Below are 72,089 nucleotides of genomic sequence, written 5' to 3'. Positions count from 1 at the left end.
TCGCTGGATGATGCGTCACAGTCAGGTAGACCAGTTGAAATTGATAGAGATCAAATGGAGACATTAATTGAGAACAATCAGTGTTATACCACATGGGAGATAGCCGACACTCAAAATATCCAAATCAAGTGTTGAAAATCATTTGTACCAGCTTGGTTATGTTCATCGCTTTAATGTTTGGGTTCCTCATAAGTTAAGCAAAAAAAACCTTCCTGACTGTATTTCCTCATGCAATTCTCTACTGAAAGGTAATGAAAATGGTCAGTTTTTAAAACAAAATGTGACCGGCAGTGAAAAGTGGATACTGTCCAATAATGTGGAACGGAAGAAACGGTGGGGTAAGCGAAATGAACCACCACCAATCACACCAAAGGCTGGTCTTCATCCAAAGAAGGTGATGTTGTGTATATTGCAGGATTGGAAGGGAGTCCTCTATTATGAGCTCCTTTTGGAAAACCAAACAATTAATTCCAACAAGTACAGCTCAGAATTAGACCAACTGAAAGCAGCACTCGATGAAAAGCGTCTGGAATTAGTCAACAGAAAATACATAATCTTCCATCAGGATAACTCAAGACCACATGTTTCTTTGATGATCAGAAAAAAACTGTTACAGTTTGGCTGGCAAGTTCTGATTCATCCGCCATATTCACCAGACCTTGCACCTTTGGATTTCCATTTATTTTGGTCTTTACAAAATCCTCTTAAAGGAAAAAATTTCAATTCCGTGGAAGACTGTAAAAGGCACCTAGAAGAGTTCTTTGCTCAAAAAGATAAAAAGTTTTGGGAAGATGACATTATGAAGTTGCCTGAAAAATGGCAGAAAGTAGTGGAACTAAATGGTGAATAAGTTGTTGTTCAATAAAGTTCTTGGTGAAAATGAAAAATGTGTCTTATAGTTTGACTTTAAAACCAAAGGAACTTTTTGGCCAACCCAGTACCTGGGTGTCATCTTTCCAATGTTCAAACATTACCCAACCACTGTAAGATATTAAAATTTGTGTATCATCCTCTCCCGCAAACTGGGACTTTAACTTTAGCACTACGGGTAGATTCTAACTTCAAAAATTGGTCCTATAATTGTCACTGAAAAAAATTCCGTTTATAGATTGGAAACCAATTATCGTTTTGTCAGTTTAGAAATTTATAAAATTAACCTTTTAACTAATTAAAAATGGTATAATGAATTCTAAACTTCAGCAGACTAAAAATACAAAAAAGGGGAACTTTTTAACAAACTGAGCCATTTAAGGGGGCTCATTTGATGAGTGAGGAGAAAAGAATAATTAAAACAGTGTCTCTGATTCAAAGGGGCTCCAGGTCAGTCTTCTCTCTGAAAAACAACGTTTTCTCAGTGGGAGCCTGGCCTGCGAGCAATTAATTTCAAATGATAGTTTTATATGTTCTGGGAAATGTAAATATCAATACGAGAATTATCTCCCCCTCCTCTTTCATTGTATTTCCTTTCTCCAAGATGGATCATATCTCAGGGTTAGAATTCATACAGAGTTCTCTCTGCTAACCGAGAAGCTGCCTGATGAATGCTCTGAGAGAGCATAGCTCTGGCAGATAAAAAGAATGGCAAGGAAAAAACGACTGCATTGCATCAGACTCAGATTATTTTTCCCTGAGGAAAAGGACAGCTTCAGCCTTCTCTTTTGTGAGCTTTCAGTCTGCCATTACTCTTCTGGGTCTCCACCGTGAAGTAAATAATTTCCAGGTTGCTTTCATTTTGGAAAACAGAAAACACCCCGAGAGGATTTAGAGAAAATAGCCATGCTCATCAGAGATACCCAACTTTAAGACTCTTTGCTCTGTGGAATTCTTAGGGAGAGTTTGTCCTTGCAGTGTGCACGGGGATGGAGTTTCTTATGCTGTTTCTGTGGAACATATATTCATGTTAGGAATTAAGTGCCATGCAAAATGCAGAGAAAGAAATGTCTGGTGCATGAATGGGTTAGAAACTTTCATAAAAGACACCTTTTCATTTTCTCTGATATATATTGCTGAAGTACACAATATATGTTTTTCTTTTAAAATTAGATTCCAGTTGATTATGAAACTGTTTCTCTAAGGATCATCTTTTTCATATATGTTTCTGTCCAAAGGGTATAATTTCTTGGGTTTCTAGAAGACTCTTTTATTCAACACATATCCTACTTCTCTGCCCATTAGTGTATATCTTTTCTATTCAAATGGATCTCCTTCTGTTGGTGGTAATTATGGAGCCTTGCTATTATGCTAGTCAGTGGGGGAGATTACAAAGGTGAGCATCTTCCATGGCATCAGGAGTTTATAGCCTAGAACTCAGTGGTCCCATATAGTAGCCCCAGCTACATGTGGCTATTGAATACTTGAAGGGTGGCAATGTGAATAAGAAACTGAATTTTAAATTTCATTCACTTTAAATTAATTAAAGTGTAAAATAGCTCAGTTTTTAAAACATTTATTGCACATGGAAATGATGAAAAGTTACAGCATCTTAAGATTTATTTTACCTATTTGGATGGACAGATTTATCACATGAAAGAATAACATGCCGAGTTAAATTTGAATTTTGGATAAACAAGGAGTGATTTTTTAGTATAAGCATATTATTATTTTTTAATCTGGCAAGTCTACCTGTTTTCTTTACTTCTTTTAATATGACTACTGGAATATTTAAAATTGAGTATATGGTTCCCATACTATTTCTGTTGGATAGTGTTGCTCCAGAATAAATAGCGTTATTCTGACTTCCTAGAATACAAACTTCATGAAGGCAAGGAATTTTTAATTGTGTTTTCTGATATAAATGTAGTTGATTTCTCAGACATAAGATTTATAACATGATTTTTCCTGGTAACCAAACTGATGGGTCTTAGAGGAGTTGTTTAAAGCTAGAGGGCAAGGATGTTCAGGCACTGGGGTTCTCTCCATGACTGCTTGCCTTGTCCCAATCCATTGTTCCTTTCCTTTTGTCACTTTCCTTCTCAACCACGATTCCATGCATTGTGATTTCAGTAACACGATGGCCAGTGCCACCAAATGCATTCATCTTGGCTTTTAATTGCACGCATCAGGCATAAAGTCAGCCCAGATTAACCCAAAGATCCGCCCTGCCTGTCTGCAGCTTGTTGAAGGTGGCACAGCAGGGCTCATTGGATATGCTATAAATGTACAGTCAACAGCTGCAAATGGGCATTTAACTTGCTGCATGTTTCTGGTCAATTCCCACCCATATTTTCTGAAAAGACTTTCAGATTCTCTGTTCTCCATAATCCTTTAACTTTTTGGTCCTTTCCATTGCTCTCAGCAGATGATGTTTTCACAGAGAAAATGGAAACTGTTAGATAAGATTGTGATCTATCTTCCCATTTCCAAATGTATCACTGCCTACGCCTGTATCTAAGCTATTCTCCTTTCCTCCTGTCTAACAGAGGAACTGTTTGCATCCTCTCGAAAGCCAGTCTGTTCACTTGCCCTTTAGATTTGTACACTGTCTCCACCTCTGTCTCCCTACCCATACCCACCACCACTCAATAGGGAGAGCAGCCTGTCTGCATCACTCAACTGTGATGGTTTTTGTTAAGATCAGCCATGGCCCCCAGATCTCTAAATCCAATGGACATTTTCAGGCTGCTTCTTACTTGACCTCCCTGTGGCACTTGTCACTGTTGATCATTTCTTACTTTCCTCGACTGTCTGGACACAATCTTCTGCTTTCTTCCTGCTTCTTTGTCGACTTGGTGTCTTTGCAGGTTCATCCTTCTCTCTCCTGACTTTATCAGAATTTTTCAATGATTGAGGTCCTTTTCTCTTTCCAATTGTTACTCTGTCCCTAGGACCTCTTATCATGCTGATTACCACCTATATGCACAAACGTGCAACTGCAGCCCACTCTTGACCCGTATTTCCCTCTGACATCTAAGGACTGATGTCTAAAAAACACCTTGAGCCCAATATGCCAAAACTGAATTCATTATTTCTCCCTCTCCCCAAATCTGATTCTTTTCAAGCATTATCTGCTGCAATGACCGCTGCCCTCTCACCTTCATAAAGTTCAGATTTGCATTGCAGTCTGACATCTTTCTCAGCCTCCTCCAGTGTTTTCCTCAGTAAATCTATTGCACATTTAATTCCATCTTAGTGTCTGTTTTTTTGACTAACAAGGTAAACAGAAACCTTCACTGGAAGGTGAAGTAACAAAGGTTATAGCTAAGACTGTAATAGATCTCATTGAGCTCAGTGCCTTTATTTTCATAGGCAAGGATATTGAAGCTTAGAAATCCTTAATTGGGATGCAGTGGGTAAGACCTGTCATTGTCAGTGTCCACATGCATAACCTCTGTTACCCTGCCTCACCTGTTCACTGAGGGTAAATGTAACATTTCCTCAGAGGTAGACAGTGATTCTATGCTGGATATGTTTTTAGGCATTTTTAAAGGTTAATTTTAATGTGAACTTTAACGACACATAACATACAAAAAACTGCATAAATCATAAGTATCCTTCCCAATGAATTTTCACAAAGTAAACACACCTACACAACAACTGCCCATAACACAGTATAGAACATTACTCATGTTGCAGGAGGCCCCGTGGGCTTCCCTCTGAGTCAGGAACACTCCTTCCCCTTCAAAGGAAACCACATCCTAACTTCTAACATCAAAGACTAATTTTTAATTTACCTTAATGAAGTAGCTCAAATCCACTTTTTCCATAGATTCACAGTGCCTCAAACAAGTAGCTATATGTATCTACAGCAATTCACTGTAAAACCCGAGAAATCATTCTGTTCACTCTTTGAGTGCTAGAATCAAGATCCTTTCCCTGTCCTGAACTGATAATAGTTTGTAAGAAACATATGACATCTTTGCCAGAAATTGGGCATGTTCTTTCCCCTGTTTCACCTTGGAGAAGTTATTTAACACCTCTAAGATCCATCTTCCTCAGCTGTAAAATGATGAAAATAATATTACATACTAAGATTACAATAATTGTGGAATAAATAAGTTAATGCATATAAAACATTTCATGGTGTCTAGAACACAGCATCACTTCAATGAATGCTAGTTTTGTAGGAGTTATTACTAATTATTAGTAATACTGATATACAAAAGTTCATACAAGAGCTTTTTAGAAGCAATGTGCTAAATTAGTGACTTCTTGTTCAACCTTGGGCAAGTGACTTAGTTTTTCAGTGTTTGAATTTCTCCTCTTTTCTAAGGAGACAAAAGGTGAAGAAACAATTAATTAGTTGTTTTTGTGAACATTGAGCTCTGCAGATGAGAAGATGAAATGTGCCTTTTAAATATACAAATTATCCTTTTGTTTTAAAGCATAGCAGTGCAAAGGCAAGTCACTATCCTCTTGAGAGACAGATGGTCTTGCAGAAAGAGTAAAAGCCATAGTGATTTTTAAAAATCCCTCGAGAACATTTGGATTACATTCTAAAACCAAAACCTCTATCTCCATGCTAGAGAAAAAGAACTACTATATTAAAAATGTAATCCAAAATTAGCTTCTCCTGAAGTAATGAATTTAATAGCCATGAAGGCACAAATATATGCACATTGTTATAAATAGTGGGGATTGGGAGGTAGATCCTATAGCGGAGTTAAGAATCCTGAGATCCAGTCTCTTCTTTTCTGTCATCTAGTTGTGTGACTTTGGGCAAATCATCCTACTTTTTTTTAGGGCTCAATTTTCTTGCCTGTAAAATAAATTTGTTAGCTCAATAATTTTATAATTCTACTGGGCACACCACTTTTTAAAATATCGTCCAATGAAAAATTTGAAACGTGTGTTAATTGTTTATAGAACAGATTTTTGGAGGATATAGAATCATATTCAAAACAAAGTCTGAAGACTGAATTCAACTCTGTGTGTGTGTGTGTGTGTGTGTGTGTGTGTGTTAAAGTGGCTCAGACACTGACAAAAAGGAGTTTATAAAAAAGGAAAGAGGATACTGTGGGTGACAAGAGAATGAGCATTTATAGTACTGAGTTCTAGATTTCTTGTTTCTGAATATAGCTTGAACCTGAGAGGTCTCAGTTTGGAAATCAGACAGGTGGTGTGACACAGCGGAAACAGTACTGAAATAACCATCAAGAATCTGGGGTCTAATGGCTATTCTGTCTGATTAGTAGTGTGACATTTGATGTGTCATTTCACCTCCTGGGTATTCTGAGATGTGAAAAGAAGTGATTGGATGTGATGACTCAGGCCCCTTCCAGTTCTTAAAGTCTTTGATTTTTTTAAAATAGGAGAACGAACCAATTTACTGTGTGGTGTGGGTATTGGGTACGGTGGCTTTATGCATTTTGGGATCAATCTGAGGCTTATAATTAGAGAAGAGTCCAGGCAAAACTTTGTGCCTTATTTTTTTTTAGGATATTTGAGAGATTTGTAACTTTAATTTTGTTTCAGCTATATTCACAATAATGCTATATACCAAACACTGCACAATTCACTAGCTTATAGCAAAAAATTCATTTATTTCTCACTCATGCCTTTGCAGGTCAGCTGAAGTTTGGCTGATGTTGGCTGGACTGGATTCCAGGTTGCAGGTTAGTTTTGGGTGTCTATTTGAGACCGGTGGGCTATCCTTGGTGTGTGTGCTGTCTCAGGGCTATGTAGACCTGCAAGAGAGCAAGTCCAATTTGCTCAGGTAAATTTCAATTTCTTTTTCTGTCTTAGAATTTTATTTATTTAACTTAGAAACTGAGGTATCATTGATTATAACATTACATAAGTTTCATGTGTACAACATTATATTTCAGCTTCTGTATACACTACAGCACGCTTACCATCTAAAGTTTAATTTTCATCCATCACCATACAATTAACCCCCTTTATGCATTTTGGCCTCCCCTCATTCCCCTTCCCCTTTAGTAACCACTAATCTGTTCTCTGTATCTGTGTGTTTTTGTTTGATTTCATTTGCTTATTTTTGTTTCTGCTTTTTTTTTGTTTTTTGCAAATTTCAATTTTTATGCTGACGTCCTTGCTAATGTCCCATTGGCCAAAGAAATCATATGACCAAGTCCAAAGTTAAGGGGCTTAGCAGTACACTCTATTTTCTGTAAGACCATGGCAAAACTACAGGTGTATAGCACTACTATAGGAGATTAAAAGACTTTGGACCAATAATTCAGTTTATGACAACTTGATATATGTGTGTGAATATGTGGATGTGTAATGGAACAAGGGAAGCAAAACAGAATTCTGAGTGGGTTAGGTAAGAGAACCACACAGGTTTGAGGAGAAGGATCTAGGTTCTAAAACTCAGTGCCAATTATTATTATTATTTTTTTTTATAAATTTATTTATTTATTTATTTTATTGGCTGTGTTGGGTCTTTTTTGCTGTGCGCGGGCTTTCTTTTTAGTTGCGGTGAGTGGGGGCTACTCTTCATTGTGGTGCGTGGGCTCCTCATTACCGTGGCTTCTCTTGTTGTGGAGCACAGACTCTAGGCGCGTGGGCTTCAGTAGTTGTAGCACATGGACTCAATAGTTGTGGCTCACGGGCTCTAAAGTGCAGGCTCAATAGTTGTGGCGCACAGGCTTAGTTGCTCCGTGGCATGTGGGATCTTCCCTCAGTGGGGATCGAACCTGTGTCCCCTGCATTGGGAGGCGGATTCTCAACCACTGTGCCACCTAGGAAGCCCTCAGTGCCAATTACTGATTAATTTCTACATACCCATCTTCTGTACCCACTGGTGAAGTAGTTTCTTGTACTCTATATTGCTAGCAGGCTCAATGATGCTGCTAGTGAATTCCTATAGAGAAACTATTTTTATCATGCTCAGTCATAATTTTTATCATGCTCCACATGGCTAAATATCATAGTCAACAATCAGTTCTCAATTCACACCATATTTGACCTACCAGTGGCATTTGCCATAGCTAATGCTCTGTCCTCCTCTACACTTTCTCAGTTGGCTTTACTTCTGCTCATTGGCCAGAGCTAGTCACATGTCTCCCTCCAACTTCAAGGGAAGCTGGAAGGATAAGTAGCCTGTGGATATTCAGGGAGCACTGACTGCTTCTGTCACATGTTCTGAAGGAGTCTCTGAGCCCACTTTCTTTCCTTCTCCCATGACTTTGGGAGTGTGCCTCGTATCTCCACCATATACTGATAACATTCTCTATGGGTAAGAATTTGCTAAAAGAATATGTAAATAAGATGGCCCAGAGGGAACATAGAAGGAAGGAAAAAAGGAAGCGGTGGACACATAGATGATAGCCTCTCTAAGTAAGAGGCACTACGGTGTGGGCACCGCTTACTAGCTGCTGATGTGAGCAAGTTTTTTAACCTCACTGTGGTTCAGTTATCTATAAAGATAGGAGTGGTGATAACAGCACCTACCTCCTAGGATCTTTTGAGGACACAATTAATATACATGAGGCACTTAGAGCAGTGCCTGGCATGTGGAAAGTGTAATAAGTGCTAGCTATAACTATTTCATGAATTGAACAATTAAATTCTAAATAATAGAGAACTGAAAATATGTGATAGTAAATTTATAAAATTTTAAATCATCTCCCATAGAAACCCCTGCCTAATGAGGGAGATTCTCATTTTAATATGTTTTATTACCAGGATTATGGAAACATAAAAAAAAAAAACAGAATATGTTATTTCTCTGCACATGTGGCACTTTGGCTAGAGGTAATTTTTTTTTTTTTTTGAAAAGCAGAACAAGAGCATTTTGGAAATGGAACAGAGCCAATGAGTAGGGGGCACTTAAGATGTGTTTTGTAATTGCACACCATATTGCTTTATCAAAACTCTTCTCATTTAGTGTCAAGGGACCATGATGAGTATCTGGAGGTCTAAGGGCCTTGTTAGAAACCTGCAGAGAACTCAGGTCCGCCCCTGCTGATGTGGCCCTGTGACGATGGCTTTTCTTCTAAATTGTCAGCAGGAAGGTCTTCTTACTGCCTTCTTTCCCTCTGCATTTCCAGCAAGGAAGAACAGCTGAGGCAAATGAGACAGAATCTTTTTCCAATTACATAGTATGCATATTTCATTTCAGCTGCTGCCTATGAGAAACATGATACTGAGTGAGTTAGTGGTGCTAAGGCAAAACCAGCCTACAGAAGATTTGGGGGATACATTGTTAAATTTCCAGAAGATTATTTGGGTGAAATAGCATGGTAGGTTAATTATCAGACTGAAAGGTTTAAGGCTTTTAGTTGCTATAGAGGAGAAATTGCAGCCCTAAATACAGTCCCAAATTACCTTTAAAGCACAAAATGGTAAAAAAATAAAAATGTGACAAATCAATCTGGCTTTTTAGACTGTAATTGTTTTGAAGGCGAGATGGTAGAGCTTTTAGAGGAGAGGTGATTTACTTGGTGGCACTTAGCTGCTAACTTTTACTTTGAGGAAGGGTATATGTGAATTGACTTTCTTTACTTCACATCATCATATAACTCTTAACTTTTCATAAATGTTCCTGAGGGAAAAGGCCAAGTTGGAATTTTCCCTTTGCTGAACTAAGTAAAACATCAGCCAAAAATCCAAGCCAACATTTTTTACAAAAGCATAACTTCTGAACAAGAATCTAAATTATGTTTTCTATTCCTTTCTCTTTCTCTCTTATGTCTTATTGCTTTGGACCCTTCTCCCTTTCTCTTCCTTGGATGAATCCTTACTTATTTCTCTTTCCTTTTTTTTCTCCTTTCTGTCTCAAACATCCTTTGATAATCTGCAATGGAGCAAATACTATGCAGTGTTCTGGAGAATGGGCAGTGATGCATGATGGAGAGGGATGAAATGAAGATCTTTTCTTTGTTCTCAAGAAATGCGCAGATTTCTTGGTGGTGGTCCATATATAAATACAGTCTTATAATTCTGGATGCCTGGATTGGGGCTTTTGGTCATGCTCAGGTCTAGAAGATCTCTCCCAAGTCTCCTGATTTAGGGACATAGACCAGTGTAAATTCCAGCTCTGCTACTTACTAGTTGGGTGACCTGAGGTAAGTTTCTTAAACTCTTGGAGCCTTAGTTTTCCTGACCTGTAAAATGGGCATGATAGTTAGTTGAAGATTGTTAATAAGGGTGGAATTCAAATACACAGGAAGATGAATGAGTAGCCTGCTGCAATAGTACTACTGCAGTAATGCAGGCATAATGAGAGCTTGAAGTAAAGAAGGATGGACAGTATCAAGGGGATGGAGAGGAGGGTGAAGAAATATTAAATTAACAGAATCAGGAGGGCTTAGGTACCAGTTGGTTGCAAGGGAGAGTAGAGGAGTCAAAGGTAAGGAGGATTTGCAGGTTTCTGGCTTTGGTCTCTGGTGATGCCATTAACTGGAAATAGAAATTCAGTAAAAATAAAATCTGCTTTGTGTCTTTGTTTTGAAAGCTCTGCAAAATATTCAAGTAGAGATATCCAGAAGATAATTTGAAACATAAGTCTAGAGAAGTCATCAAATTTCAATATGTATTTGCTAAGCATATAATATGTGCTAGGTAATCTGTGAGGCACTGGATGTGGAATGGCTATAAAAGAACTTAATTATCCCTTTGCTCTCCAGTGGAGGAGAAAGATGTAAAATAAATACTAACACAGTGAAATATAGAACTAAAGATATATACGTTATATGAAGGAAGATCACAAAGTGCTATGAAAATATCTAGTAGGAGGTGCTAATTTAGGTTGGGAGGTTTGGGGAGGTTTCTTTGAGGAGATATAAGCTGTGACTGATGGTGAATTTGATTTAGCTGGGTGTAATTAACTCCTAGACTGTAACTGCCATGAATTTTTCCCATGGTTGCAGGCTGGCGTCTATAGCTCTAGTTGGCAATCTACATTTTAGCAGAAGTAATCAGTAAGAGGAAGGAGTGCTTCCTATGTATTACAGGAACATCAGCGTAGACTTCGTCTTACATCTCATTAATCAGAACTGCACCACATGTGTACCCCTAGTTGGAGGGTGATGAAAGAGAAGAGGTTGGAAATCCAGATTAGGGCAGTTGGCCAGTGGTATCTGCTACATTAAGCAAGAATAATGTCTTCAAAGTTGAGAGAGAAGAAAGTTTCAAGAAGGTGAATTGGCAACAAAATCAAATGTCACGGAGGTGAAGAAAGATGAGCTCTGAAACGAAACTATGGATTTGACATTTAGAAGGGCAGAGACCCTGCCCATCATGCTCTCCGGGTCCGCTGTATTCCAGGCACCTTCTCCAGCACCTGGGACAGAACAGGCAATTAATCACTGACTAGGGAAATTAATCTGGCTGCAGTGTATTAGATGTATTACATGCATAAAGGTCTGTATTGATCATCCAGTATAAATTAAATTCTAATTTTCTCTAAGTAAATTCTTTCTGGAAAGAGTGAGCATCTAGAGAGTTATCCTTCATATGTACATCAGAAATCAGTTAGGAGGAATAGACTAGAACTTAAAAAATATTTCCCCAAAGCTCAATGAAACAAGGGAAAGGAACTACCTGGAAGAATTTGCTTACCTCTGTAATTTTAGTAGCTGTTTTTGGTAGGGAGAGATGGTTTGTAGACAGGGAAAAGTTGTTTATATATAGTTAGAGCTATTTATTTATGTGCTTTTTTGTTATAGGACAGATTCACAGCAGTTTTCTATCTTATAGAATGGTAGAAAAATTTCTATGAAAGCCATTTATGTTATCAAATGTGTTCAATTAGTGTCATATTCGCACAACAGTTTAGAGCTCACAAAGCACATTTAAATATAACATCTCATTGGATTATCTGAACCATATGGGAGGTTATTAGGGCAAGTGTCATTAGCCTCCCCAGTTTATCATTTTAAAAAATTCAAGACATCTTAAGTAATTTACTAAAAAATCACACAGTGCTAAGAGACTGAACCAGGATTCAAACATGAATTTTAATACCTAATTCAATGTTCTATCAATGGGTAAATAAATTTTTGAAATGCTCCCTTCTCTTTGTAGAGACTAATAAGAAAAGATGAAAGGGGCCAGCCTTTTCTGTATGGATGAGAATATTAATTGCAAGGCATACCTTATTCCAGGATTCTGTGTTAAGTGGTTTTTATAATGTAGGGTAACTACAAGGATAATTTCCTTTTTCCACTGGGGAATCATGTTGTGCTGGTCTGCTCTTCATTTGTGGTATTCTTTGCACATGGTCAAGTATTTATTGTCCATGCATTATTTTAGTTGGAAATAAGAACAAACTTCACAGAAGAGGTAAATTATAGGTACATGAGGAACTTGATCTGATTTAAATCCTGATTAGAATGTAGCATCTCAGGATTCAGCATTTAACTCCTTAGGGAGCACAGCTTCCCTTGTAGACATTCTATCTTTCATTCCTATTTCACATTTCTATCTCAGTCTCAAAACTGAGTTTTATCTGATTTCCCTCCTTTCTTCTAGCATATTCTGTGGCTTGCCCTGTGCAACTAATCCGTGCACTTTGAGCCCTTCTGGGGGGAGTGTTGATATGTTTACTTGGATCCTTTCAGTTACCTGCCTCATCTTCCTTGTGACCAATGACAGGATAATGCAGCTATCTTCTCAAAAAGAAAAGCCCTAACTATATATCTATTTGTGGTCCGTAATTCCAGGGTTTTATTTTGTGAGGAAAAAAAGATGAAGAAGAAGAGAGGTAACTCACTATTCTGTAAGAGATACTTAAATTGTAAATGATTACCTGTTTGATTTGACAAAGCCTAAGTTCGTGGGCCTTGAGGCTGCGAGCAGTCCTGAGCTGCCTGATAGATAAATGAGAGCTGCTGGTCCAGGTGAGCGATGGAGCTGAGGGACTCACTTGTCACTAGATGACTTTGGAGACGATGACTCTGTGTGCTCGAGAAGCCTTGCAGGTGGATGTGTGCAATAAATCACAACTAATCGTATCCTGAAGAGAACAACAGCTGTGTTTATGCCCTTATGGGGTTATGTTGACCCCCCCGGTGGGCCTCCTAGAAGTGTTAGACTTGATGACTTGCTAATAGTTTATCTGAAACAGCTTTTGAAACCATTTATTAAAGTTTTAAAAATTCATTTTATATCTTTCTTCCAGGATTCAGGTTTCAGTACATTCATTCATTCACTCAACAAGCCATTCTTAACATTTTCTTTGTGCCAGATGCTGGCCAATGAGATGCAAAGATGAACTAAGCAATGTCTTTATAATTAAGAAGCTTACATCTAGTAAAGAAGGTAAAACACACAGACCATGAAAGGAAAAAAATGTGGCACAGGAATTTTTGTTAATAGTATTTTATATATTAATGTATTTAACAGAAAGAAAAATAAGAGAAGACACAGAAGGGGTAGGTATGTATAGAAAGAGTGGGCAAAAGGAAAGGTCAGTGCAGATATAATATACTCACATTCTATATTATTGACAGCTTTCATTTGCTGAACGCTTTCTTGAAAATAAATGATTGTTTGCAGTGATAGTCAGCTAAAATTATCTAGTCATAATGAATCAAAAGAAGAGTGAATTTGTTTGAAAAGTGTAATTACTGAGGCTTACAAATAAGCAAAACCCTGCAATTATAAAGTGATGAATTTATTTGTCTTCTCTAATGTGCTTACCCACATGAGCGTCTTCTGTACAATTTTTGGCACTAGAATTTGAGAATAAGATGGAGAGCTTGGAAAGATTCAGAATAAAAGTTTAAAAATTTATTAAAATGAGATCCTCAATTAGGATAGTACCAAGCGGCTTGAGGAGGTGGGGAATTTAACCCTTCAAGCCCCCCAAATAAAGATACAATGCAAGTAAAACAGTGTCCTTAATATTCACATGCAGCTTCAGAACAAACGTTGACATCCTTGCCAGTTACCAGATTATTACCCCCAGGACCCTTATAGATAGAAATTCTAGAGTCTTTAGATGTTCCTAAATGATAGAAATGAGATTTATGAGGAACATCTTTGGGATTTTCAACATCTGCTTCACCCTAAGTACTCAAAAATAATTGTCAAAATGAATGAAGATGAGGATAAGTGACTCAAAGACTGAATTAGCTATTATTTCTTGTGCGTCCTTTGTACCTGTTTTGGATGTTAAATAGAACATTATTATGAATTTGTTAATATTGTTAAGAATCCCTCCCCCAACCATCAAACGATTCAATGTGCAAAATAAAGGATTTGGGGTAGATAGAGTATTTCCTTACAGACATGGTGGACAAGAAAAAAAATATTAACAAGTTAATTTATAGAACTCTTTTTTTTTTTTAAAGGAGAGCAGATTTTCAGTAGTCTGGAATAGTTTTTAGAGGAACTGTATCTACGTGGAAAACAATGATATGTGAAAAAATGATAGTTTCATGGAATTGTGAGCATGAAATAATCTATTATTTCATCTATTCTCAACCCATGTGTATTTTTTCCATCTGTGTATCCTGTTGCGTAACTAACATCAGTCTTTGAAAGTTTTGCTTTGTCTACTTTAACGTATTTTCATTGAGATGCTAGTGCTAGGCACTGTGAGGGAAGACAAAGATTACTAAGAAATGGTTGCTATTTACTGTTTAAGAGCATATAACCAATAAACAAATGGGACCGAATGAAACTTAAAAGCTTTTGCACAGCGAAAGAGACCATAAACAAGACAAGAAGGCAGCCCTCAGAATGGGAAAAAATAATTGCCAATGAAACAATGGGCAAAGGATTAATCTCCTAAATCTTAATACCAAAAAAGCAAATAACCCAATCCACAAATGGGCGGAAGACCTAAATAGACATTTCTCCAAAGAAGACCTACAGATGGCCAACAAACACATGAAAAGATACTCAAATCACTAATCATCAGAGAAATGCAAGTCAAAGCCACAATGAGGTATCACCTCACACCGATCAGAATGGCCATCATCAAAACATCTAGAAACAACAAATGTTGGAGAGGGTGTGGAGAAAAGGGAACTCTCCTGCACTGTTGGTGGGAATGTAAGTTGGCACAGCCACTATGGAAAAGTTTGGAGGTTCCTTAAAAAACTAAAAATAGAACTACCATATGATCCAATAATTCCACTCCTGGGCATATACCCAGAGAAAACCGTAATCCAAAAAGAAACATGTACCATGATGTTCATTGCAGCACTATTTACAATAGCCAGGACATGGAAGCAACCTAAATGCCCATCGACAAATGAATGGATAAAGAAGATGTGGCATATATATACAATGGAATATTACTCAGCTATAAAAAGGGATGAGATGGAGCTCTATGTAAAGAGGTGGATAGACCTAGAGTCTGTCATACAGAGTGAAGTAAGCCAGAAAGAGAAAAACAAATGTTGTATGCTAACTCATATATATGGAATCTAAAAAAAAAATGGTACTGATGAATCCAGTGACAGGGCAAGAATAAGGATGCAGACGCAGAGAATGGACTGGAGGACACGAGGTTGGAGGGCGCAGGGGCGGGGGTGAAGGGGAAGCTGGGATGAAGTGAGAGAGTAGCATAGACATATATATACTACCAACTGTAAAATAGATAGCCAGTGGGAAGTTGCTGTATAACAAAGGGAGGTCAACTCGATGATGGGTGATGCCTTAGAGGGTCAGGACAGGGAGGGTGGGAGGAAGTCACGGGGGGGTGGGGATATGGGGATATATGTATAAATACAGCTGATTGACTTTGGTGTACCTCAAAAACTGGTACAAGAGTGTAAAGCAATTATATTCCAATAAAAAAAGAAAGAAAGAAAAGAGCATATAACCATGTTGGAAAGAAAACTACAACCTTAAAGGGGCATGAAACCTCAAGCTCAAGATTTGTAATAAAATACCTTATTCAATAGTTAATATCTAACTTTTTATTATATTGCACATCCATGTTTGCATGGTTCTCCACTCCCTCCCACACACAAAGAATGAATCATTTGGAGTTACAGGCTATTTGGCCAGTACAATTTTGTATGTAAATACTTGCATTTACTCACCACACACACACACACACACACACACACACACACACTCACACACTTAAAATGTTAACTGATATGACTTTGGAGGTAATTATTTCATGGTAGCTTATTTCTGCATGGTTTTTCTTCACTTCAGAATGCATTGGTATGTCGAAGTAAAAGCATATTTTGACTTTCCACAAGGGTGTGGGCTTCTCCCTGGGTTTTCCCATTTTCCTTCGTGCCTCTTGTGTGGAACGGTTTGTGGAGACTGCAAAAAAGCGGAGGCCGACGCCTTCCTCCTTTGCCCTCCCCTGCTCCCTTCCAGCTCATCATATTCTTATATAACCCAAGAGAAATCTGCTTTTGGTTAGAATGCAGTTGAGGGAAAAGTAAGGGTTGTTTTTTTTTTTACTTTAAAATGTTCCAAGTTTGTATGAAAGCTCTGTCAAAGCGACCCCTGAAATGGAGGCAGCTGGAAATCATTAAGGGAACTTGCAGTGGACAGTGATTAAAGCAGGATGGAATTTCCACGCTCTCTCTCTCTTTTTATGGTACTTTAAGCAAGTTAGTGTGGCTTTCGAAACTTGAATTAGCCCTCTGACTATGAGAGTTGGAAAATTATTTTACTCCTCTACTTCCTAGAGACCACTCCGCTGATTTCCGAGGCTGTTACTGCAAATGAATAAAAACACATTTGGAACGAACTGGTGCTCGGCAGCAATGCGCGTCCTATTTCATGATTATCCTTGCATCTTCCTGGCCTGCGTCTGATTTGAAACGATAATCCCTGAGGAACATGAAGAACACGTTGTGGCTACTTTCCCAGTCTTATGTGATAACAGAAGGCTACTTTTTAAGGTCCCAATTTTTACCTCCTACCTTTCTTCTTTAAGGGTTGTGCCACTTTTAATGACAAGAAATAATTGCAAATGAGTCATTCCAAGTTCTTTTTTTTTTTGTTGTTCCAACTTTCTATGGGTTCAGACGCAAGGCATACTGGGATCTTGGTAGCAAAGGCTGGTGGGTAGAGGCTGAAGTCAGAGCTGGGAAAGCCTTCGTGGCTGCAGGCTCTTCCCCATGGGTGTGGCGGGATTGTGGGTGGGTGTTGCTCTGAAGAGGTTGAATCTGGTCAGTGGGGCAGGGCAGAGGAAACACAGATGGTGGGTGGAATTTGTTGTCAGGCAGACATTGTCTAGGAGGTTAGTCTATTGGGAGAGCGACCCTGGCTCGTGGCAGGGCGTGTAGGACAGAGGCTTCAGGTCCAGGTCTCTCTGGGAAAGCAGATTACCATTACACAGTCAAAAAAGAAACCAGTCAGTTTGGGCCATGAGGAGAAATCATGGTGGGAAGGGGTTAAGGGAAGGAGAAAGCCCAGCCTGAGCTGACACTGAACTCTGGGCAGCAAAATGAATTCACACTATTGTTTGCCTGCCTGAGTCTGAGTTTGTGAGGCAGAGGGCTAGAGAAACTGGGAGGAATCTTTCATGACCTGTCCCTAACTCTTCTTCCCGCTCAACCCTGTCAATATCAAACACTGTGTGCTCTTTTCCTCACTCTTTCTTGGAATACCTATCATGAAGACCAGAAGACAGAGCTCACTGGAATTTTGATGTGGCAAAATAACCTTGCTATAGTGAACAACCAAGTCTTCTCGAGAATCATAAGGCAACTTTAATCTTTTCCCCACTTCCTGTTCCAGCTCACTTAGTGGGACAGATTCTTTTCTGGCCCTGGATGAATTCCAGGAAGGGAAACCTTTTGTGCTCTTCTAGCCACTCAAGAGGTTTTATTTTGGTCATTAAAATCCCCACTTCCATGTGGTAAGAACCCTAATATTATTTGACGTTGAGGCATGTCGTCTCTTCCAGCTTCGGTGTGTATAAGAGAACAGCCCGAGGTGGGGAAGGCAGACCTGGTGAACTCTGTCTCTGATTCTCCACTTCCTGCTTCCATGCCTCTTCCTCCTCCAGTTTGCTGACTGCAGTTTCTGACCCCCTTGGTGGAGGAGGGGCTGAGGGAGAGGGAGGAGGTCAGAGGAAAGAAAAAGCATTATTTGATCAGTGCTGAAATGAGCTGATATCTGTGTTCTCTGCACTTGGCAGGTTGTTTGTTTGTTTGTTTGAAAAAGCTGACACTTTTTCCTGGCAAACTTTAGTGCATTGTTTGAAAACTGCCCACCCTCCAATCCCAAATCGCTGGAGTATCTAACCTGCAGTTCTTTCGATATACTAGGAAATTCATCATTGTGGCTGCGTGCTTATGTGATGCTCTTCCTCAGTCCCTGGGACTCTAGTGGCACACTCCTTTGTTAAGGTTTCTGTATACCTTGAGGTGGTCATTTTAGGCAGTATTTAGAGGACCCCAAGCTCTTTGCTCTTGCATTCACAGTAAACTCTCACATATACGTTGTATCAAGAACCTCTTTTGCTGTCTTTCTTGGTGGCAGTCTTTCTTTGCCTTCCATCAGAGCAGAATTTTTCTGTATTCCATTTTCCTCTGTCAGCAGCTGGGACCTACCTTCAGCTCTTTAAGTGGTTCCAGTGAAGCCACATTCCTGGTGTTTGAGCTGAGGGAAAGCATCCCTAACCCTGCCTGCCTGGGGACTGAGTGGGACTCTATTCACAAACAACTATTAAACAAAATCTTATTTTAAAATTCCAATTCCTACAGTCAGGGTTAAATTTAAAATTTTTTTTTTAACCACCATTTAGCAAGCCTTGTATAGATGGTATCAAACTTCTCAATGGGTTTAAGAATGTTTAGCACCCATTATCTTGAGGCTTCTGTAAAACAAAAGAGAAAATCAATTTTTAAAAAACATCTTGTTAAAACCCTATTTAGACATTAGAGGTATATTGTTTTCCTGGTGGCAGAATCATCCAGAAAGAATGAGAGTTTTCTTTCCCCTCTCAGTTTTGTTAACTTTGAAGACTTAAAAAAATTTAACATATTCTCACCATTGTCCCAGAAGTCCAAAGTGCTAAACTAAACTTCTGTATATGAATCTATTACTAAGAGGTAATTCTTATTAAGAGTAACAAAACAAAACGCTAATTTGGCAGAGGTCTTAAAGTCTATAGTTGTGTAGACAAACTATTAGATTGATTAAAGAGATTTTTGCACAAGGACAGTCTACTAATTTGCTGAGCATTGTATCTCAAGGTTAAAAAAAACCTGGCTACATTTTAAAGCAGGGAAGATCAATTAGAGCATTCATTAGATTCCTATTTACACTTTAATTGTCAACTGTGCTCATTTGTTGGAACCCTTTTTTAGTCATTAGTGTCTGTCAGTAAGAAATATGTCTTAATTTTGCTTATATTCATTTATTCATCCTTTCATTCAATCAACAAACATGAAAAATATGCCAAGCACTTTGCCAGCTTTTAAAAATATACTGATGAAAAAGACAAAGCTTACCCTCAAGGACATATTCACCTCAGATTTTGACATAATCAAAATTAGTACAAAGGCATTATGTTATACTAACGTTAAAAAAAATTACCTTTCACGATAGGAATACAAAAAAGGATTCTAATAAATATACAAGCTAATTATTCTTTTCTGTGTGTGGTTATTAGCCTATTTATTTTTAGGTTTAAGATAGCTAAGTGTGTTTTGTTTGGGCTGCTGTTGCCCTCACACGTGTAGTAGATTGGAGAGCTCTTGGTAATGGACCCTATATATCTTCAACTGCATTCTGTAGGACCACAGGATCCAGGGTCAGTAAATCCCCCACTTGCTGTTCAGGAGAAGAAGGAGCCTGCCTCATCATTGACAGGTAGAGAGTGGAGCCAGTTGAATTTCCCAGTTTCTGAGCAAAAGAGGTCCTCAGTACAGCAAGCGGTAGGGCTCTTGTAAATGTGAATCTTCAGAAGAAGGCTGTAAACTCTGCAAAATCACCTGTATGTTATGGGTAAACTTTAAGTGCCTTCAGATTTTTAGCTTAATGTCTGATTTTTTAGACAAAGAACTCCCTCCCCACTTTTTTGGTGCCCCTGGACAAGATCTGGGCCAGCACTTAGGCCCACCAGACCTGCTGAGTTCATGACCTACACGTTTCTGAACACTTAGGGATCAGAACTGTAGCATGAGATTTCTTCTCTTGGAGTGTAATTCCAGAGATAAAATAACTTTGCATTAGAGGTTTAATGCTTATTGTTCAGTTTGATCTAGTAGATTTTAAGTACTTTCTTACACCCAGGATCATACCAAGTACTGTGAAGGATACAAAAGACACATTGGCCATAGGCTTCCTCATTAGATGGACACATGACAGTAGAGGCAGCATAATGTGGTGGCCAGAGAGCCAGTCCAGGAGCCAAGAGGACTGGGAGTCAGCCATTAACTAAATATGTAAACTTAGTCATGTCACTTAACTTTCTTTGAGCCTCAGTTTCTTTTCTTTCAAAATTTTTATTTCATTTGACAAATCTGAAATATTTCAGAAATATATGTATATATATATATATATACATATATATATATGGAAATGTACAGGGATTACTATAACAAACATCTATGTATCTACCAATAAAATTTAACAGTTGCTATCCTTGAAAAATGGAATAAAATTTTACAGAAAGAATGGAAATCTACCCTATCCTATTTTCTTTCCTTTTTATGCCAGAGATTATCAGCTTGATATGTGGCCTTGCTACCCAAATAATTATAATTTTGAAAAACGATATAATAGGGTACTTTTTATGTATTTTTAGATTTAAATAAATTGTGCCATATTGTGGTTCTATTTTTGCAACTTCTTTTGTTTACTTTATATTGGTAGGATTCTTCCCTGTTTATACGTGTAGCTCTATTTATTCTCTTTACATGCTGTACCATTAAATAAATATATCCCCAAATATCCCTTTCCCTATGGTTAAACATTTAGGTTTTTTCCAATTTTCTGCTGTTTCAAGCCATGCTGTAATGAACATCGTTGCATCATATCTCCTTATGCATGTCTGAAGTTTCTCTAGTGCAGAGCTTCCCAAGTTCCCAGTTGATGCTTTGTGCCACATTAAAAATGTGCTTAGATTCTGTGTCGATTCAGGTCCTTGAAGGAGCAGATACCAAGATGGGATCAGATGTGCAAGAGATTTATTTTGGAAAATGCTTCTGAAAGATAAAAGAGGAAGGATGAGGCTGGGAGAGCCTTTAGGTTTGACACCTATGGAAGAAGAGAGCAATGGGAGGGTTGGATTGGAAGCATCTCAGTCACAACATAGTTCTGAGAAAACATAGGCTAGGCTAATGAAGATTCCTCAACTAAAGGTTGCTGGTTGGAGGAGCCCAGTGCCAGGTAGGAACAGGTTGGCTCTCCTACTCCATGCTCTTCTCAGGCCTGGGCTGGCGGCATCCAGGGAATGTATGAATCCCAAGGGACACAGCTGGGGCTCTCAGTCAGCTAAGTGGTCTGCATAGTTCTCTTGAAGGAGACCTTAAGAATGTACCTCCATGGGCGTTACAAATATGTATCATGTTGGTCCACACTGCCTGAGAAACGGAGGCAGCCAGAGATCTGACCAGTTGTGAGGTCCAAAACCTCTAACTATGGCAGTGTTACTTGGCCCTTACTATTCCTGCTAGAATGGATTTCCTTTCTCTTATTGGCTCTGGGGAACCCTCTTTCTTTCTCTTCAGGCAGGGTATGTATTGAACAATTTCTTCTTTTGTTCCATTTTATTGTACATTTCTACATGGTTAACAGGAATGGTTTTGTTTCCTCAATCGTATGTATTATTGTAGTCAGAAAGACCTCATTTTTCTTCATCTGTAAAATGGAAGGTTGGACTCGATGATGTCAGGCCATATTCTGCTCTGTTAAACTGATTCCAATTAGAAAAAAAAAGTGGTCCAGACAATAATGTTAGTGGAGTAATATAATAAGAGATAATCTAAAAGAAAATCAGGGACTAATAGGTCTTGAAAGAAAGATGGGATCAGTATGAACTGTACGCCATCTACATTTTATAATAGAGGTGTCATGTAAGTTTCACTTTTTTGTGAAAAATCCTTCTTTGAGGGAAAGGTTCATAGCTTATTCATCTTAGTGAGAGCACTTGGGCCATAAGAGTAAAAAAGTAATGTGTATTAACTAGAACTTAATAGGAGAATCAAAACTATTGTTCACTATTGAGAGGGGAATTTAGTTCTATATTTAGAGGCTTATAGTTTACATTATAATGGTCTGGGTAGCTAGGAAGGGTAGACTTTATTTTACTGTGGTATATGTAGATATTAGAGAATTAAGGCTTAAGCAGCAATGGAAAAAAAGATAGAACTTGGACCAGGAATTTAGGGTGAGATGACCTTAACTTCATTTTGGAATAGTGAGTACAATAGAACTCTTCTGACAAGGTTATTAAAATGTGGACAAATGATTGATTTCTTTAAAAAAAATAGAATGCTCAAGGTGTCAGTGCTGGCAGTAACCTATAGGTCTTTCTCTGTGACTCATCAAGTCATTCTCCGACAACAGTGAATAATATTACGAGAAAGAAGGTAGGTGGTCCCAGAATGACCAAATTATAGATCATCTGGTTTACAAACCTCACCATTCTCATTCAGTCAGATGCCACAGAAGCACATTTGGACTTTCTTCATGATTATAATTGCGTCTTACTCAACGGGTCTTTTTAAAACTGCATTTCTTTTCTGCAGCTGAATCACAAAGGTTTTTTCATCGGTAAATGTACTGAACTTTAAAGAGTCCAGTTTTCTCATTTAGTAATTGTAGCACTGGTGTTAACGTCTGTGTAAGTCTGGTGGTGATAACTAAAGCAAGAGGTGGCTTCTCTTTCAGTTGAGTTCACATGAATTTGAGTCCGTTGATTTAGGGTTCTGGGATTTCCTATTCTTCCCTAGCATTTATGAATTCAACTTCCATTTTCAGATTTCCAAAGGCCACTTGAGGGTTTAAGTAATGCCTTTAATTATAACTTAAAGTATAGGCAATTGCATTTCATGAAGCTAACAATTATCCAGAGTATATTATTAGAGAGTGAGTTATTGAAGTCTGCATAGTTTGTGAAAACCCATCAAAATAACTGTGGAAGAAAAGAGATAAACTGGATTGGAACAATGAAGCTTGAAAATAACTTTGATTATGTCTGGAGTTAACATGGTAATGAGTCCTAAATCTCAGGCATTAGGGTTCTCTGTAAAAACCTTTACAGTCTCTCCTGTTTGCACTTATTCAGAAATAGAGATGTTGGCAATGTTTTCATCAGCTTTTAAAATATAAACACTGATGTGGCAGTTGACTATGCTTTTCAGACTTCATTTTATGTAATTCTTAAAATTTCCCTGTAGCATAGGTGATAATGCTCCCTTGAGAATGCATCCTAAGAGGAGATGAGCAATTTGCCCAAAATCACATACTTATGAAGCAGCAACACTGAATTGCAACCCAGATCTTCTGCACTAGCATCGAAAATAAAAGGCCTGTTATGTGATCAAGTGAGTAGAATGGTAGAGCAATTTGTCAGTATTGAGGCATTTTTCAGGTGAGTTTTTACAAATTTGAGTAAGTAAATACTCATTAGAACAATACTGAAAAATAACTACATACATTTAAGAATCAATGCTACCTTCTTTTTTTTCAACTAGCCTGGCCCATTTTTCTAGTCACGCTCACATGTCCCAATACCCCAAGGATGATGAGTCTGGCGTAAAGGAGAGAAGATGTATCTGGAGTCAGATATGGTTTGAATTCTAACCTTCATTTAGAACGTTGGAATTGGTCAAACTCCTTGGTTTACTTATCTGGAAAATGGCAAAAATAATAGCAACCTTAACAGGGTTTTTAGGAATAAATGAAAGAGATGATATTTGTAGAGTGCCTGCCATTCTAGGCACTAAACAAATGATGGCCATTCTAATTATAGTAGAGCCAAGTGAGGCATTATTGCAACTTAGAACATCTTACCCCTTTTAGAAGGTAGTTTTAAAATATATCACAGTCGGTTTGTGATAATTTAAGTGACTCAAACAGACTATATTTTCCTGGATTTTCAATGCAGTGGCTTTCTGTGTTTTTATTTAAAAATCTGCGATAGGGAATGGAAAATTCATAGCCCTTTTAAACGTGTTTCTTATACTTCCATGGACCCTTTAAATTCATCGCTGGTCTTATCCTTTGATCCTGTTCTATACAGTTCCCTTTGAGTAAAAGTAGCAGCATGTTTTCCACACTCAAAGATTATTATAAGTCAAAACAACCTTCCAGTTCAGTCTGTGGCCACCTGAGATGTTAGACTGATCTGAATGGCATAGCATGACACTAGTGCTGGAATGTCTTAAAGGTGGCATTTTGGTCTCCTTCTCAATAGTAATTTGCAGTGAACACCCCTGGTGGTGGTAGTTCTAATGTTCCTTCTTTCATCAGGTAACATAGCTTCACACTGTAGGTGTGTGTGAAGGAGATGGAATCTGCTGGATCTCAGTCTTTCCTCATCCTTTCCTCTCTCCTCACCTTCTCTGCCTCCTCCTTCACTGTCTCACCATTATCTCTACTTCTTTTGTGTCTACTTCTTCACTGGGTGATATTTCTAAAACAGGCCTGAGGGCGTGTTCATATGCTAGGCAGCTGGTCAGTTCTCGGGGGCAGTAGCAAGCAGGTACGTTTTCCATCTGTAGCACTGCTTAAGAAATATAAAAGAAAAAGCATAGGTTACTTTAGAGCTGATGCCTTCAACAATGATGATTTTATGGCTGAAATCAGCCAACATTTCTTTAGCACTTACTATGTGCCAGACACAATGTATTTTGCATCATTTCACAAATTTCTTATAACAACCTTACTGTGGTCCAAACTGTGTCCCCCTAAAGTTCATATGTTGAAGCCCTAAGCCCCGATGTGACTGGATTTGGAGAAGGGACCTTTACAGGAGTAATTAAGGTTAAATAAGGTCATGAGGGTAGAGCGTTGTCCTGATGGGAGAGTATCTTTATAAGAAGAGACATCACAGCTCTCTCTCTCTCTCCACCGAATGAGAAGCTGCAGTCTGCAGACCAGGAAGGGAGCCCTCACCGGAAACAGTCTCTGCCAGACCTTGGATCTTGGACACTGAACCTCTAGAACTGTGAAAAAATAAATTTCTGTTGTTTAAGCCACCAAATCTATGGTATTTTGTTATGGCTGCCTAAGATGACTAATCCAAACCTTAATTGTATCTCCTTTTTAGAGATGAGAAAACCAAGGCTTAGATTATTAAATTAAGGAATTCTGATGTTGTTCTAAACCTGTTTGCAATCTTTGTGTTCTTTCCAGTTCAGGTTGAGATTTGGGGAGCTACTTTGTAATTGTTTTCTCTAACCACAAGTCTGCTTCCATTTCTCCCTCCTATTTTTCTCATGTTTCTTAAAAGTTAGTCTGTCTCTGTACTCAAGTCCTGTTGATTTTCTGGTTCCTTCAGAAACTCCATCTCCCACCCACATGAAAGCATTTTGTTATTACCTGGTGTCCTTTCTCATCTCTTCAAAATGTTTTCTAAAAATCATTTCCTCTCTTGACATTGAAGTTTTCTCTCACTTATGAAGCGTTTCTTTCCCCTATCTCTATTATAATGTTGTTTCCTCAGCGTTTCCGCTTGGATAAACATCTCCTGAGAGATGTTGTTTGCGTGTTTTTTTCATCTTTGGTAAAGTTGTTCATAATCTGAAGGCAAAGAGTAATAAAAAAAACAACAGGCCGATAATGTGTCATTTTCCTAAGTTAAGATTTAGTGATTAAACCTCCACTTACTATCCATTTCTTAAAGAACTTAAAGATGATTTATTTTGTGTTATTTTAAAAAGGCATTCTATCTATTTCTCTCCTATTTTAATTATGAAGTAGTCTTTTGAAATTTTGAATTCTCCACTTGTGGGGGTGCAAATGTCCCTGAAGCTTATTGAGCTGCCAATATCAAGACACGCAGTAATGAACAATAGACACATTTTTAGTCTTGAATACCCAGGGCCATCCTGTTGTTTACATTACTCATCTCTCTCTTGTAAGAGAAAAATAAAGATATTCCCCATAGATCTTCTATCTTACCAATTTTTTGAGTCATCCTTACTCTCCTAGTCCCTCACCTAAACATATAATAAATCATCCAGTTCTAGAGATACAACTTCTTAAAGGCAGTGTCTCTTGCAATCAATCTTCTTGTCTCCAGCCCCCTGCCACTATTTAAAGCCCTCTTCTTGCTGCTTTGCTGTTCTCCTCTTGCTTATAACTTCTCCATGACTTCCTCTTGAACAGAGGGTAACATATATACATAGCAGGGCACCCATGGTCATTCAGACTTTAATTCTTAATTTATAAATTCAATATTATCACCTATCCTTCCCCAACCCCATCCTATGCTTGGAAATTTTGAACAACTGATTCATTTTGCATGCATTGCCAGCTATGTGGCAGACTCTGCTAGACACTGGCGATACAGTGGTGATCAGGAGACACGTGGTCTTGTCCTCTTGGAACGTGCAATCTACAGGAAATATAGAAGAGTCTGCCGGAGGTTACCCTAGAGTATGTTAAGCTCTACATTAAACTTCTACAGGGAAGTTTTAGCATGCAATCAGGGAACATGGGAGTGACATCTAACTCAGACTTAGGGAGCTCACAAAAGTCTGTTATATCCAAGTTAAGACCTAATGGTTGAGAAGGTGTTAATCAGATCCAGGGTTTGGGAGTTGAGGGCAAGGAGAAACTGCCTTAGGCAGAGAGAACATCATTTGCTAAGGTGAGAAAGAGCAGATTATTCCTATTCACAGAACGAAAAGTAGATAGTTGTGGCTAGAGCAGAAGTGACCCAGGGAGCTGTATTAGAAGATGAGGCTAGAGAGATTAATTTCTTTAACAGTCAGGCTCTGTTAGGCCATTGCTGATGCTGTTCCCTTTGCTTGAAGTGACCTGCCAGTCCCCTACTCACTCTTAGACTCAGCTTAACTCTCATCTTCTCTGCAAGGTGTTTCCTGGCCTTGCCCAGTGATACAGTTTTTATCTAGCACAAACTTGGGTTTATCACTGAAGGGCAGAGGTGATATTTATTTATCTTTATATCCCCCTGTGTTTGGCAAAGGGCCTATTGTAAAGTGGATGCTCAATCTGGAGCATTTGCTAATGTCCTACTTTGGAGAAGTATCCTATCTTTCCCATTGGTAATAGAATGTTTGGTTCATTCAAGCCTTGGGCTTGGGGTTATCTAGGTGTATATCACCTTACTCTAATATATTCATTGATATATGGAGTTAGGAAACTGCTCAGCAGAATCATGTTTATTTGATTTTACAAACTGATGTAAAAATCAGGTGTGACTTACAAGAGGGGCACTCCAACTCTGCTTTGATCAGCCCTCTAAATCTGCTTTGAGGATTGAGGTGCTTTTTAAAATTTTATTGAAGTATAGTTGATTTAAAATGTGTTAATTTATTTTGTACAGTAAAGTGACTCATTATACATATATATATAGTTATACATATATATATAATATACATACATATATATATTCTTTTTCATATTCTTTTCCATTATGGTTTGTCACAGGATGTTGAATGTGGTTCCCTGTGCTATATAGTAAAGCCTTGTTTATCCATCCATATATAATAGTTTGCCTCTGCTAATCCCAAACTCCCAATCCTTCCCTTCCCTACTCCCCCTCCTCTTGGCAACCACAAGTCTGTTCTCTATGTCTGTGAGTCTGTTTGTGTTTTGTAGATATTTGATTTGTGTCGTATTTTAGAGTCCACATTAAGTGATATCATATGGTATTTGTCTTTCTCTTTCTAACTTACCTTGCTTAGTATGATTATCTCCAGGTCTCTCCCTTTGCTACAAATGGCATTATTTCATTCTTTTTTGTGGCTGATGGCTGAGTAATATTCCATTGTATATATACACCACATCTTCTTTAGAGGATTGAGTTTTTTATGAGTGTTGAATGAACAAAGTTTGGGGGAGAAGGGTGCATGTTGAGTGTCTTCTTTGCTGAGGGTCAAGTGTTGAAAATCCTCCTTCAGGTTTCTTCCTGGTGGTTGCTACCAGAATCCATCCTGACCTCACTCTCTTGGTAGCAACCTTAGATCCAAGAAAAGTGTCAGTGTGAGTAAATTTGAAGAGCTGTATCACAAGCATCCAAGCCAGTCTTGGCATAAAGTGCCCTTGACTGGGCTTAAAGTCAAAGGAGCACTCTATTACCTTCACACTTAGGCGAATGCCATGCCCTCTGGTAAGGGCAGTGATCAGGCTATGGGGTTTGGGCACGGGAGTAGGTGTGGTCCACCTGGGGCTTCTTCAGTTTTTATCAGTGAGCTTCCAGGTTAATAGTGGTAACAACTGAGACATCAGGGTCAGCCGGGACAAATGCCTTAATCAGAAATGTGTCCCTGTGGGACCACCAGGTCGTTCAGCTCACCTGGAGAGCTGTTCAAGCCTTTATTTAGTCAAGAATATTAACTGAGGATCTCTTATATGCTGGGTACTTTTCTAAGTGTTTAGCATATAAAAGTAAAAAGGCAAGGAAAATGTTTGCCAACATGAAGCGTTTTTCCTAGAAATAAATACATACACAGTATCATTTCAGGTAGAGAAAAGGAATTGGGGTGTGATTAAGAGTGTGAGTACTGGGGGGCCTTGTCTGAGACAGGGTGTTCAGGGAACACCGTTCTGAGGGAGGGACATTGAAATGGAGTGAACCACATGGCCATGTGGGTAAGAGCATACCAGACGGAGAAAGCGGCACAAGGCATGAGGAGGGAACGAGTTTGCTCTATTGAGAAGCATCATGAGAGCCTGAGAGCCCTGAGAATGAGGGCAAAGGTTAGGGTTAGAGAGGTCATTCTGGAGAAGTGAGACAGGCGGCTGATCCTGAAAGGCTGTGCAGATATGGAAACCATCGGCAGGTTTCTAGACAATCACTGGCGCTGTAATTGAGGGTGGCAGGGGTAGGAAGCTTGCAGTATTTCAAAAAAGAGAACCACTCATGTGGGTAGCTGTGGAGATGGTGAGAAGTGGTGGGATGTTGGATAAACTCTGAAAGTGGGGCCAACAGGATTGGATTGGAAAAGGGGTCTGAGGAAAAAGAAGACTCAAGGTGCAGTGTGAGAGTAAGAGAGGTATCCCTGCAGGACGGTGACCTTTCGGGAGTGTCTTGGATGACCTTTCTACTCATTTTTAACTGAGTATCCAAGAAAGAATGTCTTCTTTGCTCTTTGAGCCATGACTGGTGGATCTCTGCCTAAGGGCCCAGTCCTGACACGCTAATCTTCAGCTCCTCTAGCTTCTAGCCTATACAGCTTCTGGGGCACATTTCCAGGAGCCAGCACCAAGGGCAAGCAGCTTTTACTTCTAGGATTTTATGCATACAGAGGTTAGTAGAATCTTAGAGAAAGAGGAATTTCTTGCTTGTTTAGGAAAGCAGGAAGTCATGGTTGCTATGTTTTGGGGTATAGCTATTTTTTTTCCTCAAGGTGGTGAAACCTAGACTTACTGGTTCCACAGTATTGCACATACGCACCATAAAGTGCCCCAGATGGGTGAGGTATAAGGCAGTGAGCTGAGAAAGCTTTCAAAAACAAAACAAAATAAAATAAAACCCTTTGGCATATGGCAGCAGAACTTGGCAGAAAATGGCCAGTCTTCTAAGTATGTTGGCCTTAATGAGAAACCCAGATGCGCTTTTTTTTTCTCCCCCTTTCCCCGGAATATATTTAAAGGTTTTGAGTCTTCATGGTGCCTTCCAAATATGCTCTTCTTTTTCCATGAGCTGACTGCTACCAACCCTAATATTTTCCTCTCTCTGGACATACAGGCTTAACTCAAAGTAAAGGGGTTGGTATAAAGCTTCATATTTCTACATGTTGAGAGTGAACTGTTGAATTGGAGTGGGATACTTTTCACATTATCCCCATCTTCCTCCTTCACCCAGCACTGAGGGGAGAGTTCCAAGCAGAAGCACTCAGTCATTGACTGGTTTTGAGAACAGAGGAAGCAGCAGACAAGAGAGCAGCAGCCTCTTCATCTGGGTTACAGTGGACTGTGCTTGTGGGTGAACCACAGCTTTAATTATTTCATAGTCAAGATTATACATAAAACCTCTCCATTCTCGATTTGATTCTTACTTTAAGACTGATCTTTCTAATGGCATGCAAATGGTTATAGACTGACAAAAAATTATGACAAGTGTAGAAACAGTCTCTTGGTTCATTTTACTTGAAGGTTCATGTGTGTATGTGTGTATGGGGTGGTGGTGAGTAATATTGGTGAAGGGATTTTTTTCCTAATATGCCTTGAAAGCAAGTCAATACAAGAAGCTTAGACATCCCTGAATGTTACACTCCTGAATGTTTTCTTTGCAGATTTTCATTGCTTTGCTAGTTGCATTAGTTATGTACTGCTGTGTAACAACTTTCCCCCAAAACTTAGAGGCTTAAAATAGCAAACGCTTATAGTCCCATAGTTTCTGTGAGACACAAATTCTCACAATGCTGCAATCAAAGTGTTGGCTGGGGCTCTAAGTCATTACAAGGCTTCACTTGGCAGTAATCAATTTCCAAGCTCACTCACACGGTTATTGGCATGGTCATGATGGCAGTTGGCTGGAGACATCAGTTTCCTGCCATATGGGTTTCTCTACAGGGCCATTCACAATATAGCCACGTGTTTCCCCAGGATCAAGGACTCAGAGGAAGAGTAAGAGGTGACAGGCAAGATGGAAGTCATGTTCTTTCTGTAACCGAATCTTGGCAGGTGATATCCATCACTTTTCCTGTACTCTATTCATTAGAATCACTAAGTCTGTCCCACAATCAAGGGGAAAGGATAATACTAGGGCTTGAATATTAGGAGGTGGGGATTATTGGAAGCTGTTACAGAATCTCCCTACCACATTAATTTATTAATTCATAAAGTGAATATTTATTAAAGACCGCTGTATGGAAAGCCTTGCTCTGTGGACTGTGGTTTCAGAAGAGCCCCATATGCGAACAGCACGCAGTGTGCTTTTTCCCTCAAACTGGGATTTGCAACCTATCTGAGAAGAAAGTTTTATGCTTTAAAAATAGCCTGCAATAACATGTCAGTATATGTTAAGTGCTCCAAGAGTTATGGAGGTGGAAGAACTCACTGTGGAGACAATTTAGGAGCTGTATCTGATCTAAGAGAGACAGGTTCCCATCTGACTCAGCGGCTGCCAAGTGAGATGCATTAAAGGATGACTACCAGAGATCCATTTGGAACCAAACATGACAAACTAAATAGCTTTATTTCTTTCCTAAGATATTTCAGCACTCTCTCGTAGTTTGCTCCAACAATTCTCTTCCATTCCACCCCACCTCCCCCGCTATGGTGGGAAGCAAAGGAGAGAAAAGATGAGGATATTAGGACTTGTAGTTCTGAACAATGTGACTTTTTTTTCCTCATTTTTGTTTCTGGTCATTTTCTGAGACAATTTGCTGTGGAGTTCCTGTGCATCTTTACTGTTTGTAACTGGGAAATAAATGATTAGAATCATACTTTATTTTTGTTTGTCTGTTTGCTTGCTTGTTTTGCTTTTAGAAAGTCTGTCCAGGGCTAGCCTCTCATTTTTGTCAAGGAGGAAAAAAGGTCCTGAGAAGTTCAATTACTTACTCCTGTTCTCCAGCTTCCAAACCACTGCTCTTTTGGGAAGTCCTGCTGTCTTCCACCTAATGTGCAAACACAGTATTCTCTACCTGAGTTTTTTTTAATACATCACATTAGATGTCACTGCAAGGCCAGTGACAAGGATTATCCTTATATCACATGTGAGTAGCCATGTCAGTTTTGGAGGTGACTTTTATTTGCTTGTACCGAGTAGTATTTGTACAGGTTTTTTAAAGCAAGATTCTTATTAAATACCATTTATTTCGTTGAGATTTAGGCCTCCTCTTTCAATGGACTACTCAAAAAAGAAAATATTACTAAAATTCATTTTAGTAATATCTGCTTGCTACTGTGGACACAGGGAAGCATTGGAATTATATGAAATTGAAATAATATTTGAATATGAGTTTCAAAAGAAAACTGGTTTGCATTTAGTAATGATAGAAATTCACAGAGACAATCTAATATGGAACACTTACTTAAGCAGTTGTGATTTTCTGATAAGCTTTATATACCAAAATGCCACTCTAGGGGGAAAAACTCAAACTTTTTAATTGGAGATTTAAGAAATAGAGTCTTTATTAAATCTAGATTTACATATGAGTTTAAAACAATAAAGCTTCTTATCTCAGTTCTTGAACTTGACGTGTATTTTCCAGGAGATGTCTTCCAGACATGGAGAGGAAATGAAATAGCATCACCTCTTAACTATTCCTTTATCCCCTCTGCACTTTCTTTTTCTCCTCCTTAATTTTAAGAATTTATAGTGCTATCCTGAACTTTCATAAACTGTAATATTCCTACAGAAAGTGATAACACCCATGTTAGATGCTGTGATTTTTTTTAATAAAAGTAATATACCATCTCTCCCTAACAGAAATCTCAAACCCAAAATTAAATACAGTTAAATATTACAGATGACGTTGATATCTGTGTCATTATTTTGTGAAGACAAAATATTTTAGAAGAGTAATGGTGGGTTCAATTTTGCTATGACAGAGTGATCTCCGGTGAAACTGTCAAGCGAAACTGATAACTTAAAATTAAATAAAGACTTGTGGCTCTGGTTGTACTGACTTATGAAACAACAAAACCCTTTATGAGCACCTATTAGGAAAGATCTTAAGCATTTTCACAATCTTTATAGTGCAGGATGTTTTCAAAAGTATATTATCTTATCACAGCCCTGGCCTTTTTTTTTTTCAGATATGATTATCTTCTCCATTTCACAGAAGAGGAAACCTGACATCAGAAAGATAACATGACTTACCCATGGTCACACAGTCACTGGAATTGGATTCGAGGCTTCCTGAGTCCGAGGTCAGTACTTTGTCACTTTCATACTTTTGAGAAAGCAGTGGGGGTGTCAAAATGCAAGAGATGTACTACAAGCACTCCCCCACAAACACACAAGGAAACAAACACAAACACGGAGTAAGCCAAGTGTTCTTTCCATGCCCAGCCCTTCCAGACCATTGCCATCTCTTCATTTCACCCTATCCTTCCATTTCTGTGATTTTGCTATCCTTCTTTCTTTAGATGGACTGTCCTTTATCTTCTCTGTCTATTGAAATTTGAAGCCCTGTTTATGGGCCATCTCAGATATCATTTTTTAGTTGGATAGTCTTTCTTGATTTGAATGGAGTGTTCCCCTCCTTAACCTAGACCCCTCCAAACAATGTCATTTATACATGACTTTGGATGCTTTATCATATGGTGACTTGTTTTAGGATTATTCGTGTTCATATCTGTCTCTGCTTAGGAGGGTCAACTTCATAAGACCAGAGAACATGGTTTATTTCTTTCTGGGCCTTCCTGTGACTTGTACATAGAAGGGGCTAGGTATATATGAGATGAATTGAAATATTTGTATGAGTCGTTTATGCCAATTACAATCCAGGAGATGAAGAGCTTACTTCCACTGCCTGAGCAGTAATATTCCGAACTCCTTTGAATGATCAGGTGGAAATTACTGGGCAGAGGGGAAATGGCAGACAGCAGTGAGAGAGTCGCTGTGACAAGTGATGGTAGGAAGAGAATGGTGGATAAAAGGGGAGACTGAGGTTTCCCTTTAAAAATACTGGTCCTCTTTCAATTGCCTGCTCTAATATGTATCTTTCCTACTAGAATGGAAACTCCATCACTCCCTGCTGTATCCTCAGTGCCTAGAAGAGTGTGGGGATAGAGGAGGTGCTTATAAATATTTGTTGACCGAATGACTAATGCATGACAGTTGAGACTCTCACAATAAGAGTAGAAAAGGGGAACACATGTCATGTACAGACTGTTTATTCACTGATGATGGTCTGTGCATAAATTGTTTTGATTTTTTGTGTGTGTTTTGGGTATTTGGATGGCTTATGCCTTTTGTAAATTTTGTATTTTTTTCCTTTCCATATGCCTTTCTGTTTTTGGTTACCTTTCTACACTGCCAAAACAAAATAAATCCAACAGCTGCCTCCATTTGAGTTTCCTTTAGTATTGTTTTCTGATCTCCCCATCTCTTCTCAATACATCTTAAGAACGTTTTATTGAGGGGGAGGCAAGAATCTGCAGAGAAAGCAGACAAGTCTATCAACCTTGTATTTGCACAAAAATTTATTCTTGAAAGTCTGGCAGTGGAATTCACATACCTCCAACTTTTCACAAAGATTCGTTGCATGTTAAATATCTTCTTCGACACCATTCTAATTAGTCATTATTTTCTCAGTTTAAAATAAAATCAGTAGGGAGATTTTCCATCTAGGAATAGATATTAATTAGACTCATCTCATTTTTTAAAAGAGAGGATCCTTAAATCTAGGTGGGAGGCTTTATTTAAACTATTCTAGATGAGAGTGATTTATATATATTTAAAGAGGGCTAGTTTAAACACTTTAATATGTACTCTCTCAAGGGAAATGAAACTTCAGCATATACAACTTTCATTAGTGACTTTACCATAGAGATGTAAGCCAAAATACTTAACAGGGAAATTTAATGATTAATTAATTGATCCTCATATTGCTTGCTAATGGATATTACATACTCATGAAACCCATCTTTGGTGTATTTTCTGAATTGCTCTCTTAGGGAAAAGGCAAGATGTGAGTTAGAGTACATCCCGTCTTGTCAGCTGTGGGTAGGGCAGCCAGGGTCTCATCTCCGAATATCCCAGACTACGTCTCTTAATTTTCTCAGACCATGAAAAGTGAAGAAAACTATAACTACATGTCAAGCTAAAACATCATTTTATGTAGGAACTCAGGATGAGGTTGTCTTTAATACAATAATTATAGTAATAAAATCAATCTAATGTGTATGTGCAAGGAAATTAGTCAAATCATAAGAAGGCAACCCTGTGGTATCTTGCTGACTGATTGCATCTTCATCTAGTAAATCTGTTTCCCAATATTTAGGGTCAGCACAGAAACGCAATTACAAAGTGAGCCCAAAATTGCATAAGGTTTGATTCATTCTTTCATTGCATTTTTGTCAGCCTTTTAAAGTGCCTAATGAGGTACAGTCAAGTGCAATTCATGTATTACATGTTGTTTTTATATTTATTTAGCTTAAGAAAGGAGTTTTAAGTACCACCTGTGCCAAATATATACTGACCATTCCCAAATTTCATGTCTGACCTGGACTTTCTCCTGTACTCCAGACCTGCACGTCCACCAGCGCACTTGACATATCCACGTTATGTATAATAGACATCTCCAACTTCACATGTCTCAAATGGAACTCCTGATCTATCCCACCACCACCCCCACTGCCCACACAGTCTTTTTCATCTTAGTTAATGACCACATCATCCTTCCAGTTGCTCAGGCCAGAAACTTGGGAGTTATCCTTGTCCTTTCCCCTTCCCTCACACCCAATTCATCAGGGTTCAGAATGCACATGGAATTTGACCATTTCTTACCGCCTCATTCTACCACTCAGGTCTGGGCCTCTAACATTTCTTGCCTGGATTTATTGGAAGAGGCTTTGAGTAGCCTCTCTGCTTTAATCTTTGCCCTCCTGCAGTCTATTCTGAACACAGCAGCCAGACTGATACTTTAAAAGGAAAGATACACCACTCCTCTGCTCAGAAACCTCAAGGAGCTCTCCATTTCAATCAGAGGAAATGTGAAAGTTCTTAAAATGGCTGCTGAAGCTCTACAAGATCTGCCCTTCTATTACCTCCCTGAACTTATCTCCAGTTACTCCCTACCTGGTTCACACAGCATCAGCCACACTGGCTTCTTTGCTGTTCCTGGAAAAGGTCTCTGCCTGAAAAATTCTTTCCCAGATACCCACATGACTCATCTCCTCTCCTCCTTCAAGTCTTTCTTCAAATGGCATCTTTTTTTTTTTTTAGCTCTTTATTGGAGTATAATTGCTTTACACTGCTGTGCCAGTTTCTGCTGTACAACAAAGTGAATCAGCTGTATTTATACATATATCCCCATATCCCCTCCCTCCTGCAACTCTTTCCCACCCTCCCTATCCCACCCCTCTAAGTCATCACCCATCATCAAGTTGATCTCCCTGTGCTATGCAGCAGCTTCCCACTAGCTAGCTATTTGACATTTGGTAGTGTATATATGTCAATGCTACTCTTTCACTTCATCCCAGCTTCCCCTTCACCCCCACCCCGTGTCCTCAAGTCCATTCTCTACATCTGCATCTTTATTCTTGCCCTGTCACTGGGTTCATCAGTGGCATTTTTTTAGATTCCATATATATGAGTTAGCATACGGTATTTGTTTTTCTCTTTCTGGCTTACTTCACTCTGTATGACAGACTCTAGGTCCATCCACCTCACTACAAATAACTCAGTTTCATTCCTTTTTATGGCTGCATAATATTCCATTGTATATATGTGCCACATCTTCTTCATCCATTCATCTGTTGATGGGCATTTAGGTTGCTTCCATGTCCTGGCTATTGTAAATAGTGCTGCAGTGAACATTGTGGTACATATTTCTTTTTGGATTATGGTTTTATCAGAGTATATACCCAGTAGTGGGATTGTTGGGTCATATGGTAGTTCTACTTTTAGTTTTTTAAGGAACCTCTATACTGTTTTCCATAGTGGCTGTACCAATTTACATCCTTACCAACAGTGCAGGAGGGTTCCCTTTCCTCAGCACCCTCTCCATCATTTATTGTCTCTAGGTTTTTTGATGATGGCCATTCTGACAAATGGCATCTTCTAGATGAGATCTTCCCTGATGCCCTTTGAAAATGACCATCTGTGCTGCTAGAATGGAAAGAGTGCATCTTGCCTCCACATCCTTGGGTTCTCTTCATATTCTGGACAATGGGTTTATTCTCTTTAGGTCTCAGCTTCCCACTATAAATGTAGGGCTTTAGGCAAAATGTCCCATAAAGCTCTTGGGCTCTAAAATTTTTTTAAGTTCTATGACCAGTTTGACACCATAAACTAGTTAGACTTGGGCTTGAAAATCTATCATCAGTGAAAGATACAGACTCCATTTTCCTGGAAGCTCAACTTCTCTAGGAACTATTAAAATGTAACATGGGATGCTTTCTAAGGTAACTTACACTTCTGAAATAAGTCTATTAAAAGTCTTTTTGTTTTTGTTGGTCCCAGTTTACTTTGGCTCACTAAGTCATCGAGAGGCCTTAAAAAGGAAATTGAATTCTCTAGGCCTTGGTTTTCTCATCAGTAGAATGAGGCTATTGCGCTAGATGATCTCCAAGTTCTCTTCCAGATTTAGAATTCTCTTTTTATGGGAGGAAATCACACACTTTTCCTCTCAGTCACAACTCTTCATCTAGTTGTATAAAATATTCATATGCAAGTTGGTGACTGGAGATATAACTCCTTTGGCTTTGTGTAGTGTGGCACCATTCTCATTGAGTATAATTGTAGGTATTTCTGATTCTAGTTCTCTTCATGTGCCTAGCCGTCCTACAGAGGCTTCAGAGTTTAGATTAGAGTAAGTGTGTCTCCAAGGCACATACCTGTACATTTATTTTCAGTGTTAGATAACTATGCAAAAAAGACAAAATAGAATGCATAAACACAACAGCTATTTTGTCTACAAGGGTCTGAAAACTTTGTGTTAAATTGAGAGTTTTGTTATGTCTGACCATAATGATCAGAAGTTTGTAGATATCTGAATATTTGAATGTAAATATTCACAGGGTGTTTGGAGGGAAGGTTCTTTTCCAGTCTAATGTGCTCAATGCTTTCAACTCAGAGAAAGATGTTTTATGTTTTCCTTTACAAAGGATACTATTGAATAATAACCAATTTAAATGATCAAGTTAATGAGTCATTTTTTCTTTGTGAACTCTACTTAAACATGATTATTAAACTGTAACCTTAATCAGTAAAGACTTTTTCTGTATGAAATTAAGGCAAATGATTCTTGTAAGTAGTATCTTCTAGGTGTGTGAATACTTATAGATTCTGGGGTGTGATTATGTGACTAACCAGAAGGATTGTACAAAAAGGATATTTTCTGCTTTTTCCCCCCCATGGAACTAGAGGCAAAGAAGAGAAGAACTGTAACTGAGAGGTGTAAAAGCTACAGCTGATGCAATTTTGGTACTTGAGGGCATGGTGTTTTGAAATTTACATTTCTACGGTTTTCAAAATATTTTTGAGGTGTTACCCAACAAATTCTCACAAAGTTCCTTTGAAAATAAAAAACAAATAAGATTGAGATGACCATTCTTCACAGGGCAGAGCCTAGAAAATGGAAGCAAAGACTCTCCAGAACTCAACCATTCTACGTGTGATTTCCTACTGTTATGTGATTAATGTCATTGCTTCCTTCCTTCCTTCCTTCCTTCATTCATCAGTTATATATTGTTCCAAGTTAGGCTTTGTTGAGGCTTTGGAATGTGATTGTCTTGTTACTGAAAATCTATCAGGAACAACATACTAAAATGCCCCAGGATTAGCCAAGAGGTCTTTAGCAACATTGGTACCTTCTAGCTCTTTTTCCATTGTGTAGAGAAGACATTTTGTGGAATTGTGAACCTAAGTGAAATCATATGTCACTACTCTTGGTGTTTCCAGGCAGGCAGACCAGTATAAGCTGCACTGTAGAAACCCAACACTTACAATGTTTTTCTCTTTATTACTAGGGAGGTTTTTAAGAAGATTAAAAGCTCATGAGTAGTTGTAGAGTCTGAGAAACACTTTTAGTTATAAATTCCTGGGATTTGTATAATTTCCTTGTAGCCAGAATTTAATTTTGTTTAAATTCCTTTCTCCTTTTAAAAGTAATTTCCCCTCAATACACACAAACACATAGTCTTGAATTTGTGGAGTTTCTTCTCATTTCTGATCAATTGTTCCTTGTTGTATGCTCATTCTCCTCCTCCAGTCAAGGATGGGGTCCCACCCAGAAACTGTAGGTATTTGATCTTGGTTGACTGGAGGAAGCGGCCTTGTTCTGGGTGCTCTCCTTTCCCCAGCGGCTGCCTGCTGTCTCTCTACCTCATGTCCCTGGTTCTCGCTGCAAAGGGCAAACTCTCTAGAGCAGTGGAAATGGCCCTTCTAAAAGGATTTAGTAACCTCCATTTTAACTGCACCAAGGCAAACTTATAGGGGAGAAAAAAAAAGCCCAATTCTTAAATGTCTCCAGTAAGATTTATTTGCCATCATGTAAAAAATAAGGTTTCCAAGCACAAGCTATGGAAACGAAGAAAAACAGGAAAAACTGGAAACTCACTCATTTGGAAGGAAGAAAGGAAGGAACAAAGGAAGGAAGAAGTGAAGGAAGGAATCTAGGAAGGAGATAAGCAAGGGAAGAAAAAAAAATAAAAGGAACAAGGGAAAGAGAAAGGGAGAGAAGGTGACGTGGCTGTTGGTAACATTAGTCTCTGAAACCAGCTGGAATATTGTGTGTCTCTCAGCTTCTGCATAATGAATAAAGGTTTTCCAAATGATATAGGTTTCGTTCCAAGAGGGAGGAGACCACTTTAGCAGTCATTCCTTAGAACCACAGTATTGCAGACTGTACCATCTCACTGCCTGTTTTCCCTGTTTACCAAAGAGAAAGAGGGTGGAGTTGCCTTTAATTATTAACTTTTAAAATATCTTCTTTATTATTTGTGGTCATGGCAAAAGTGAAACGTATATTCATAGATAATCTCGATCCTTATTTTAGTTCTTACTTTTAGCCTCTCCCTGATAAACCTTTTTACCTGATTCAAACCCCAAATTTAACAGATGTGCAGCAGTTGAACCCAAAGGAGAGAAAGCAAAAGAAGTCCGGTCCTGTGTGCTACCCACCCCTGGTGAATCTAGAGAGTAATCCTTGGAAATGCTCTGTACTTGCATCTGGGAGACCTCTCACTGGCTGTGTCAGAGGAGGATAATGTCCCAAATAACTGCATCTCATTTCAATAATTCCAAGGAGACAAAATGAAGTTTATTCCTCTATTATATTCCTCAGTCATCCACGAGTATTTTACATAAAATTAACTGAGGGTTCTTCCATCAAATCTAGAATGCCTTGTTAAGGAGTTAGGAATAGTAGATGTTGAGAATTATGACAAATTGATCTGAAATTTTATTTTGGTTCTCTAATGCCTAATTTTTAATCGATTAATTTTTAAAAATCTGTATGTCTTGGCTTTTTCATGTGTGAGACTTATGGTGTGAATCTGAGTCATGATAACAATAATATGAGTTGAGTTTCTTAAAACTAAATGTAAGGAGTTATAGCTCAATCGGCAAACAATGGAGGAAGAAAATCTCTCTTGGTATTTCTTTTTTAGTGATGAGATACAGTATTGACTTTAAGGGCTCAAATCTTCTATTTAAATATTATGAGCAGTGTTTAGTATTGTCCTGATATATATTAGACATCCAGTATTTGTTTAATGGATGAATGCCAATTGTCATGGTAGCGAGTATAAAATCGAATGAATATATGATACATAGTTGCTCGCTAGTTCTCAGATGTCTGTGTTGAAAATAGCAAGAAAAATGAGGTGGCTTATTCTTTCTCTTGGAAATTCAAATAGACACGTGACTGAAATTGTCATTATTTTGACAGGTAAGGGAGAAGCAGTTCCCTACTCCAATTTTTTTGTTTTTTCTGTCACATATATGTAGACCAGAGAAATACAGAACTCAAACAACATTCAAGTTATGGAAATATTAAGTTTATGTGATTTTAGAAAGATATCCCTAGGGATGGTATGTTTAACGGTATAAACACAAAAGCCAGACAGACATTTAAATATATCTTGAAATGAGCATATTCTGGAAATTATATTAAGGATATAATTGAAAGCTAGTGCTGTCTCCTAATGAGACTCAAGAAATTAAAATTTGATAAAACACTGGGTAGTAAATCATTTAGGTTTACTTCCTAAATGATTCCTTGTTGGAGCAAGGAAGTATTTGACCCGACTACAATTTTTTATGAGGCCTTTCAGAGTCAAATAGCACAATATGCCATCCTACTAGGAAAGCTAATAGGTATGTTAAATGATGTTGAATACTCTACTCTTTTTGTGTGGAACAGTTCTAATGCTAGATTATATAATGGAAGTCATTATTTGATATACTTTTATTTACTAATTCTAGAATCTCAGAAAACAAAGCTTTCTGGAGAATTATTATTTATCCCAATTGGAGTGAGTAGCCAGAAAATAGATCATAATGGAAAGGACCCATCGGACTTATAGGTCAAAACAAGGTTTATGTCCAGGAGCTCTCCATTCATCTCTGAGCAGTGAGCATGTAAAAAGCATCCAGGATGAGAAAATCACTTCAGGAGAAAGGACCCAACTGAATAGAGTACAGTGAGGTGAGTTGGTTCAGATTTCTAGGTCTACTGCTTCAATCCAGCCGGGAATGGGACAGACAATGAAAGGAAGTCTAGTAAACATAAACTAATCCAAAGTCCAATGATCAAAGGAATTTGTAGGAAACCAAAGAGGGATACTACCACTTAGATTCAAATGTAAAAGAAAACACAGGCAAGGCTAGGATGACTGAGGTCAGGGTACAAGTGTACAGAAGCTCAAATGAGGCTCAGATGGATACCTGGTAGGTATCCAGGCCCAAGGCATTGAAGTCACAAGAATGCCTCAGTTCTGAGATAGAGGACCATAAAAACTGAGATGTATATATACCCACTGCTTAGAATACTTATTGGCCCAGTACAAAGATAGACCTGAACTTAAAGGCGAAGAGTTTTGTAGGCACGTTGGCTAATCAGGCTTCTCCTGTATCTAGGAATAATGTTCCAGGGAGGACTGATGGAATCACCAAAATACATTCACCTTCCACCAGACATTCTTGTGATGTGACTTTAGGTATACTGCTTTTGCAAATCTTTTACCAAGCGTAGTATTTGCTTTTTAGCCATTGCAATAAGCTGCTCTCTTTTTCTTGTTGTAGCAAGAAATATCATGGGTTTCTTTTCATTCTCACTTATGAGTTACACTTCTCCAAATATTAATACATCAAGTATACTGTTTTCCAAGTCCTTTCCTGAGTTAATTTATTCGTTCATTCACTACATATTTATTACTTAACAATCATATGCCAGATTTAATGATAGAGTCTGGGAATACAACGTTAATCAAGTGTGGGTAGAATTGTATTGTTTCGTTCACACAGCATTACTTCCTCCTCTCTCTTAGCAACGGTACCTCTTTTTATTTGAGGAAACTGTCCCTCCCCAGTTCCAATTCTTGTAGGACTGCCTGTCACATGACCCCACTGGCCCAGGACATAAGGCTGGGAATATGCCCCAGGATTTTAGTTGTTCTTTCCCTTGGCTACAGTGATTGGTCCAAGCATTTGTCCATTCCCAGACCATTGGTCCAAATCCAATGCTTCACCCTCAGATTTTATACTTGAACACCAGGAGAGAGAGACTCTTTCCTTCATGATCATTAAATTGAGATGATGTAACCTGGAGCTGTGTATAGCCAAACCACACACAACCTTCTCTCAGACACGTGGAGGAAGTTCTCTGCAGTGAGAAAGAAGAAGAGTAGCATATAGAGAGAAGTACAAATGAAAGAGAGGTGAAGAGATGAGATAGAACACGGAAGATGAAGAGAGACAGAGATAGAAGACTAGCATATAGTGCAAAGCACGAGTGAGAAACAGATGGAGAAGGAGAGAAATTTGACACCTTCAGACAAGGATCTGGAATGCCTGAATATATAACTATTAAATCCCTTTTTAGCTTAGATGAGCTTCAGTAGCTTTTTTCTCATTTGCACCTAAAGAGATCTGACTAATATGAAACAGACACAGTCTCTGGCCTCAAGGAAAGTCTGCTGGGGGAGACCCAGAGGTAGGGCAAAGCCAAGGGGGGGGGGGGTACGTCCTGGGACTGGGAAATGCAGGTGCTGGGAATGCATAGATAAGGAAGCTGAACCTCCAGGGAAGACTACCCAGAGGATATGGCATTTAAGCTAGTGCAGGTAGAGGGAAACTGGTGTTTGATGTTTTCAAGGCAAAAGAATGCAAATCGCATTTGAAAAAATGCAAGAAGTTCTGTCTGTCTGGAGGGTAGTCAGCAAGGGAGGGATGTTGAAAGAGGATTCTGGAGAGAGAAGTGAAGGACAGATCTTGAGGAGCCTCAAACACCCTGTTAAGAATTTTAAACATCAATGAAAGAGAAATGGACATATCACCAGTGTTTATTCATTCACTTATTTGACTTGTATAAAGCACTAACTATACCCCAGACTTTGGGCTGGAAGTACAGGACAGAAGACAGTAGTTTATTTTCCAAGACCTCACAGTCCTTGGATCTATGTTTCTAAAAAACTTCATAATTCAGTACACTTTCTGAGTCCTTTATGTTTTCTCTTCCAAATTAGTGTTACTTTATCAAGATAGTCAAGAACAGACATAAAAATTCTTGTCAGATTACTAAAATATATCATGACTTTGACTTCTCAGTGCCTTAGTTTTCTCAACTAATGTAGCTTAAATGGGTTCAGGTGGCTCCCTCAGGGGATGTGGGAATGGATAAGGAGTATTTTATGTTAATGAATGATGCTCTTCCCCCCCTCATTTTTAGATTTTGTTGAATATTCTAGTTTACAAACTCAACCAAAAACTGTTAAGTGTTATATTTGGGTCATACAGAAAAATAATAATATAACTTTCCATACTCAGTGGCTCCTAATCAACGTAGAAAGATGTATCAAATATTTTATGTTAAAAATTATCCATTAAAGGGCTTCCCTGGTGGTGCAGTGGTTAAGAATCTGCCTGTCAATGCAGGGGACACCGGTTTGGGCCCTGGTCCGGGAAGATTCCATGTGCCTGAAGCAGCTAAGCCTGAGCGCCAAAACTACTGAGCCCGTGAGCCACAACTACTGAGCCCGTGAGCCACAACTGATGAAGCCTGCATGCCTAGAGCCCACGCTCTGCAACAAGAGAAGCCACCCCAGTGTGAAGCCCACACACTGCAGCGAAGAATACCCCCCGCTCTCTGCAACTAGAGAAAGCTGGCGTGCAGCAAGGAAGACCCAACGCAGCCAATAAATAAAAATAAATAAATTTATTTAAAAAGAAATCTATTAAACTGGTCAGTCCAATTTCTGAAACAAATTGCAGATTAATCAGTTGTATTGGCAGAGGTAACTGTTAAAAATAGCATGTCATAAATTACTTGTGTTTGTTCGATGAACACAGTAAAATACTTGTGCAGGAATTCACACAGCTAATATGGGTCTTCAGCTTTTTCTTTTTTAATCTGTATATCCTGGAGCAAAGGAGGTAAGATCAGTAAATTAATCAGTGGTGAGGGTAAAATTACACAGACTAAAGACTTCTACTTAACGAAAATCTCTTTATTGCCTCTTTCATCAAATGGCAATAATGCTAAGAAGTGGAAGGGTTGCCATTGCACCTCGAGACGAGGGCTGTCGAGCACTTGATTAGGCAGAGGCCAGTTCTGCTATTCACCTTCGTCTCAGGCAGGCACTCATCTACTGAAGCAGTGAAATAATGACAATGCTGTCATTAATCTAAAGATTGCGTTGGCATTTTTGTTAAAAAAAAAAACAAAAACGTTTATGAAACTAGAAGAGACCTAGAAAGGACAGTTAACTAATCTTAGATAAATAACCACTGATCCTGCTTTTTAAGGTTTTCAAAAGAAGGACGTTTCTATCTTTTATCAGTAAGAGGTATTTCAGAATGTAATACTTGGTATCGTCAAGAGATGTGTTGCTTCTCCATTCGTTCACGTACTAAATCAACAATGTTGTATATAGGGCCTACTGAGTGTTAGACAATAAGGCAAATGTGATTCTACAACTTTCAGGGAATTTCTAATCTAGTAAAGAAGAAGGGCAATAAAAGGAAATATGATAAATGATGATAAATGTGAGCAGAGTGTAGCGATGACAGAAGCCCCTCGTAGGTATTTCTCACCTGGACTGGGGGGTTGGGGAAGGCTTGTTGGAGGAAGTTTTGAGCTGAGTTGGAAGCAAAGATAGGAGTTTCCCATCGAGGCTGGGGTGGAGCAGGGAGTGGGGAAAAAAAAAAAAGAGAATTTTCTAGGCTGAGGAACAGTATTGTGAAGGCGGGAAGGTAAAAGGTTGCAGGCTACATTCTAGGATTTTGGTTACCTTAGGCGTCAGGTTACGGAAGGATTTTCTATGGGAGATTGTATTCCTTCGCTGGTTTTGGGGGTCATGCTTCGTCAGCATCACACAAATTTTGCAGGCTAGTTCCACTCTTTTCCATGCTTGTTGGCTGGTGGGATTCCACCTGTGGTGTGGGCCTGGTTCCTATGTGACTTGCAAGTAGGCATGTGCGCAAAGCTCGGGCTCCAGGATGACAGGACCCTAATGGAGAAGAGGTAGTGATTAAGAGTATACGTGCTAACGGAAAGCCCTAGCCTAGAAACTCAATCTTTGTATTTCCGACACATAACTTTGGACAGGTTAACACAGATTTACAGCTTATTTCCCATATACATTTAACATGGAAACCATAATAAAAAATGTCTTCCTTATAGGTTTGTTATGGTGATTCAAAGAATTAGTGAAAGAAGCACCTTTGTACATTTGGTAAATGTTAGTTATTGTTGTTTTTGTTGTTTTCCCTGTCTCATCTGATTCCATGGGATAAGAGAAGCCAGTTTAAGTATCGTTACTGAAAAAAGCCATCATTTCTTATTCTATATTCTTAATATTTATTTCAGAATCATGATATCTTTTTCCCAGTCTTTGATTTTACCATCCCAGCCACGGGCGGTCCATAAGTTGCCAGATGTATAGCTCTGATTTAAAACCCCTGAGTGTGTGTTTGTCACTAATTTGGGGGAACATTTGAATATCGGAAACTCCAAATATAATTAGCATCTGGTAAGGTGTGTACGTTTTTGACAGCATAAGGCTGGAATATGGCTTTCCCCCCAAGTGTGAGAGAAGATGGGAAGCATGTCACCAAAGCTCCTAAGTAACAATCACAATGACATCTGCTTTTTAGATCTGGACCCTGTTTTCTCAGAATTGGGACTTAATGCATTATATATTTTTTTCTCCTTGAGGGAGAATAGTGAAAGCAGACCTGAGCAGACCGTAATCAGGAAGTCGTGATTGTTTAAAAGGCAGAGAGGTCATGAAGATACAGGAAGGGAAAAACCACATGCTAGGATCCCTAATTCTAAGCCCCAGTGGAATATGAATAGGCTCTTATTTATACATACTGGTCTCAACTCTGAGACTACCTCGGATAAGAGGTAGAAAGGCCCCCATTTCAAATTACCAGGCATCTGTAGCTAATGACTATATTCAGTTATAGTGCATATGGCAGGTGAATGTTCCCCTCTCTGACTTGTTCCTGCTATTATCCAGAGAGCTACTCTTGTTTTTCTTTTTGCTTTTTTTCTTGCTAAAATCACAGAGCTGAGAAAAGTAGTAGCCAGCCATTGGGACCTGCTAATCAAATCTGAGAGAACAGGGCTCCAATCTCAGCTCATCATATGACTTAAGAGGCCCTCATTTAGACAGGACCTGAAAAGTCCCTTCTAAAGCCTTTACAAAGTGAGAATAATCTTCATTAAGTGCTACAGATTTCACAGGGAAAAAAAAAAACGGATTAGGGGCCTGTCATTGGAAAGATAATTAATGTGCTGGAGAGAAGTACAGGCAATAGAAAGAAAAATTTCTCCATAATAAGATAAGAAAAAAATTTACAACAGCCAGGGTGGATAATGATTAAATGTTAAGAAGCAGTTCCTGCTGGTTTGATTTTTACAGTATAATTACAGAGAGAGAGACAGAGATAGAGCGACTGAGCGAGAGAGAGAAAAAGAGAAAGAGCAGCAGAGAGGGAGAGACAGGGAGAGAGGGAGGGGGAAAAGAGAGAGAGAGGAGAGACATACTCATGTACACAGAGGAAATAACTCATATACACAAAATAGAATCTCGGGATCAAAAGGTACGTTAGAGGTTTTTTGTCGTTGGATTGATGTTTATTTATCTCTCCTGGATCTAAAAAGATTATATCCTTTACTACGTTAAAGTCCTCTAAAATACATTGCTCAATCACCTTTCAATTTATTCTTGGTCAAAATATTGTTGTGGGCTGGAAAATTATTTCGGAGTTATTTTCTAAGTTCCTTTATAGCTGGAGAAGTCTTAGACAGTGATTTTTCTCCACTGTTTAATTCAGCTATCTTGCTGCTCATAGTTCTTGCTGAAATTGGTGTTATTTCAGGCCCTGAAGCAAATGGTCCTTTGCCCCTTTTCTAATTTCCTCCTTTCCAGACAGCAGGACTTGGCTTTTTGTCAAGGAATCAAATGCCCACCCAATGGGCCTGCTGGGACTTTTCCCAACCAAAACACATTTCTTTCCTGTGAATGTGTAATCATTTGCAAGTGAGTACACGGCCCCAAACCTGTTGATAGGAAATGTTGGAAGAGCCAGTTCTTTTTCTGTGGTGCTGGATGTATCTTCGACACAAATAATTAATCATTATGACTTGCTATTTATTTAATTATAATTGCAATAAGAATTTGAAAGTGGGAGGAAAGGGGAGATCACCGCTATACTTTGATGGGCTTGTACTGAATTCAGAATCAAGTCCTAAACTTTGCGTTTCAATTGTATTCTATCCAACTGAAATACATTTCATATGAATGTGATGTATCTGGCTCCATGTTAGGCACAAAAAAATCTAAAAATGAGTAAGATAGTATTGTCTCATGGTTTAATAGAGGAGACAGACACAAATAACTTCAAAAAAATGAAATGGTCATAGTACAGGATGAATAAAGCACAGCAGTGTGGGGGAAGAAACAGTGCTGCCTGCGGTTGTGTATCAATTTGGATTTCATGGAGGAGGTGACCTTGGAGTTGGTGCTTGAAGAATTGAGTAGAATTCACCTGGCAGAAAAGTAGGAAAGGACATTTCACAGTCATCTGAATTATCTTATGAAACCCAAATGTGATCACGACGTTCTTTTTCTCCAGGGATTCCAATGAACTCACATTATTTAAAGAAAAAAGTCCCCATTACTTCGAAGTCATTAAGTCTTTTGTAAGCATGTGTCTGTCAATATGAAGTTTTTCTAGTGTCCTTGAGGGCAGCTTCTATGCACAGAAAAGACTATTCGTGATTCTTTTGGATTTTCATATTAATATTTAACATATTTAGATCCAACTTAATTTTTCCTCAATTTTTTACATTCAGCTTAGAAATCTTATTATCCTATTAAAAATGTAGCATATTTCAACAACCACTTTCAAGGGGATCTTTAAGCCCACTTAATTAAAATTGTTTGAACATTTTAAACTGAACTTATAAATTTAAAATACTTGATTTTTTAAAGATCCTAAAGTGATTAACAAGTAAAATCTTTCTAAGTACTTAAGTAAAACTCAAGAAATCCAATTAATAAACTTTCAAAAATGATGAAATTTAAGTTATTTTTAAAATGCATTGATGCTAAAATTCTCTTATGCCTTTAAAATTAAAACAAAAAGTTTAATAGATTATCTAATTACACAATTTACATGGGAGTCATAGAACTAACCCATTGGATACTCCAATATGCCAAATTCTCTTATGTGTTAAAAATACAGAAATAACAAGTATACACAGACTGTGTCTATATGTAACTCCTGAATTAATAATGTGAGTTTAGTTTACTTTATCATTTATGTATTTATTTCTAAATTTTCTAGGGTTATATGACACTTAGCCATTGTAGCAGAATTTGCCAGCTGCCGTACAGTTTCCAGTCTCTCATTCTTCCTTCATAAGAGCATCTTGATTTTATTCAGGGCAGCAGCAGGCCAGATATTGTAAATTATGTTTCCCAACCTTTTTGCATCTAGAAGTGGCCATGAGACCACCATCTGGCCAGTGAAGTGGCAGTGTTGTGTGTGACTGCTAGGAGAGCTGCTTACAGGAAAGTGATTTATTTGGGAATGGTCATTTAAGAAGCAAAATCGTTTTGGCTTTCTTCTTCCTTCTAGCTGCCATCGTGGACAACAAGGTGACTATGAGGCTCAAAACAGACAGAACCGGGGTAACTGGACTAGTTTGCTGGGGCTGCCCTAACAAGATACCACAGATGGGTGGTTTAGGAACAGAAATTAATGTTCTCACAGTTCTGGAGGGTAGAAGTCCCAGGTCAATGTACCAGCAATTTCGGTTTTTTCTGAGGCTTCCCTCCTTGGCGTGGAGGTGGCAGGCTTCTCACTGGGTGTGCAGCGTGCTGCCCTCAGTTGGCGTGTTGTCTGGAGCCTGATCGCCTCTTCTTACAAGGACACCGGTCATATTGAATTAAGGCCCACCCAAATGATCCCATTTTACTTTAGCTTCCTCTGTAAAGGCCCTGTATCCAAAGACGATCATATTCTAAGTTACTGGGGGGTTAAAAGATATAAACGTGCATTTTGGAGGGCCCCAGTCCAGGCTATTACGGTCATCGTGGACTGAATGTTTGTATCCCCTCAAAATTTCTATGTTGAAGCCTAACCTCCAATGTGATAGTATTTGGAGGTGGGGCTTTGGGAGGTAATTTAGTCATGGGGTTGGAGCCCTCATGATTGGGGTTAGTGTCCTTCTAAGATGAGACCCAAGAAAGCTTGCTTCCCCTCTCTGCTCTCAGCCATGTGAGGAAAGTAGGGAGAAGGTGGCTGATATAAGCCAGGAAGCAGGATCTCACCACTCTACCCATGCCTTGATCTTGGACTTCCCAGCTTCCAGAACTGTGAGAAATCATATTTGTTGTTTAAGGCACCAGTCTACAGTATTTTTGTAATTGCAGCATGAACTAAGTCAAGAGTGCTCTAAGAAGTGGTAGGATTTTACCAAATCATGGAGGTCAAGGATGGCTCCATAGACATGAACAGAGATGTGAAGAATAGAAATTAACAAGTGAAGATATGGGGGTGGAGAAAGTATAGTCCAGGAGGAGAATGTGGTAAGAACAAAGGCCTGTGGTAATCAGGAAGACATATGGCTGGGTTCCTAGTGTGACAGAGCACCTGGTGACAGGAATGGCCAGAGAGGAAGTGGAGTGAGGCCATGCAGGGTCAGGTGGGTTAGGGATTTTTGTCTTACCTACGAGCAATAGAAATCTCTTAATTGTTTGAAACAAGGGTGGCAAGATCAGATTTGCATTTGAAAAGGTCACACTGGCTGTAGCTTGGAGAACAGACTGGCAGCATGCCAAAATCAATGGGGAAAACAATGGGGAATAAAGAAAAGAAAAACATAGGACTGAGTCTAGAGGAGGCCAACATTTTATAACTGTGGAAAGAAAGATAAGCTTATAAACAACTTTTTCCAAGAAGTTCTCTGAGAGGAGGCGAGAGAAAGATCAGTAGCTGAAGAAGGACGTAAGATTCAGATTTTTTTACAAATTGGATAGACATGAGCATTTAAAAAAGTTGATGAGAAGCCACTGTGGGAAATGGTTTGCCAGTCTTCAAAAAAGTTACATATTGAATTACCACATGACCCAGTAATTCCATTTTTAGGTATACATGCAAAAAAATTGAAAACAGGTATTCAAACAAAAACCTGCACACGAATGTTCATAGCAGCACTGTTTACAGTCACCAAAAGGTGGAAACAACCCAAATGTCCATCAACTGATGAATGGATAAACAAAACGTGGCATATCCCTACAAAGAATTTTATTCAGCCATAAAGAGGAATTAAGTATTGATATTTACTACAATGTAAGTGGACTTTGAAAATATTATGCTAAGTGAAAGAAACCAGACACAAAAGGCCACATACTGTATAATTTCATTTATATGAGATATGCAGAAGAGCTAAATTCATAGAGATATAAAACAGAATAGTGGTTTCCAGGGGCTGTAGGAAAGGGAAAATGGGGAATGATTGCTTAATGGATAAGGAGTTTCCTTTTGGGGTGATGAAATATTTGGAACCAGGTGGAGGTAATGGTTGTCCAACATTGTGAATGTACTAAATGTGACTCAATTGTACACTTTAAAATAGTTAATTTTATATTGTATGAATTTCACATCAATTTAAAAAAAAAGGAAAAAAGTTATTGGGAAGACTTCAGATGAAAAGCAGGGGGAAGCCTTAATATGGAGTGGTAGGTTTCTGAGAATTTATGAAGAGAGAGAATTAAAGCAAAAGTGGAGAGATTTGCCTAAAACAAGTCTGTGGGATGGCTCCTTTATATTGTAACAGGAAGGAAATAAGAATGATGGACAGGTACAGATGGGTTTGTGCATTGGTTATGAAGAAGTTGAGGAGAGACCCTACCTATTGTGGCATCTTTTTTCTCCACGAATTGACATGAGATCACTGTGTGCTGAGAGCAAAAGGGCTGAAGATTTGGCTAACGATTTAAGGAGAATTAAAAATTGTTTTTGAAAAAGTCATTAGAGAAAGTGGGAGAGTATAGATGAGAGACAAATATTAAGGTAGAGCTGGTTAGGTTCACAACCTCTTTGAGATCGAGCTTTTGAAGTTATAAAGAAAGTAAACCATCTGCCACGTTACGTGATTTTTTTTCCCTAGCTATATTTGGATACTCAGGTACAGGCAGAGAGAGTTGGACAGCTCATATTGGGAGCTGGACTTATCTGATGAAAAGATAGTATTGTAAGAGAGTTAAAATGTTGACAAGAGTACTACTGAAACAATGAGTCATGAACTGAGGTTGTCTCAGGAGGGAAATGAGGAAAGGAAAGTGTAGACTGAATAGCAGATAATAGAGGAATCGATATACTGGCAGTGCTGACACAAGGGGGTATCAATCAAGTATGTCAAATATAGGAGAGTTTGAGAGTAAAAAGGTAATATGGGAATTAATGATTTTGGTGATGAAACAGGTAAAATAGAGGTGATGACATGAAAGAGGGACTGAATGGAATGGAGAAGAACCTGGATGAGGCCAAGATACTGAAAGCTCAGGATGTGGAATGGGTCCGTTGGTCATCCATGTAGACACTGAGAGCATTCAGGCTTTTTCACCAGGGCTTGAATGAAGACTAAGTGTGGGGTTGGATGCCAAATCCTTTGATTAAAGAAAGGGAATAACAAGGTGGGGGCTTGGGTAAAGATGGGATGGTTAAATATTAGTAAAGTCAAATGGAAGTGGTCTTCCTGAGAAGGATTTGAGAAGGCAGGTAGGAGAATAATGGTCTGAATGCAGCAGCGGAGAGACCTGGGCAGCTCCTTATCTGGCCCCACTACTTCCTGGCCCTAGAATAGCTGGGACATGAGATAATAAACCATGACCTATGAGTGTGTTGCAAAGAAACAGTGTCATTGAGGCAAAGATACATTTTAATTAAAGCAGGAAGATGGAGGAAACCCTTGAAAGGGGGCTTGAAGTATTGATTGTGTGTCAGACAGGGACCCGAGGTCAAGGAAATGAAACTACTCCATGTCTTTCATACCGTGGGAATTTAATTCATGGAGTTGGTTACAAAGCTCGACGCGGCACTGGAGGAACAAAAGGAGAGAGGTGAGATGGCTGAAGGACCCTAAAGGCGGAAGCAGATTCTCAGAGGCCAGAAGCTACTAATGACGGTAAACCAGCCTTTGCTGCTCTGCTACTGGAGAAACTGGGCTGTACTCCCCAATTCCAATCACAATTGCCAACAACTATCACACCATCAGAGCCAGAAACAAGAAGCTGCTCCCTCCCTCCCACCTTCTGTGCTCCACTGTCTTCTATTGGCAGAAGGAATCCAGCTGGCAGGGGGCCTGCAAAAACATGTTTGCAATCTCCCAGCCCCAGCAATGTAGATCCAAGTGTAGAAGGGGAGGAGTGGGCTGAGAGAAAACATTGACTAACTTGCAGGGGGAGGGCATGCTAGCTATGGATAAGCAGTTCCAGAGGGCACAGTGGAGGGTTTGGATGGTGGTGTAGAGGTGGCAACTTGGTCAGGGCAAAGTAGGAAGGAAAATGACAAACATGCCCTAACCCAACTCCTCACTGAAGATCTGAGAAAGTAGAACCACTGGAAGAAAAGGTGTATACTTTCCCACCGCCACCTCTTCTAACTCCCCTCTAGTTCTGTTTTCACTCCTGTTACATGGACTAACTTGCCATGCTGCTTAACCAAAGCCACTCTCATCTCTTCTCCCCTCCTCAAGGACATGACTCTATAACTGTTTCCTTACTCTCTAGCGCCATCATTTCTTTATCTACTGGATTGTTTCCATCAGAATACAACCACGGTGCAATTTCTCTATAAGAAAAGGTGGGACTTCCCTAGTGATCCAGTGGGTAAGAACCCACATTCCCAATGCAGGCGGCCCGGGTTCGATCCCTGGTTGGGGAACTAGATCCTGCATGCCGCAACTGAGAGCCCACAAGCTGCAACGAAGATCCTGCATGTTGCAACTAAGACCCAGGTGCAGCCAAAATAAATAATAATAAGTAAATGTATTAAAAAATAAAATAAAAAATAAGAAAACAGAGAAAGGAGAGAAGGAAGGAAGAAAGGAAGGAAGGAAGGAACCCCTCTCCTGACTCCAACATATCCTACATCATAGTAAATGGCAAATCCATCTCTCCAATTGCTAAGGCCAAGAACCTTAGAATTTGCTTTTCTCTATTTCTTTTACTGCCCCTACCCCTTTCCATCCACTGCACCAATTGAATCCTGGCAGCTTTATTTTCTAGGTACATCGTTACTTATTACCACTTTTGCCACTGCTATTGTAGTCTATTCTATACATAGCAGCCAGATGCTCCTTTTAAATATTTAAGGTCATGTCCGTTTCTTGCTCAAAGTCATCCAAACACTTCCCATTTCATCCAGAATAAAGTCCAAAGTCCTTTTTTTTGTTTTGTTTTCTTATAGACCTCTGCAGGATGTGCACTCTCGTCCCTTTGCCCTTTCTTACCTCCTTCTTCTCTTCTCTCGGTCACTCTGCTTCAGCCTCACTGGTCCCCTTGCTGTTCCTGAAATGTACTAGCCATGCTCCTACCTCAGGGCCTTTGCACTTGCTGTTCCTTCTGCCTGGTAGGCTTCCCACAGTTATCCACATGACTTATTCACTCCCTTCAGGTCTCTGCTCAAATGTCATTTTCTCTGTCAGGGCTTTTTTTTTTTTTTTTTTTTTTTTGTCAGGGCTTTTTAAACTAACCTATGGAAAGCAGCAACTGCTCCCACTGTCTTAACATTTATCACCATCTGCCATACCAATTATCTATCTGGTTATTTCTCCCTCATCTGTCTGGAAAGCAAAGTTCAGGGGGGCAGAGACTTTGTTTTGTTCTTTGCTGTGTTTCCAAAACCCAAACAGTGCCTAGAGTATTATAAGCACTGAAAAAATATTGAGTTGAATAAATACGTAAAAGAATGGAGGATAGATAGAGAAATAGATTACATTTTATGTGGAAGACACCACACTCATCACCTGGCTCTGTTCTTTAGCTTTAGATACAACTCTGTGATACACTTGACACTTGTGAGGACCAGTAAAACCCATAAGCTCTCAGGGGAGACCTCCGTCACTTCATTCTGACCCCCTACCTTCCTACTTTGAACCAAACGCATCACTTATACTTCTAGATCAAGCATTTGAATTTTCATTTTTGAAAGGTTGAGGATTGTGTTTGATTTATTTTCTTTTTAAAATGTTTTAATTTAATTTAGTTTAATTTTTTTGGCCATGCCACGTGGCTTACGAGATCTTGGTTCCCCGACCAGGGATCGAACCCAGACCCATGGCAGTGAAAGTGCTGATTCCTAACCACTGGACCGCCTGGGAATTCCCTGACTTATTTTCTTAATTTACGCCTGAGAAAGAACATAAAACAGTTAATGCTGATGAAGAAGAGTGTCTTAATCCATGAAATGTTCTTAGTTTAAGTAAAATTCTCTTGGACTTGGTGTTTATTTGGTTAGGAGCATGGAAATTGAACTCCAAGTTCTGAATTTTATGCAGGAAAATCTAGACTTCTGAAATGCACTGATTTATATCTGGTAGGAGTTTCTGAGGTATATATTATTTTCCCTGAGCAGTGTATTTTTTTTTTTTAAACCTCGTGAAGGGCAGGATAATTTGTGTGTCATTTTGAGTTGTTTGGAAAATATATTTCTATATCTCTTCTGTGTTTATTGCTTCGGTTGCCTGTGAGTGGTTAGTGAATTCTTCTCACGTTCACTAAGGATCTGGGTGTGTGCCAGAGTGCCTGTGTGCTCCCCACTCACACCCCGCCTCCTGCCTCTGGGACACACTGGGGAGGAGCTGGGAGAGAAGGGGTACAGGCAGAGAGAGAGAAGAAAGAGCAATAACAGAGACGGAAAGTATGCCTGAAGGCGGGCAGGAGAGAGGTTGGAAGAAAGGCTCTGGAAGAAACCTGAGAGGCCAGCTTTCGGGGTAGAGAGCAGCTGTACTGCATATTGCTTTCTGACAAATCTGTTGAAATGCTTCATAAAAGTCTTCAACCCTTTCAGCAAATATATTTTTGGCTTTGTTTTGTATTTTTCTTTTGAAAAGCATATAATGGGGTTGAGAAGGCAGTGTTTAATTAAGGGAAAAACAATTCCGTTTCTGCGAGTAAATGAATATCTACCTTTAGGCAACTTGGTGGAGTGCTTCAGAAGTTAAATGGAAGACTCTGGAAAATAAAGAAGACCTCAACTAGCTGATTCTATGAAAGCAGATTAAGATCTAGGATTTCCAGAGGAATGGACAAGAGCATTTTTGGTCCTTGTAGTAAACCTGTTTTGTATTGATTAAGCAAACCAAATCAGACAAATGAACACATTTGGTCCATTCAATTTTCCAAGGCACAGCTCCACAGTTGCACGATGTAGTGGTGATCTGGAGACTCAGGGTGAGGAGAATTTCTGGAAATCTGGCTTGATAGGATTACTCAAGTTGCTTGTTTTACCTGGCAGCTCTGGGGAGTTGACACCTAGCGTTTGGCTTTGTTTGCATTACCTACAGATGATAACTGGATACATTAAAAGGGAACTTCATCTGCCCGTGTGAGCAGATAATTGAAAAAAAAATTATAAATTGTTGCTCTGGTGTTTTCTGTCTGGCTCATTTACAGAAGGGAGGATTAGGGAATTAAGTTTTGTTTTGTTTTGTTTTTGCTTTAAAACACGGAGGAGGGTTGTGCTAGGTGTGGGGGGGGGGGCGGGGTATGATAATGGATAGAACACAGGACACCTCCTGTACTGAGGGGTGTAAGAAATATAGGCAGCCGCAAAGGAGGGCGTTCGTCGACCAGTTATAGCTGAAAACCCAGTTGGAAGGATTTAAAGAGATGGCAGTATTTGTGAGACTTTGGAGGGTGGGTAGGATTAAAATGGGCAGAGGGCAGGGGGTGGGGAGACATTCTAGAGAAGGGAGATAACATGCGGGGAGCTGTGGGGGGATAAATGGATGGATTCAGCTGCCTCCAAGTTCACAAGGATAGTAGCAGGAGAAAAAAAGAAACGAAAGAAAGAAAAAAAGAGCCTTGTCATCAGACCATCAAACTTTGAATTCAAGGGTAAAGAATTGGTTGGAGAAAGGAAACCCATGCAAATCTCTTCAGGAGGGAAATAAAATCAATAGTACATTACAATGATTTCTGAATCCTTTCATATTGTTATCTAATAAGTTTAATCAGTGAATATACGTATTGCTAGGTTAGTAAGATTAACTAAAGAAGGTTACACTGTTACAAAAAATCTAAACAGCTGTGAAAAGTTACACCTTGATTTGCATCCTTTGATTAAGAATGAATTATCAGCAGATCTTTAATTTCCATCTTAGTGTTTCAAATTTCAATCAAAATATCATTACAGAACGTGAACCGAGTAACTATCAACACTAGATTACAAGCTAGTGCTCCACTAAACAGTTATGAAGCAAAGCTGAAGTAAACTGTAATTTCTGCTTTTAGGACTTTTTACTTATGTAAAAAATCTATCCCATTTCCTCAATTTGGAAAATATGCAAAATAAAAGTCCTATTTCATTTGATCTGCATTGACATCAACTGTTTCTTTGTATTTAAAGGAGCTCTTCCTTCTGGTTTCTTTCTGATACTGTGTTGATACATTTGAACAAACAGGACAGAAACATTTATAAACAATAGTATGTGATGTTTTCCCCGGCCAGTGCAGGGGTGAGGAGATGAATTCCACCGAAATGCCTGACTTGTGGCCTTGGGAAGAAGTAGCCCACGCTTACCCCACTACCTCTCCTGGAGGTTTAGGAGGGAGAGGGGTCAGCTCCTCCATGCTACAGAAGTCTTAAGAGCAGCATTCCCGTCACAGGCCTCCTAGAAGGCTCAGTTTAAGAGCTGCCATCCGCACCGATATCTCAGAAAGTTTCCAGTGTGTCCAGGCATTGAGTTTTGTGGGCCTCTTGAGCATATCTTTAAAGCTTGCCTTTGGGAATGCTAGCAGGGTTGGAAGTTGCTTAAAAATCCAGAAGTGTGGGAAGAAGGGAGAAGGAATTTTGTTTTGATTGTTCTTTCAGTTTATCATCTCACTCTTTCCCCTGCCCCCCTCCTGCCTTGTCCCTGTTTGTCTTCCCCCTTCCTTTCTCCCTCCCTCTCCCTCCTCCTCCCTCCCTCTCTCCTCCTCCCTCTCTCCTCCTCCCTCTCTCCTCCTCCCTCCCTCTCTCCTCCTCCCTCCCTCTCTCCTCCTCCCTCTCTCCTCCTCCCTCCCTCTCTCCTCCTCCCTCCCTCTCTCCTCCTCCCCCCTTCTCCCTCCTCCTCCTTCCTCTTCCCTCCCCCTCCCTCCCCATCCTTCCACTTCTCTTCTCCCCTCTCCTCCTTCTTTCCTTCTTTTCTTCCTCCCTCTTTCCCTTTTCCTCCCTTTTCCTTCCTTCCTCCTTTCCTCCCTTCCTTCCCTCTCTCTCTCCATATATTATCTAATATGTTCGATTTGTGGTTAAATTTGTTGCCAGGTTAATAAGAGTAAAGAAAGTTATGCTGCTACAAAAAAAAAATCTAAGAAGTTGTTAAAAGTTACAGCTTTTAGATGCAACAGTCCATCTTACGCGCGCGCACACACACACACACACACACACACACACACACACACGCGCACACGCATGCACGCACGCACGCACACACATTTTGGGGTGAAAGCTGTAGTCCCTCACACAATTTCTCTTCTCACCCGTGTCTTAAAACGTTGTTTTCACCAACCTGAAACAATAATTTATAGTATGGATGTGTGTGTGTAGGTACTGTTGGAAAGACTGAAAAAGTTGGCTGTGGTCCCCGTCTGCCTGAATCTGGCATTAGTCCACATCTGTATTTTCCTAGGTGGTCCTAGTTGATAGGGGTAGGGAAGAGTTTTGCTTGTATCATGAATTACATTTTTAAGTTTTCACAGGCTTTTAGGACATTCTGGTCCTCTCAGTAAAGAATACTTGTGGCCTCTGAGCTGGGAGGTCAGTTGGCGGGGGAGACATTCCCCTCCGGCTCTCTGATGTCTCTTCTCTGTGGAGGCCGTGGGCTCTCAGGGGGAGATTCCATTTGTCTGAGCCTGCAGAGTCTGACTCACTGCCCGGGGAGGGCAGAGTTCAGCCCGGAGTTGCCAGCAAGGCCCCCTGCCTTAAAGGCACAGCACATGCATTCCGCCTTTAAGAGAGGAGATGGGTGCTAACAAGTAGCTGGGCTGCTGCTCTCTAATTTCCAGCTGCATTGTTTATGTGGCATTGTTGATAGACGTAAATTCCAGTGAAAAGGCAATAGTTTACTCAAGATCCCGTTCACCTGGGAATGGAGAAAAGCAGATTGAATCCTACATGCCTTTGTGAAATGGAGATCACCTGCACCATCCACATGGAGAATAAGAATATTTATCTTATGATTAAGGTTCTGATCCATAGGGGGAGGAAAAATCATTTGCACATCACACAATTTTTCCGCCTCCTTGATTCTCAGCCCACTCGCTTCATAAATTAACAACAGGTAGCATCAACCTCTCTTTAAAATAGGTGAGACACATGTAACCTGAGGGGCTCAGGCTTTGTGAGCCAGGGAAAATAGGTCATTAACGTGAACATCCACTCTTTAAAGTCCAAGACCCTGCCTGCTTGAGTGCAGGAAGATCAGCGTTTTAGAGAATCCAACTCCAAGTGCATTTCTGTGGGGTGTGTGCAACTATTCATAAAAACTCCCTATCCTTTCTGGCTGAGATAACCAGTATGCTAGAACCCAGCAGCCTAGAGCCTTGACAGATCCAGAAATGCCTTTTGAGTCTGGCATTCCGACTGTGTCCTGGGCATTGCCACTTGGCTTTGGACATGCTGCAGCCCTGCCGTGATTGGCGCTGGAGGGGTTAGGACTCAGCAACACTCCCATGCAGCTGGAACCCTGAAGCTGCCACTCTACCTTGAGGCCACTTCCTGGGAGGTGGAAAGATGCCAGTTATGTCTGTGATCTGTTCAGTTAGTGGGTGGGGGTGGAACAGATTATTTTCCCCTGAACGTGACAGGTTTTAGATATGTATGAAGAAGTAACTTATATTTAACATTTTTATTTGAGAAACTTTGATGTGTACTTCAATTTACTAGCTATCACCTTTAAAACTCTTTGACAAGCAGAAATTATCTGGTTGGTTTATCATTGTCTTTTGAAGGTTGACTCATTTAGAAATGACATGACATTTGCATTTGAAATCAGTACTGTATTTGTTTCATTGTTCTGAGTCTTTCCAAATAAATCTGTGGGATTTTTTTCCCGATAACGGTGAGAAAAATAATAATGTAGCAACCACTAAGGAATATACGGGTTATCCGTAGTTCACAGCTCTTTCAACTTCAGTCCTTCACAAACTCTGCTCAAAGTAGCAAAACAACCAAGTCTCGCCAAAGGGAAACTTACTTTACGGTTTTATGGCTGGAGCAAGATTAATAATAGTAACTATAAAAACTTTAAGAACAAGAACAATGTAATGTTGTCGATGTTTCTTCACTCCTAATATTTTAATGAAGAAAATAATAAAACTGATCTTAAGTATAGGGAAATGGCAATCTTCCTCCTGAGAATAGAGATGTGGAGGTTGAGATGGGCTGACCCTGACTGAAGTCCTTCATTGTATGGCTTCGGATCTGCATAAGGACACATACACTGTGATTTTTAGAAGATGCTATTAGTTATATTGCTAATAAATATGGTGGATATTGCATCCAGGATTTTTTTAAAATTATTATCCTTATTCTTGCTACTCAGTTAGATTGCTGTTTGTAGAATTTAGACTACCATTGATCAACAAGAGAAAAGTTGGAAATAAAACCTAGAATACTGTTGGAAAACCCGAAATACCAGCCACTATTAGTTATCTAAATTCAAAAGATGGGAATGAAAGACAGCCATGTAATCATAGTGAACTTTTATTGAGTGCTTACTGTTTATCATGCACTTTTCTGATTCTTTACATGCATTTAGTCACTTACTCATCCTAACAGCTCCTTGAGATAGTATTATTATTATTTCCATTTTACAGATAAGGAAACAGGCTCAGTAAGATTGAAGAGCTTGCCCCAAGTTCCAGAGCTAGTTAATGGGAGGGCTGGGATACAAACCCAGGTAGTCTGGCTTGGAAGTCTATATTCTGAAACATGATGAGATGTCTTTTTGATGTGAGATGTGCCTGAAATGATAAAAATTTAGCAGAGAAAAGAACCGGAGGTCAAAATTATCTCCTAACTGAGAAAGAGTGTCTTATAGAACCAAAATCTTTGTACTGCAAACACTTTGTTTTATAGATAAAGAAACGGTAGCCAAGACATCTCAGATGACTTGCTTGAGGTTACTTCCGGCTTGTTTATAGCAGAGGTGAAACTTGAGAGGAAGTAGGTTTTCCTGACATTCATTAATTCAACCAATGTTTGTTGTACCCAGCACTTTTTTAGGTATTAAAGATGTGGATAAAAAAGATGTGGTACATATATACAATGGAATATTACTCAGCTGTAAAAAGCAAGGAAACTGGGACATTTCTAGAGACATGGATGGATTTGGAGACTGTCATACAGAGCGAAGTGAGTCAGAAAGAGAAAAACAAATACCGTATATTAACACATATATGCAGACTATAGAAAAATGGTACAAATCAACCAGTTTGCAAGGTGGAGATAGAGACACAGATGTAGAGAACAAACATATGGACACCAAGTGGGGAAAGCGGGGAGGGTTGGGGGGAATGAATTGGGAGATTGGGATACCAAATTGTATGCTCTAAATATATGCAGTTTATTGTATGTTAACTGTATCTCAAAAGTTCTAAAAAAAAAAAAAAATACAGAGCAACACAACAGATGAAGTCCCTGCCTGTAGGAAGATTACATCATGATCAGAACAGTGATTTGACATTACACTAGATTACCAAAGGAGGCTGTGGAACACCCGTCTTAAAATATTAGGAAAGTGGGGATAAACCATGAGGCAGGGAGAGTAGGCTTGATATCAGTTCTACCACATTTTATAGATGAACTTACTGATATTCATGGATGATAAGATGCCTGGGGTATAAGTGTTAGAGGCAAGTAAGATTTAAACCCACCCTTCACAGTGTATAGTGTGTGTGTGTGTGTGTGTGTGTAAGAACATGGTATGACCTGCTGGTTAGGGAGTAGCTTGTTACATGGGTCAGTAAAGCTGGTTGGAGCAGGATACCTAGTCAGATTGCCTGGAACCAAAGAGACCCATCTTTCTGGCAGAACCCACACAGCCCAACAAGCCTCACCTTTTTATTCATGCTTAATTTTATTAAAAACTCGCACTCGCTGGTGTGCATCTGGTTCAAGTTTGCCAACTCTAGGCTGGGAAATCCTGTGATGTCAAGGAGCATCCACCAGCCTGATAGCTGCAGAGGAGGTGACACAGACACAAGAGCCGGGGACCAGTGTGCTATCCCTACCCCTCACACACCAAACAAACAGACAACACACAGAACCAAGTTAATCATTTCAGTGTGTGAAGGTCCACTTCACGCTTAAAGGCCAGGTCATGTGCCACTTTATATGGCTTCTTGAAGGAAATTAGCAAAAAGTGGCTTTTCTGGGTGGAGTTATTAGAATAAGGTATGCACCACTGGAGGAAATTTGTAAAAGGCATCCTTTCCAAAGTCTCCCCTTTCAGCTGACAAATTAGGAAAAGGAGTTCCATCTGGATGAGTGCAGCTCCGGGCCAGTGTGCTTGGGTAGGTGGGCCTGCTTCTAAGGGTCTTGTGCCTTAAATTCTGGGGAGCTTGGATGGGAATGAGGTCTGAACAACTCACTCACTTGCTGTTGGGGGTGGGGTAGGACGAGTGGGTGGGTGATTTTTGCCTTTGAGAATTGGTGTAGATCCTGTGGAGGGTTTCTCAGCCGGGGAGACCCCAGCACCCTGGCCTCCCAGAATCCACAGCTCACCCACCTCCCTGTCAGAGCTAACGTGGCAGAGGTGGTTGGGCAGTGGTTGGGAGGCGGTTACTGGCTCAGGGCCCTGAAACACTGAGTAATTCCTAAGATGGCTGGGACTGAAGGCACCATTCCAGACACTTCCACGTTGTCTAAAAAGTATTAAAAAAAAAAAAAAAACCCACAACCACCCAGCCCAAGCTTTTGGAGACAGATCCCTTGGCTCTGAAATAAGACCCATCCCTTTTATGGAAGGACATTGTTGGAAAGTTCTACTGTATAGGAAAGCCAGGATTCTTTTCCCATTTTTTACAGGGAGGGACCAAATCCAGAGTGAGGGATGAAGGGGGATGGCTGAAGGGAATCACATTGCTTTTCCAGAAAGTTTTGAATCTCCATTATAACTCTTGACTTATAGAGACAAAGATTTGAGCGTCCCTTCAGAGTTCTTCCAGTGAAAGAACTGACCACTTTCATGGAGCCCCTGGTGCTGTGTTAGTGCTGTGGACTTATCGAGGAGTCAAAAGCATGGAGTTTATGATATCAGAAGAAACAAGACAAGAGACATTGCACATCAAATCCTGTAAATGACAACCTGGTGTGGCCAACAAAAATAGGCCATTGCAGCTGCACTCTGAGTGTTTGTTTATTGGAGGAGAGAAAGGTACAATCAAGAAAAAGGGGAATCGTGTCAGGATGTTATTGGAGTCAAGCAGATTTGACAGCCTGGAGTGACATCCCTGACCGCGTAGAGCAGGGAGGCCAGCACCTGGGTCAGTGATATGAGAACATTTGAGACGTGGACTTAGGGCTCCAGCATTGATTTTAAATCGGATTCCAGGTTTCAGTGCATTTAAGAGCTACTGCAAAGTTTTGAGAAGAAACTTGGTACGATCAAATTATTAAAGCAGTATGGTTTTTATTTTAATTAGCACAAACCACAGAGACCAGGGGTATGAGAGGAGCAGCAAGTGAGATAATTCACTAACCAAACCAGTTTAGGAGCTGAAAGGTCTTTCTGAAATTGACACATTAAAGCTACCGTGTGACCCTACAAGAGAAGAGTTGTGTTTTTTTTTTCCTGTAATTTTTCTGACACACTTGGATCACCAGCTTAATTCTCCTTGTTTATGTCCATAAACACTAAAAATATACTGTTTCATCCATTTATGTGTTTATTCATGACCACGGTTTAGACAAAGTGAAGATAAAAAGGGTTCTAGACTAAAGATGACTGAATTTTTTCTTTACCCCATTTTGAAAAGAAACAATTCATGTTTTACTTACTTCCTCATTATTAGCCTGACTGCTTTTGGAGGATTTTAGTCTGATAACTGAATGTGCTTACCAGCTGGGAAAAATTTGACATTTACTTGATTTTGTCCCTTGGAAGAAAAAGAAAAAAAAATTGGCAGCCTTATTAAACAACATATCTGCTTATTTATTCCTTCAAACCCTCCCCAGGTTGCAGGCTTTTTTCAAAGCTCCGATAGACCTCTACCCAGTGTTCTAAAGTCCTGCCTCTGGCCATAGAAAATGCCACGTAGGTTTCTGGGTTTATAAAGGCTGAGAAAGCCGTTTTGGTTACATTTGCAGCTTTTTTGTGTGATTCTGGGTGGTAACACCCTATTGCCAACATTATTCTTTCCTTCTTCTGGGAAGAGCCGTAATTGTACTTGGCTTGGTTAACACAAAGGCCTCTGAAAACTATGAAGCTGATCCCTCTAGTGTTCTTTTGTGAAGACTACAGTACGGAACGCTGAACGGAGAAAAACAGCGGCAAAATACCACAGACAATAGCTCCCAAAGTCAATCTATTTTTTCAGATGACATTAATAAAATGACTTACAATGACAATGCTGTGTTCTACGTATTTACAAAAGAAAATGTTGGCACTTTTCTACAATCCATCCCTGTATTTCAAGTGTGCAATTGGTTAACATTATTGGAGGGTGTGTGGCATTGAGAATTATGTGAACAAATAATAAACAATTTAAATAACACTGGCCAGGGTTATCAGAGGTGCAGAGGCAATGTAAATATGCCTCATTTTCAGAAATGAATTTACTACACTGTTTAGGATTGTCTGATTATAGGCTTTTTCTATTCATACAAAGAGGAGAAGAGATTTCATGTATTTTTACATTCTTTTTCTGATGTTCAATAAAAAGAGTATGTTATCTTCTTCATGTTTTTCTTTGACATTTTATTCTACTCAGACATTTATTAAACAGCTATTCTATTCCATGCACTGAAGATACAAAAATGATAAGATAGTCACTTTCCTCAATAAACGACATGATCTCACTCGAAGATAGACTCTTAAACAACTACAGTAGAGGTATATACACAGTGCTTGGGACTCAGGGGAAATGATCTTAATTATTAATATTAGTTCGTAAGGAGGATGAGCTATTTAAACTGGGTTTTGAAGAATGAGCAGGATTTAGAGTCCTCATATCAGAGACAATTCACGGTTTGTCGGTTTGTCGTCTTTGACTAATCCCCAGTTCACTAGCAGTTGCTGGGGAAAGCTCCAGTGAGGTGGGCAGCTAGTCCTTGGAGCTGTGCAGCCTTAGTTTCTTGTGCCAAGTGCCTTTGGCCCTGTCCAATTTCTCTTCTGGTGGCTCCCATTCTTCACATTAAGTAAAAAGAGCTATAGTGCAGGAACGCCAGCTTTCAGTTAATGGACATGAAGTAGATTTGGAAGCATTTCTAGGAATAGGTATTCAGATTCCTGCTATAGCACTGAATTCTGAGCAGGAAGAGGTACTGTACAAGCAAAACTAAGAGAAATAATGAGAGTCGAACAAGATCCGTCATGTGGCTAGAAGCAGGTACTGATTGAGGGAGTCTGGCTATGTTAGATGATCTAAAAGTCTCTCCAGTTGTAGGAGCTCACGAATCAATTTTCAGAATAATTATCCAAAGGGCTGATTGCCCAGAGAGAGTCTAGGTAACTGCACAGCCACTCAAGACCCTACTGCTGTGATATTACCACCCAACATTGTCTCACAAGTTCTTCTGTCAAAAGGCCCCCAACTGACAAGATGATATTAGCAGTGATGTTGATGAGGAAGTTCATTGGCTGGAAAACACTGAGGTTTTTGACTCTCTTGGGCTATAGTTTAGCACATTGAGATCATTTGATTCATTATATCAAATGTCTCTATATTTACATTTTACATGTACAGTTAAAACCAAATCATAGTCATAAAAGCTAAAAGCATATCAAGCGTCTTAAATTGTAGAAGGCACAGTTGTGTTGTAATTCAATATGAATGTCACTGTAGTAAGCAAACTATTTTACAGGCCGTTAAAGTAATATGATGATTATTTTGTAAGACCCGAACTCTGTTATTTCAATAGCTCCTTAATATTATAACACCAATATGGTTTAATAGCAAAGGCACCAGAGTTTATATACATAACAAAATTACTCAAGTATAAAATGCCATGAGAGGCAGTGTTGAACCACAAACTAAATAGGAGAGTTGAGACCTCTAGATTTAAACTAGCCATGCTTATTTCTAGCAGTCCTTTGGACATCAGAGGGTTTCTCTTGCAAAACCTTTCCTCTAGACTGTGAGTTGACATTGGTGTATTGAAATTATCCCTGTGCTTCAGCCTTCTTATACCTGCATTAATCACAATACACATGGTTGCATTCATCCTGTCAGCATAAGATAATGTTTATCCACGCTCTCAGAAGCAATGGAACCCTAAATTAATTTGGGAATCGGAATTTAAAATTTAAAAGGAAATCTGCATTTTGTAATGGGCATATCCATTAATTATAGACGGGGTATGGAGAACACATATTGTGAAATGGGACACAAATTTATTATGTCCTTGAAATCTAAAAATATCTTAACACCTGGATTTCCGTGGGCTCTACCAGCCTTGGCAAATAAATGAGGTCAGAGCAATGGCCATGGCTGAAGTGTCATTGGTTCGTTTGATTTATGTGACTGAGGTTGTACACAAGCAGCTTCAAAATGCCCAACCTTCTACCAAATAGTTTGAAAAGGATCTGCAGGGGATGCCTCCTTCAGGTGCCGGTGTAAGCAACTTCCCTCGAACCACTGCCGCATGTTTGTACACCATCTCCCCCTGCTTTACCCAGCATGATCCCGCCCCACCTCGTGCTGCTTCTGATCTCCCAGGGGTGTTAGCTACTGTGCCTGGCACTGCTAAGTTTTACTGGGCACTAACACAGGTTCTTTCTCATCCTAGAGATGCCAGAACTGCACAGCGAAGGAAGGGAGAGAAGGAGGGAGGGGAGATGGAAGAAGGGAAGAGAACATTTTTTCTCCCTGATTTTATCTCATGATTAAAAGTGCTGCTTATGCCTGGGTGTGTTGCAGAGTAAAGCAGCTTTTGAAGGTTTTACCTATAGCTCTTTTTCCTTGAGATTCAGGCATACATAGGAAAAATATCAAAAGGTAATAAATCTGAGATTCTGAATTATTTTTATTTTCTTCTCAAAACTTTATATTTTTATTAAAAGAAATTGGGCTTTGGTGTACCTCAAAAACTGGTACAAGAGTGTAAAGCAATTATATTCCAATAAAGAGCTTAAAAAAAAAAAGAAATTGGGTAGATATTTTAATTTTACTTACAAAAAAGGAGAGAGAAATATCTCTAATTCAAGGTTCTGGGCTTTAGCATAATGTCCGGAGACTGCAAATTTAACAGGAGAAACCAAACAGGTAGTTTAAGATTCTGAGTTAACAATTTTATCAATTATTTATTGATTCATATTCCATTTATGTATGAAGAAGATTTGGTGGCATCTAAGATCATTAGAGAAAATCCAAGGTTAAAAATGAAAGATGAAATCCAAAGAAAAGGATAGTAGAGAGAGTGCTTGGGAAGAAATGAAAGTAATTTACTCTGATAAAAAGGAATTAAAACAGACTCATGGAAAAAGACCTTGTCAGTGAGGAAAATGAGAAAGAAGGAGGCACTGTTTATATCAATAGGTTGTTTTCTGTTGTTAAATTCTGCTAGCTCTTTGATAGCTCACCTCGAGGGCTAAACTAAGAAATCCAATTACTTTTCTAGAAGCCGTAGTGATGACCAACTAAACTGTGGCCCTTGGGGACAGTATTTGTATCCTTTGACAGCAATTAATGAAACCAATAAATCAATTAGTTAAATTAAATTAAGGTCCACCCAGCTGTTTCCACAGCCCATCCATGTGTAACTAAATGTGATTATAAGGATGCCCTTGACGTGAAACGGATACAATTCAAGTGATCTTTGCTGTCTTTATGTCCTTAACATCTCCCATTTACAAAATTATAGTTATTCTACCTTTGTCTTGACTCTATATTGGATGAACTTTGCTTGGAGGGGAGAGTTCTTGATAGAGGCAATGGAAATACTCTTTGTATTGCTGAGTGAAAACTGATAACACTGGGGACTGCAGTCCTTTCTGTTTATCCCTTTCTTAGATTTAAGATATCTCATTTTTCTTCCCAAATAATTGTTGTATCCAGACTTTTTTTTTTTTTTTTTTTTCAAAGAGGAGGCTCTTCTGTCTCTTGGTAACGCCAACTCCTCCAACTCCTGCCTTCTTCTCTAGGACCCTTCTCATTTTCCTCCTCTCCTCACTGGCCTGGACTTGTCCCTCTCATTTTATTTTCCTACTTCCCAGAGAAGTTAACTGTTTCTCTTTCTTCTGCTTTCTTCCACCTCCTCACACACTGACATTCTAGCTTCTCCATCCAGTCTTCTCCACATTACAAATAGATCACAGTGATGGCCTCCTGTGATTGAATTCAGGAGCTTGCCCCACCCTCGATCCTTTCCTTCCCTGCTCTCCAGACTTGAACACCATTGGCCAATCCCACCTTCTGGAACTGTTTTGAGATTAGCCGTGCTCCATACCAGGTCCTCGCTATTCTTCTCCACAGATGTCCTCTTTATTGCCTTCGTTAATTCTTACATCTCCCAATTCCTTCTGCATGTCCATTCAATATTTATCAAATACTCACTTTTGGAAAGTGCTGCTTTAAGTCCCAAATATAAAGATAAATAAGACATGCTCTTGAGCAGCTCATAGAATAGTAGGGGAGGCAGAGGTGAGCAGGAAGCCGTATTAGGTTGAACTGTAATAAAATCCCCTGTTACAAGAATACAGAGGATGGAGAGAATAATTTTAACTGGATGCAGCAGGGAAGGACAATGTAGATGACACTTATGTTGAATGACCAGAGTAGGAAGAAGAAAAATGTCATTCCAAACACAGGGAACAGTATGTGTAGAGATCTGGAGCCCATGATCTAATCCGAAATGGAATCTGATGACTGTGAGAGTATTATCTGTGGTTGGTAATGTTGAAAAGGTGGGTTGTGGCCAGACTCTGAAGAGCTTTGAATGCTGGACTGAAGAGTTTAGACTTTTTCACTAGAAGTGTGTGGGCTAAGATTTTAGAGCTGATGTGGATGCATACGATCTTATATGAGTTGCAAAAGACACTTGTCAGCAGTGTGGGGGATGGATTGGAGTCTGGAGTGACTGGGACCATTTAAAAGCTCATTTCAATGGTCTAGGAGAAAAACAACTAGGACCTGAACAAGGATAGCTACAGTGGGAATAGATACTAGACACCCTGTGCAAACAAAATGGGTAAAAGTTAGTGTTGTTTTCATGTTGAGGATTGGAGGTAGGGAAAAAACTTAAAGATAGCTCTGACATTTCTGAAATAATTTTTAGGTAATGTCATGCTTCTGTGCAAACATTTCAATACTTTCTGACTGCCTCATTTCAGTGTTTGAAATACAGTTTCCTTATTAATTACAGTTCTTTTGGTTACAAGTGAAGGAAGCCAGCTCCCCTCCCAGCAACCCCCCACCCCCTGCCCCATATACACACGCAAAAGGATATTAGAAGGATACTGGGTTGTCTCACAGAATTCAAGAACTATTTGACAATGTAGCACTATAAAGGGCAGAAATCAAAGTAGTGACAGATACCTGAAAATGATTACTTCATGAATACTTTCTCTAGAATTCTGATTCCCACACCTCCAGTCTCAGGGTTTCCCGGGTCACCTCTGCGTATCCTTGGGATCAGGGTTGGGCCAACTTTGAGTCAGTTGTTTCCCTAGCGTCATTCAACTGTGATGACTGTTGTGACGTGGTCAGACAGTACAGCTCTGGCTGCTAGAGGCTACATCCTTGTCTGTCAAGGTCAATATCCAAAAAATAGAGGAATCTTTGTGCGCTGGACAGATACTTTATCAGAGGTAGCTTCCCTATGATGCACTCACTTGAGGATCTGATGAAAACCGATGGCTCTCTTCCCAGGAAAAAATGTTCAATCACAAAAATGTATAGGGAGTTTATGGGCCCCTCGAAAATTATGCACAAACCCAGATTAAGAACCTTTTGCCTGAAGAAAAAAGTCTGTACTTCTTAGCCTAACTTTCCAAGGCCTTCATGATTTGGTTTCTAAGAGCCTCTCACCAGTCTTGCATCCTACTTCTTCTCTCCTCAAACACTCACAGGTAAAAAACAAATTACTTTCCCATCACTGAAACTTTAATCATGTCATTTCTTCTTTCTATAAGGAAAGCCCAAATCCTCTTATTGAAATCCTACTCATTCTTTAACGGTCAGACTGAAAACCTGTTCCTTTTAAGAGGTCTTCTTTGACTCATCCATCAATACAAGGACAACTCCCCCTCTGCTTGTCATAATAATGCTTCCTACCTACTTCTCTCACAACACTTATTACTTTTCCTTCACATTATGATTTCTGTGTGGGTTCTCTCTGCTCTTAGATTCTAAGATCCCCGGAAATAGGACCTGGGTGCCATTCAGCTTTGTACCTGCTTTTCTAGTGTTCTCTGCAAAGGTGAGGCACTCAAGAAATGCTCTTCGAATGAAAGCCTACCTGCTGGTGGAGAAAGGGTCCCTGTCTAATTTTATCTTGCTTGTATGCTTTTTTTTTTTAACCAGCGGAATGAGTTCTTTTCTGATTTTCCTTTTCATTATACTCATTTTCTTGAGCTTTATGTTTTATCTCTGATTCCCTCCTGGCAAATCCCAGCTCCTTTTTTTTTTTTTTTTTTTAATTTTTCCCTGGAGACAGATTTTCCCCCTTCAGCTTTGAAAAATATATATTATTATTAATTTGAATGACTATCTTGTTTTCATTTGTTCTCCAGCCCACAGCTTTTACTCTGTTTACTTTCCTTTATTCACAGGAGGGAAAATTCTGATCAATTCGAGAAGCACTCTTCTTTCATTGAAACGCATTGTTTTCAGGTTCACTAATGGGAGCTGGAAATTCACAGAAGAGAAAACAGTGTCTGATATCTGATATTTGTGTTTTAGGCAGCAGCATTTAGTTCATTCCCACTCCACCCCAATATTTTCATTTCCTTGAAAAATGATAGATTTAGAAATCACCACCAAAATATTTAACTTTAGCTGAATGAAAGTTTCCTTTCTTTTGTTTGAAGTGCAAAACCACACTTACACAAAATGGCCTGATAGGAATCCTTTCCCAGTATGGACTGTTTTCTGGATGGAGTTGGGGTTGGGCAGGGGGGCTTGCTATGCATGGAAGAATAGCATCCTCTACTGGTGAGAGGGCCTCCGAGGCTTGAGAAGCCTTCTGAGTTTGGATAAGCCAACAAAACTTTGGAAAATTCTTGGCTGGCGTATTCACTACAGATTGGGAATCAATTCAAGATTTCTCATGCTCATCACCCATGATATAACTGAAGCTTATTTAAGTTCATACCATTGAAAATCAGAAATAAATCATCCCTTCTTTCCCTTTTCTATCAGGACTTTCAGAATTGTTAAGAATCATTCTCAACTCCCTTGAAAATTCTCATTATGCAAATTTTTATTATGATTCCATAACAATGTATGTTGGTTCAAATGGAGCAACTTGATGTCATCATGATCATCAAATGTTTCATCAGAAACCAGCTTTGGTGGTTTCTATGTGGCTGCTTTACATAGTGAAGCTATCTCATGTAATGATGTCTTTTTGGTATTTACAAGCCCTTGGCCAGAGTCCACAAATAAATGAAATTTCCATCATTAAATGAAATTTCCATCTGTAGAAAGTATGTGTGAAAATGAGTATATCTTGTGTTTACTTTAAAAGCATGGTACTTGACATTTTCTTCTATCTAATAAAGATCATGTTGGCTCAGTGTGTCTTCCTCTACCTTGGATGCCTAAAGGTAAACTAACTCACTCCAAATTGGTGGCTTTCTCATGCTATTCTTGAAATTTTTTAAAGTGGCATCTTTCTGGGACAGGTGAAAAAGTAAGGTTAGATAGAATTAAGGACAAATAATCAGTGGGCAAGGATGCCAGGTTTTATAAGATTTATGAATTGCAAAATCTCACCCATCCATCTCTAAAATTGTCAGTCACATATAGTTCTTGGTTGTCATAAGACTGACAAGTTCCCCAGAATGACCCTATACTGTAGGAAGAGACACGAAAAGAGGAGAGAGCTCCAGGAGTCTTTTCAGTAGAAATGCCCCATTTCTAGATATTTTCATAGGATCTTAATAACTGGGCAGTTTCTTTCATTAGTGTGCTTGGTCCATGGTGTTTCTTTCTATCTCTAGCCTACTTGAAATTAAATAAGGTCCCAATATCTTATCAATACATTCCCTAAATCTCAAATTAGTTTCAATGTAAGGCATTTGGCTTCAAGAATGATACCCATTTTTTCTCAGGAGGCCTAAAGCACAAGTGAACCAATTCTGGTTTTACCAAAATTTTCTTTGCTCTAGTTTGATAGATAAGGCTAACATCTAGTAACTGCTATCCACATCTATTCTTTTGCA

Source organism: Hippopotamus amphibius, chromosome 4, assembly GCF_030028045.1.
Source record: "Hippopotamus amphibius kiboko isolate mHipAmp2 chromosome 4, mHipAmp2.hap2, whole genome shotgun sequence".
Lineage (NCBI taxonomy): Eukaryota > Metazoa > Chordata > Mammalia > Artiodactyla > Hippopotamidae > Hippopotamus > Hippopotamus amphibius.
The sequence above is the reverse complement of the archived record's forward strand: the minus strand, read 5'-3'. Positions refer to the sequence as shown.